The sequence below is a fragment of the Hevea brasiliensis genome, chromosome 8 (assembly GCF_030052815.1).
Source record: "Hevea brasiliensis isolate MT/VB/25A 57/8 chromosome 8, ASM3005281v1, whole genome shotgun sequence".
Classification (NCBI taxonomy): Eukaryota; Viridiplantae; Streptophyta; class Magnoliopsida; order Malpighiales; family Euphorbiaceae; genus Hevea; species Hevea brasiliensis.
Window position 1 is genome coordinate 11,967,422 of NC_079500.1, and position 72,089 is coordinate 12,039,510.

General features: G+C 32.1%; 3 protein-coding genes and 2 pseudogenes across 3 annotated transcripts; 3 read left to right on the forward strand and 2 right to left on the reverse strand.

Annotated features, from left to right (window-relative positions):
* Nucleotides 1–11,504: 11,504 nt before the first annotated feature.
* On the forward strand, nucleotides 11,505–19,250 carry LOC131182292 (L-type lectin-domain containing receptor kinase IX.1-like; annotated as a pseudogene).
* A 1,411-nt stretch (nucleotides 19,251–20,661) lies between these two features.
* Nucleotides 20,662–22,742, forward strand: LOC110651467 (L-type lectin-domain containing receptor kinase IX.1-like; annotated as a pseudogene).
* Nucleotides 22,743–24,518: 1,776 nt separating this feature from the next.
* LOC131182045 (uncharacterized) lies at nucleotides 24,519–41,507 on the reverse strand. Its single transcript, XM_058150671.1, has 4 exons — nucleotides 41,091–41,507; nucleotides 31,003–31,192; nucleotides 29,804–30,886; nucleotides 24,519–24,610 (listed from the first exon to the last, which is right to left on the reverse strand). Exons 1-4 carry the CDS (start codon nucleotides 41,505–41,507, stop codon nucleotides 24,519–24,521), a joined length of 1,782 nt encoding a protein of 593 aa, XP_058006654.1.
* Nucleotides 41,508–55,140: 13,633 nt separating this feature from the next.
* Nucleotides 55,141–56,184, reverse strand: LOC131182046 (lectin beta-1 and beta-2 chains-like). Its single transcript, XM_058150672.1, has one exon. The coding sequence runs from the start codon at nucleotides 56,176–56,178 to the stop codon at nucleotides 55,141–55,143; it is 1,038 nt and encodes a 345-aa protein (XP_058006655.1). The 5' UTR covers nucleotides 56,179–56,184.
* Nucleotides 56,185–70,154: 13,970 nt separating this feature from the next.
* On the forward strand, nucleotides 70,155–71,189 carry LOC131182047 (lectin beta-1 and beta-2 chains-like). The gene has a single exon (XM_058150674.1). It carries the CDS (start codon nucleotides 70,155–70,157, stop codon nucleotides 71,187–71,189), a length of 1,035 nt encoding a protein of 344 aa, XP_058006657.1.
* The last annotated feature ends 900 nt before the right edge of the window (nucleotides 71,190–72,089 follow it).

The window sequence follows — 72,089 nt, forward strand, 5'->3', positions numbered from 1 at the left end:
GGATTATGTGACAAATGCCATCAAAATAAGCCCCTCGGTATGCTCACCTTCCTAATCTGATTCCTCAGGTACGCCTTACTCTATAGCACATTATGTGGGTTATGATAAATTCTCTGCATAACACCGATGTTTTTTGGCAACCATTACTACAGGACATGAACCAAGCTCTTATGCAGAAGCAGTTAAGGATGAACGGTGGAGAGCGGCTATGAGAAAAGAAATACAGGCTTTGGAGGATAATGGTACATGGACAGTTGAAAATCTGCCATTTGGGAAGAAAGCAATAGGAAGCAAGTGGGTATACAAAATAAAATACAATTCTGATGGAAGTGTTGAACGATACAAGGCGCGGTTAGTGATATTGGGAAATAATCAAGTTGAAGGCATAGATTATTAGAAGACTTTTGCTCCTACAGCAAAAATGGTTACTATGCGCACCTTTCTTGTCATTTGCAAAGAATTGGGAACTCCATCGATGGATGTCCAAAATGCTTTCTTACATAGTGATTTGGAGGAAGAGGTTTACATGAAGATGCCGCTGGATTTGCTTCTCAATCACTGGGAAGGTTTGTAAACTCCGAAATCTCTATACGGTTTCATGGCAAGCACCTAGATGTTGGTTTGCGAAATTGGTGCATCTCTGAAAGCTTATGGATTTCAGAATCATATTCATTACTCTTTGTTCGCTTTTGAGCTGGACTGCTCAATTGAATGTGCTTTGTCACGACCCAACCTATGGGCCGACCAAGACTAGGACTCAGGCTAGCCTAAAGCCCCGAGACCCGTAGTAAGCCTAACTGCTCATTAACCCAACTCTAAGGCCCATTTGGGCCCAATTTCAAGAAACCAACCTATGAATCCGGCCATAAAGTGGACCTTTCAACGGGAGTTTTGACTCACCCGACTGTAAACAAAATATATCATCAATTGGGAGCTCACCACCCTCCACATACTCATATCGGCATAAAAATAAATGGAAGCTCAGCTCCCTCATCCAATCCATCAAACATGCATATAATTTTACAGGTCCACATGACAATTTATATTACAGACCCGAATCATTTAAATATTTCTAACACATGCGGAAATTCTAGGAGTAAATAAAATTACAAAACTATTGATAAACAACCTGCGAAGGAGCAAAGCGAGTTAACCACAATAAAATCCTCCTGTAGCCCGAGAAAAATATTGAACAGAGTGAGCGTTCGACTCAGAGAGTAAAATATCAATTTTAACCATAATCTCTATAACTATCTAAAACTAATGCAACCTGTGGAATGAAGTGCAACATCAGCAATAAATTCACATCATAACATCAGAAAGGTAATTTGGAGCACTCACACACCCTGTAGTATCAATCATAACATATGGGAGCTGATCCCCTATACAGCTCTCTTAAATCCAACCTGGTGCCAGCGAATTACTCAAGCTCGGACTTCCACTTAATAACCAAATCGAGGGTCCCAGCGAATTACTCAAGCCGTGACTACCCCTCGAAGGATCGGGTCCCAGCGAATTACTCAAGCCGTGACTACCCCGTCCTATCCATAGTCCACACCACATCACACGCACGCCAACGCACGCACACTGCTCCAAATTACCACAACAACATCCATGGCACATCAACAGTTATGAATGCAACATAAATCGTGCCTAGAGTTTAACTACATAAATATATGCATATAAGTGATGCATGGGCATGCTTGAACATATAATAATATCGAAATTACAATTAAAATTAATATTCTACTCACAGACTTGACGACAATCACTGTGGCGGCTGGGCGGAGGAAGAAGGCTGTCCCGGCTCACCTGACAATTTTATTACAATCATTTAATAAATCTGACTCAATACAAACAAAGAAAAAGACCAATACGTCCTAAGTCGTGCCGAAAATCCGGCAGAATCTCCCCTATACCTAGGACCTACCCAACCTGCAAAAGGGCTCAAAACACACTTCTATATCCGCAATCCATATATCCACAACTCAATCACATCACACAGCCCCTCGTGGGCCCATCAAATCAATCATTCATCACAATATGTAAAATTTCAATTTAGTCCTTATAATTGATCATTTTTGCAAAAACTGCTCAAATAAGCTCTAAAAATTATAAAACTCTGCAAAGCTTTCCTTAGAAATATTACTAAGCTATTGCAAAAAGAATCGTAATTTTCTAAGCTACCACGAATATTTTATGGATTTTTAATCCTATTTAAGCACTAGAAAATTACGAAAAAGCAAGGTTCGGGTTTACCTTTGCCAATTCCGACTTCGGGAACGCGCTCGGGATGCCTGACAATGGTGGGGTAGCCAAAACCTCGATCCAATTCGGAGACTTTTCCGGTAGCTGGTCTATCTGGCCGGAAATTCACAGATCCGGACAACTGTCGAATTTCCGCGAATTGAGGATACCTACACGAAGCCCAATAATAATATATAAAAATCAGGGGTGTTACATGCTTATTTATGTGGATGACCTTATTATCTCCAGCAATGATGTTTCCGCTGTACAAAAATTCAAGAACTATTTGAGTCATTGCTTTCATATGAAAGACTTGGGGAAGCTGAAATTTTTCTTAGGGATTGAAGTAGCCAGAAACTCGAATGTATTTTCTTGTGTCAACGTAAGTATGCGTTGGATGTAATTTCAGAAGTTGGATTACTGGGTTGCAAGCCGGCTAAAACTCCTCTTGAACAAAATCACAAGCTGGCCCTTACCGAGAGTGATGATGTGGATGACCTTACTCAGTATAGGCGTCTGGTGGGACGGCTTATTTATCTAACAATAACTCGGCTCGAGTTGTCTTATTGTGTGCATATTCTTGCTCAGTTCATGCAACAACCGAAGAAAGCTCATTGGGAGGTAGCTGTTAGAGTTGTGCATTATTTGAAAGGAAATCCAGTCGTGGTGTACTCATCGCATGCCAATTGTGATCTCAAATTGTCCGCCATCGTGATTCTGATTGGGCTAGCTGTCCTTTGACGAGACGGTCTTTGATCGGTTATTTTGTTCTTTTGGGTGAATCCCCTATCTCGTGGAAGACTAAAAAGCAACAGACATGTCTCGCTCATCCGCTGAAGCTGAATATCGGTCTATGAGTACTACAACTTGTGAACTTAAATCGTTGAAAGGATTATTGAATTCTCTTGGTGTGGCGCATACTGAACCTATGAATTTGTATTGTGATAATCAGGTAGCTCTGCATATAGCTGCTAATCCTGTCTATCATGAACGTACCAAGCATATTGAAGTGAACTGTCATTTTATCCGTGATGAGATATTGAATGGTAACATTTGAACAGATTATGTATGTAGTTCAATGCAACCTGTGAATATCTTCACAAAGGTGTTGGGAAAGGATCAGTTTGACTTTTTTCTTCGCAAGTTGGGCATTCGAGATTTCCATGCTCCAACTTGAGGGGGAGTATTGGAAAGGCAACTGTTAGCTGCCACTTATTTTGTATTTATTTAGGGCATTTGTTTAGGAATTTTTGTGTACATATCTGTTCTTACCTTTTGTTGTATGATTCTGATACAATTTTGGTAGTTTAGCTTGATTAGAAACATATTTGTTAGCCGTAATTTTTTATATATCTTTGATTTCTGGGGCAATAAATATCAGAATTCTTATTTCAAAATTTCTTAGTTTTTTTACACAACCTTCATTTGTTGCCGTGGAATTTGACACTGCCTGGAGTGATTGGGATCATGGAGATGATCACATAGGCATTGATCTCAATTCATTGTCCTCTGTCGTTGTCACAAACTGGACGCGGAATGATATAGCTAATGGAGGAACAATTCAAGCTTGGATTGAATATAATTCCAGTTCCAAAAATTTAAGCGTTCTTGTAACTAATGGTTATGAAGAAAGTTACACGACAAAATATTCGTATAATCTTCATTACATTGTAGATTTTAGAGAATATTTAACAGATGAATGGGTTACGGTAGGCTTCTCAGCATCCACCACCATATATATTTATTCGAGGAGCATGAGGTACACACTTGGAATTTCAACTCAACGTTGCAAGTTGATGAAACACAAGGGTTCAGGCCCACCGCAGCTATCTCTACAAAAAGAAAGAACAGAGAATGGATCTGGGCTGTCTTGGGTATTAGTGGCACTCTGAATTCGGTTTTGTTAGGTTTGCTTTTGTATGGCTATTGCAAGAACAGGAGAAGAAAGACAGAAATTGGGCCAGGCAGCGCAAATCACCATTTTGAGGAGACCATGTTGAGAAAATAAACTTTAGTTTTAGAATAATTAGTTCAATGCATTTACAATATGTAAGAGTCTAGTTGCTATTATATGTAGCTTTGTATGCATAATAATATGTTATTTTAGTAATATATTTAATTTGTTTATAATTAAGAGTATTATATTAAATTAATATATAAATGTTAAATATCTTAAATAGTAAATATTAAATTTTGTTATTTGTGATGAAAACAATTTTGAAATGAATCTTATCCACTTAAAAATGAGAAAAAAAAAAAGCAAGCTGGGATCTCATGATCCATTTGCAGAAATGGGAGAAATTAGATCTTCTTATCAATATTTCTTTTATAGGCCTAAAACCGGCCCTCAATTTGTATCAAATTCAATCCATTTACATTTAATTTTAAAATTAAATAAATAAAATCTATTTTTAAATTAAATTTTAAAAATTAATGTTCTGGTTTAAAAATACACATAGTACGTAAAAAAAATTTGAATTTAACATATTTTTTAATAATAATTTAAATCAACCTACCGTCTAAAATTAATCAAATTAATTAAAAATGACTTAAATTTGAAATATTTCAATCCAAATTCATCTGATTTAATTAATAAATGTTGGCTGCAATAATAAGGTCTACTCTACTCTTAAAGGGAGAACTCAGCTACGGTTATCGAAGATTCCTAACCAAACCAAAGAATCGTATCAAATTGATAGAAATTATACTAAATTGAATTTATTTTGATATTTTAATTTGATTTTAGTTTTTTTATTGAGAATCAAAACAAAATCGTATCAAAACCAAAGTAGATCGTACCGAACTGAAAATTGAATATATATATATATATATATATTTATTTATTTATTTATTTCTTTTAGATGTATTATATATTTTTAATATAATTATATATATTTATATATGTATATTTAATTATAAATTAAATACAACCTAAAATTATATTTTATTTTTTTATATTTTTTAATAATTTTAGTTATAAATATATTAAATTACTTTATAATTTTTAATTATATATATATTTATTTATATGTATGTTAATTTATAATTATATTTATATATTATAGATAAATATTATATAATTAATAAATAGTTAAAATATATATTATATAATACATTCATATTATTATATTATATAATATATTTAATTTTAAATTATATATGAACTTTAGTTAAAATTATATAATTTAGAAATAAATATAAAGAAGTACCGTGATAAATCCAAGAGAAATTTATGACCTCTATTTAAAATCGAACAGTTGAATAAGTCTTGTTTCGCAATTAGATAATGAAATTCACTCATTCCCTCCGCTCAGAACTTTATTTATTTTATTTTCACATAGTTTTAAAAAGTATAATTAATATAGTTAAAATAATACTGTATTAAAAATTAAATAATTCATATTATTAATTAAATTATTTTTGAAATTAATAAATTTTATTTTTTTAATATATATATATATATATATATATATATATATATATATATATATATATATATATATATTGAACGGAAAAAAAATAAATTCTTATTAATATTTAGCCAATAAATCAACGTGTGGTTCAGCTTCAAATAGACTTAAGAGTAAGGGCGGCTTGACTTGTTCTCTTGCAAACCAGGATTTATTAATTGAGCAACAACGCGAGATTCAAAAGAACAACCTCCATTTACCCCACTCCAATTTTTTCTATTTGATATTTAAAAAATTTTTAAAAGAAAGATATAATTGTTATAATTTTAATCACTAATTATTTCTATTATAAAATAAGAGCACAACTATCAATATTAACCTAATGACCCCAAAACTTCAATTATTAATTAGCATAATTTTACATTTTCTGATGCATAAAAAAAATTATGATTGGAAGAAAGCTCATATGGACTCCTATATTTTTATTATAATGTTCAAATAAAAAAAATTAATTAAATACTTGAAAATCATTTATAACATTCAAATATTTAAAAGATTTTTATAATAGCTCTAATAATTAATGTTTGTGTAAAGTAACTATTAATTTTTTCCTTGAAAACATAATTATTATTTTTATATATTGTTGATATTTTTATAAATTATTTATACAGGAAATATTCATTTTTTATACAAATGTTCCATAATTTATGTTAAGTTGATATTTTTAATTTAGTAATTTAACAAAAATAATTTTACTTTATATTATTTATAAATAATAAAATTTTTAATTTTTATAAGTATTATATATATTTTTTAAATAATTAATGATTAAAAATGTGCAAAAATTTTAAATGCACAATAATATGGTATTTTAATAATATATTTTATATTAAGAGCATTATAACAAATTAATATATAAATGTTAAATATCTAAAATCCTAAATTATTTTATATTTAATTAATAAATAACTAAGACGTATTCTATACTCCGTTCATATGTGATATTGATATTTATAAATAGTTATTGTTGATTTGAATTTCCAATTTTTTAACTCATTTAAATATGAGATAGGGAAAAAAAAAAATCTTTCCAGTTGGAGCGTCCTTGTCAACATGCCGCAGTCTACGCTTTATAAGGTATGGGAAACGCGCGAAGTCTCGGCGAGTCAATAGGCAGGGGATAATTGTAAGCTCAGCTAAATTTCATTAACGGTAACTCAATTTTGAGAGTTATTTTAATAATATTTTTAAATTTTAATTTATATAATAAAAATATTTAAATTTTAATTTAATACTATCCAAAGCCTCTCATGCTACATTTTGATTGGAGCATCGGCCAAATACTGACGTGGACATGTCTACATGAAATAAATAAAAAATAAAAAAATTTCTCTCTCTGTTCACATGGTATTTTAATAATAATAAACAAATTTTCTCTCCTACCCCTTCTCTTTTCTTCCTTTGCTATAACTTTACTATTCCTTTATGCAACACTCAAAATCCATATTCATTCCATCAGATTAACCAAAATCAATAACAAAACATAATCACATGTGTTTCAAGCAAACCCAAATGCATACATAAATGAAAATCAAAACTCAGAAGAAAAAAAAGAAAGATTAAACCCAGATGTAATGTAAATAATCATTCATCACAATATGCAACCACATCAATCACAATCAAATTTAACAAAATTAATCAATCCACACCAACAAAATTAATCTATCTCATAGAACAAACCTAAATTAACAAAATTAATTCAACACTATAAAAACCAGTTAACAAATTTCATCCCAAGTGAAAAAGATGAGATAAAATTTCAACCACTGAAGAACCAAATTGCATGAGTTCTAAGTGAGATAAAGAGCCAAAGAATGAGATGAGGAAGGTGAAGGGAGGCTGGATTTCAACCTAATTAACAAAATTGATTAGAATATAAACCAATTAATAAAATTTCAACCTAAATGAAAACAAAATTTCAATTACTAAAAAACTAAAGGGAAGGCAGAGGCTAACAATCAGTAAGAGGAAGAACAAGTTTGAGACTCTAAGAACAGAGGCAAGAGAGGCTAATTCTGTGGATGTGAGGATTCGGGAACCTTCCTCCATAACAAGCAAAGCACGTCTATGAGATTGCAAGGCTTCAACTTTTGAGAAATAAAGGTGCAAGGATTTGAATTGCTTTAAGATATTAAGCAAAATGAAGACAATGAAAAGGCATGAAAGAATAAAAAGCATATATTAAGAATGCCTGAGAATATGGGAAAGGAGTGAAAAGGCGAGTTATAGGTAGAGCAGAAATGACATGAGGGAAGCTGAAAAGGGAGAGTTGGATTTGGGTAGAGAAGAGTGTGGCTAAAGGCAAAGGAGTCGTCACCTGTCAAGCATAAGATTTTAGGAGGTTTGAAGTGGCATGGAGTCATGGATGAGATGAGATTGAGAAGAAAAGAAAAGGGAATCGACCATTAGGGAAGAGAAAATGAGGGATTGAAGTGAGAGAGAGAGAAGAGAGGGGGTTGGAGAGAAAAAAAAATATTTTTTTATTATTAAAATGCCATATGGCAGAGAGAGAAGCCTTTTTATTTTTTTTTTATTCCACATAGGCATGTCTACATCAGTATCTGGTCGGAGCTCCCATCGGAAAGTGTTATAAGGGACTTTGGATAGTGTTAAATTGAAGTTTAAGCATTTTTGTGATACAAATTGAAGTTCAAGAATATTACTGAAATAACCTTTAAAATTGAGGAATGGTGGGTGAAATTTAGTCTTGTAAGCTTATGAATCATGTAGCAGGAAAAGAATGTGAGGACAAAAAGAAATGTGGAAATAGATATGAAAAAAAATGGTATTTTTAAAAATATAGGAAATGAAAATATGAGACAACGTGTAAATATAACAAATAAAGAAGTATATTTATATGGAATGAAATAACTCATTTATTTTACAGGTAAAATAAAATTTTATGGGCAATTGGACCAAAAACATTAAATCTTTTTGTCTATTTATAATTTTATCATAACATTTCAATTTTAGTTTTGGTATCCTAATGTTTGGCATTTGGTGCAATTATATTCAATTTCTAAAATTAAATTTGTAATTGGACATAAAAGCCAAATATTTGCATTAATTTGTAATTATAGTCAAACCTTCCAATTTTGGATATAATTAATCCCAACCTCTAAGATAGGTGCAATTGTAGACAAAGCTTAAAATTGTATTAAAGAAATTTAAATTTTATCAACCAAACTTATAATTATGGTAACAAAATATCCTAAACTTACAATTATAGTAACAAAATACCCTAAAAAAATTTTATACTTTGATAATTAAGTTGATTGATTACTTTAAAAATTATGACCACTTCAATTAAAAGAATAAAATTAGCTCATTTAAAAGATATATAGATGGATTTTTATGGATTTGGATAATAAAATTTAAAGTTTATGGTATTTAGTTACTATAATTATAAGTTTAGTAGACAAAATTTAAATTTTTATGAATCAATTTTTGGCTTTGGCTCTAATTTTCAAAGGTTTAAATTTATAATCCAAAATTAGAACGTTTGGATATAATTGTAAATTATTGCAAACATTTAGATTTTATGTCCAATTACAAATTTCATTTTATAAATTGGATACAATTGCACTCAATGTCAAACTTTATGATACCAAAATCAAAATCGAAAAGTTAAGATAAAACTGCAAATTGATGAAAAAGTTTAGTGTTTTTTTGTCCAATTAGCCTAATTTTATTAATGCATAATTATTAATTAATTTAATTGTAAAGATGAGAGAGAAAAAGATAAAAGAAATGAAGGGATAAAATGGTGATTTTATTTTTGGGAGAGGGGAAAAAAGTTAATTTCACTCTATTGCAAGTTACAAGGATTTTTATGAAAATAATTGAAGTTAAAGGATTTTATTCTAATAAATTGAAATTTAGAGACAAAAATGAAACTACATCTAAGTTTATGGACTGTTGCTGCAATAATCCTAAAAAAAATATATGAAATTAATTTAGAATTAATAAAGTTATAATATTGATAATTTAATTATAAAGTAGCGAGATAATTGTTCTAGAACTTGTTATTTTATTATAATCTATTATATTTTATTAAGTTTTGAAAATAAAAAGAACAAAAAAAGAAAAGAAATTAAAAAAGAAACAAACTAAATACTAATAGAAAATCAAGAAAGTACATGGCACCACCCTTCTCTCTCACATCTCCGTTTCCTCGTCAACTCCTCTACCCACTGTGAACATCTAATAAAAGAAACAAACTAAATACTAATTAAGTTAACAATTATAATTTAAAAAAAAAATAGCTTTACGTTGAAACAAAAGGAAAAAAAAGTCTCTTATAAAAAAAAATAAAAGATAGAATATTATATTTTCAAAATTTGTTTACCTATAATATTATAATTTTAATATCATACAATATATTTAAATTATAGAAAATACTACAATCCTTGTAATAAAAGGAAAATAAAGTATATAGATTTTTTTTTCTTTTTTATAGTGTAATTCTATTATAACTTGGAAAGTAATGCAAATATACTTTAAAAAATAATGAGTAAAAAAATAAATACAATGAGAATTATATTAAATGTAAAATTATTATATATTAAATTAAGAATCTATTTATATTATAATTTATAATGTACAAAATTGGCAAAGGAGAATAATAAGATGCATGGATAAAAGTAATCAAAACAATTTGGTATATGACAATGAATTATTAAAGTTAATTGGTTATTGAAAATTAATACATTTTAAATAAAATAAAATATTCTAAAATTAAGAAAATAAGGAAATTTTTAAGGAAAATGTGCATTATAGAACTTAAAAATTTATTGACACTAATCATCTAATAAATTACATTATTTTTAAGGAAAATGTGCATATATAAAATAGTTATATATATATATATATATATATATATATATATATATATATATTAAAATAATCCAGAATCATATAAAAAATAGAGAAAAAAATCTAAAAAATAAAAATTAAATGTATAAAAAATTTTAAAAATATAAATAAACTTTAATTAAGTAAAATATAGCCATTATCATTTATTATTATGATAATAAACAACTAAATTTAATTAACTATTGAAAATAAATATATTATAATAATATTAAATTATATACAAAAAATTAATAAAAAATTATATAAAAATAAATTAATGAGTAACGAGTATAAATAACGTGCATTGTATGTTTAAAATAAATTAGTAATATATAAAAAGATAACAGAAAATTATATATAAAAAATAAAATTATAAGTCTATATAATGAGAATAATAATGTGCAATGCACATAAAAAAATAGTAATTATTAAAAATAAAAATATAAAAATATAAAATATAATTTTAAGTTAATTTTTATTAAATATAAAATAAATTTATTTCTATTTTACAATTTATATTTGCAAATCAAATATATTTAAAAAAGATTCTGACTCTTATTTTGTAGTGAATTAAATATAAGAACAATTTATCATTTTATTTCTATTTTGATTGATTTTAAATTTAATATTGATTTCAATTTCAATATGTGAATTAAATAGGCTTTATATATTTGTGTTTCTAATTTGTAATAAATGAATTTAAATAACTTTTTCTTAAATATATAATTTTTTATTAATTAAGTGAAGTTTGTAAGAATTTTCCCGAGAGACTCTTTTCAAAGACGTGTGTAGACCATTTGGAAGGGCTGCTACCAACTCCCAACAGAGGTCACAACCCTTTTGAATGCTATTGGTTCACCGAACGCAGTTTGCTTCAAGGGGAAAGCTTGACTTGAAGCGTCCATTCTTGGCACTTGGCACACCCTTTCTCGGCCATGGAAATCCATTGCCACTTCAACTTTCATCTTGAATCCGTCGGACATCTTCTTCTGGACTTGATCTTCATCTTCTGCTTGTTTACCTTCCCTTTTACAGTCCAAACATCCACAGGAAAAACCACTTTCAATTTCATCACATTCAGCACCGATATGCCACAGATAAAGTTTGAAGGAGACGCAAACGCAGCAAGCCAAATCATTGAACTGAACAATAACTTGGAAGACATCGTTCCTTCTGTTGGCAGCGTCGGTCGAGCAACTTATTTCAAACCAATGCACTTGTGGGACAAAGCCTCTGGGAATCTTGCAGAATTCACCACTCATTTCTCCTTCGTTATCAAATCCAGAGGTGACATTATCCCCGCTGATGGGTTGACTTTTTTCCTTGATCCAAATGGCTCTCGTCTCTTGCCTTCGTCCGGGTATGGAAAACTTGGTATTTACAGTGATGACAAGTATTTTCAGGCTAATCAAACTAAATTTGTTGCTGTGGAATTTGACACCTGGTGGAATATCAATATCGACCCTGAAGGTGTTGAGGAACATATAGGTATTGATCTCAACTCATTGACTTCTGTCAAATACGTGAACTGGTCGCAGAATAATATTGCTAAGGGGGGAAGAAATGATGTCTCAATTCACTACAATTCGAGCACAAAAAATTTCAGTGTCACTGTGAGAAATGGCTTTTTTTTTTTTGTTACAAAAGAGATTAAAACAAACAATTAAACAGATCTAAAGTAAGCAACACCCACAAGATCATGCATAAGCCATGGAACCAAATCTGCAGGAGGAGTATCCAACACTTCAACACCAAAATCATGAGTATGAAGATGCCCTCCTAACCAATCTGCAGCGTAATTCGCTTCACGCAACACATGAGAGAAAGTAACCTTCCAATCAGGAGTTAAAATAAATTGAATTGCAGAAACAACTGATAAAATAGCACCTGGAGGCTGAAGAACTCCCGTAAGAATTTGCACAGCAATAAGATTATCGCTCTCAACAATTATATCCTTCAGCCCAAGACTTTTGCAAGCTTCATACCTTCAAGAATAGACCATAATTCAGCTCCCAAAATTGAAGTCTTCCCAAACACAGCCTTGAACCCCTTAATCCATCGGCCATTCGAGTCTTGAATAAGCCCTCCGCCACAAGCTATACCACCCGAATTTGGAAGAGAACCATCAGTATTTAATTTAAACACGTTATCAGGGGGACAAGTCCAACTCACTGTCGTTATTGTCTTCATACATGAATCAATTTTTCCGAGTAAACAAGATACCACAGAATACCAATCTTGTGCTTTGCAAGTCATGACATGAATCATAGAGTCAAGGCTCAAATCATTCTCTCCAAACAAAGAACAATTTCGCCTACCCCATATAGACCAACATATGAGCCAAAAAGAAAAGGCCAGTGCATATTCTGCAATTCACGATCACATTTACTCAAATTTTGAATAACCCAGTTTCCTAGATCAGTATTTGAAGAGAAGAACTCAGCCCAATCATTCCTCGGAACAAAGTGCTTCCAAATATAAGAAGCCACAACACAATCTCTCAAAACATAAAGCCCTGATTCCACCCCCGACAAACAAATATCACAAGAATCCACCACACATAAATGCCTTCGAAGTCGCTTATGATTTGTTAATAAGCGATCATTAATAGCTAGCCACAAGAAATACTTGATTCTCTCCTGACCCTTCCACTTCCAAACCCAATGCCAGTTACTATCATTAGAGAACTCAATATTCCCCAAAAGGTGTTGATAAGAGGACTTAATTGAAAACTGGCCTGAACTTGAAGATGCCCAAAAAAGTGAGTCTTCCACCTGAGAAGACAAAGGAGGAGGAATGGCTGTTAAATAGAGAATAGTAGAGGCTGGCAGGAACTGACCAAACTTTCCCCAATCCCACTGACCTACAGCTGTAACATAGCTGGCAACAGTCTCATTCAACAAATCCTCAGGGATAGGTTGAATGCCAATTCGTTGAAGAATTAATCCATCAGGCAGCCAGTCATCCAACCAAAATCTAGCCAATTTGCCATTGCCTAACGACTAACACACCCCATTCTGAAATGAAGACCATATCCAAACTATAATTCTCCACAAATTCGAACAGTTATAAGCTCGCAAACATTGAGGAAGAGGATCATCACCCACCTTATACTTTGACCTGATGACTTGGACCCATAAAGCATGTGGATTTGTGGAAATTTCTCATGCTAACTTCAATAAGAAAGCATTATTAAGCATTGAGAGATTGCGTAAACCCAGGCCTCCCATTTCTTTGGGAAGTTGAACACGCTTCCAACTCACCAAAGCCATCTTTTTTTTGTCTGCAAAAGCACCCTAGATAAATTGGCGGCATAATTTATCTACTTCATGACACACAGCTTGTGGAATGCAAGCAGTCTGCATGCTGTAAATAGGAATTGCTGTAAGCACCGAACGAGCTAAAGTCACCTTACCCGCAAGAGATAATTTTTTGACATCCCAACTGTTTAACTTCTTTCTGACCTTGTCCACAATGTATTGATAAGTGGCCTTAGTAACTCGAGAGTGAAGAAGAGGGACTCCAAGATACCTCCCTAAATCATCTGTTTCTTTACACTAAGCACATTACACAAGTTGCGTCGAAGACTGTTACTCACATTCTTAGAAAAAAAAATATGAGTTTTTGAATAATTTACTTTTTGACCAGAGCTAAGACAAAAACTCTCCGTAACTCGATTTAATAACATGCACTTGATCTACCGAGGCCTCAGCAAACAAAATAAGATCATCAGTGAAAAACAAATGAGACAAAGAAGAACCCCCTCTATTAAGAAAAATTGGGCGCCAGGAATGGTCCCCAGTAGCCTCCAAAATGCCATGAGCTAATCTTTCCATGCATAGAACAAAAAGGTAAGGAGATAGGGGATCCCCTTTTCTCAACCCTCTGGAAGCAGAAAAACTATTTGTTAAACCCCCATTCCACACAACCCTCATCTACGCACCAGAAATACATCTTATGACTGTTTCAACAAAAAAACTAGGAAGGCCCACATCTAACAAGGTATCTCTAAGAAACTCCCATCTAATTCTGTCATAAGCTTTTTCAAGATCAACCTTCAGCACCATGTAACCAATTCTCCCCCTTTTTAATCGCATTGAGTGTATAACCTCCTCAGCGATGATAATATTATCTGTAATTTTATGACCAGGCACAAAACTAGTCTGGTTAGGCCCCACAATCATGGGCAGAAACTTCTTTAATCTATTAGCCAATACCTTTGTGATAATCTTATAAACACCAGAACAGAGACTAATGGGCCGAAATTCACTAATTACTTTTGGCTCAGGAACTTTAAGAATCAAAGTGATAAGAGTACTATTTAAAGCAGCACCCAACTGACCTCCTCTTAGAACTCGGTGGACTTCCTCACAAACCTGCTCCCCAATCAAAGGCCATTGATTCTGGAAAAAGTCTGCATGAAACCCATCCAATCCTGGAGCCATCCACGGTTTCATCTCAAATAGAGCTGCACAAATTTCATTATCAGTTGCTAATCGACACAGTTGAGTGAGAGCATCATCTGGACATCTTGGGAATTTTCCTTGTAAATGATAAACTGGCGCAAGAGGATTTTCCTCCTCATATAAATTTTTATAAAAATCACAGACTATCCCTCTCAAAACACTTTGATCCTCCATCCAATTCCCTTGATCATCCTTCAATAACTCAATACAATTCCTTTTCCTCCTTGAAATAGTTTTGGCGTGAAAATACGATGTATTCTTATCTCCCCATTGCAACCAATCCGCCCGAGACTTTTGAAACCAGATTAATTCTTCCCGATAGAGAATAGTATCCAGCTCTCTTCTTAGCTGCATCTCTAACTTCTGCAAAAAGTGAGACTGTCGATTCTCTAGATAATGTTGAATGCCATTAATGCTAGCTACAAACTGTCTTTTCTGCTTATAAACATTCCCAAAAACATAAAAGTTCCAATCCTTTAAATCCGCTATCAAGCCACCAAGGGAAGACATCAGATCAGAGCTCCTACTCCACTTATCAAGCATGAACTGACCAAATAATTCGTGAGTCATCCAAGCTGCTTGAAACTTAAAAGGTCTATCTGAAGCGTGAGATGCTCCTAGCTTATTAAGCTAGACCAAAATAGGTCTATGATCTGAATAAAGATGAGGAAGATGAAAGACACTAGCTTCCTTAAATCGAAGACGCCAATCCTCATTACACAGAGCCCTATCCAAGCGCTCAAATAGACATCCCCGCTGCCATGTAAATTTTGGACCATGAAATCCAAGATCAATGACATCATTAGATTCAAACCATTGCACAAAGTCTTTATCAATGCCAGACCGATGCATAGCTCCCCCTCTTGTTTCATTAGCAGTTAGCAAAGCATTATAATCACCAGCAACTAACCAAGGAACACGAGATTGATCACAAATCCTATGAAGTTTCTGCCATAAACATCTCTTATGCATCAACGAGGGACTACCATATACAGCCGTAAAATGCATTAGCAAGCACCCATTTTCCACAACAGATGCATGAATATATTGTTTATCATTTTCTAAAATTGTCACTAACCATTCCTTATTCCAAAGTAACCAGATGCCTCCTGAAAAACCATTCGCCTCAACCCGATGAGAATGTAGAACACCCAATTTTTTAATCACGTCATTTGCTCTTCTTCCACTAATACGCGGTTCAAGAACTACAATCAGGCTAGGCTTATGACGCGCCATAATCATTCGAAGTACGCGAGTAAATTTGGGACTAGCTGCTCCCTGACAATTCCACACCAAAATAGACATGATGAAAAAAGAAAGAAAAATAGCCCCATCTTAATCCCGCAAGTAGGGATCCCCAAACTCCCTTGGATCATACTCTTCATCATCCACATCATCCTCTTCCTCATCTCCTTCCTTTTCCCTATTCTCACCAACTATCTCATCTTCTTCTCCATTAATATTTTCCTCGTCATCAACAGTTGATGCATAAGCAGGATTGTCAATAGGAACAAATCCTTCTTTTAAGACATTCTCATGAAACGCCGTTGCAAGAAAAGGAACAACCTGCATAGATGTCCCTTCCTTTTCAACTTTATCAGGCGGTCTACTATGTAATTCTGCTACTTGGGCTGATTTCTCCTTACCCACTGAATCAACATGTGGGCCAGAAGAAGGGCCAGCAACATCTCGGCCCTCAGGAGACGTAATCCTCACAACAGAATGATTTTTTGGGTCCAAACCAGATTGCATGCCTTCCACATCATCAACGCCACGTTTCATAATTCTTTGTGGCAAATCAATCACCTTAGCCCTTCTTGAACCACGTGACTTTTCAGGTTTGGAAGATAAGTCAACTTTTTTATTTCTGCGTAAATCAGGGGTACCAAAATCTTGAAACAATTCCCGATTTGAAGTACCCCCATTACTAGCATCATTCCTTATGGAAATTCCTTTAGATAAGACACGTGCCTTTAAAGTCTAGCCAAATGATAGCTTCTGAACGAAGTCGTTGGCCCCTCGAGAGTTATTATGCATGGTATCTTCATTGATTTTCGCATCATGAATATTCGATAAAACATTAAAATGGCCTCCATCAGTTCCAAAAACTTCGCTTCTGTTACGTGGAGCACGGCGAGATTTGCGCTTGACAACCATCCATGATTCAAACTTCTCAGCCTCAACTGTCTTCTCCATCTCCAGTACCGGCTCAACGGACGTCTCCTCCACCACAGGAATAACATTCTTATATGGACATAAACCATCTCGATGACCAGCTCGTCCACAGGAGAAACAAATCGAGGGCAAGCATTCATACTCAAGCTTATGAATCTTCCCATTAATTCGGATTTGAGACATTAAAGGATTCCTAAGGTCCACCAAAACTGCAATGCGAGCAAACTTGCCTCGAACTGCATCCCCCGTATTATAATCAATTTTTACTACCCGACCAATCGATGATCCAATAACTCTTAGTACCTTTTTATCATACAAATGAAGTGCCAAGCCTGGAATCCGAACCCAAACAATGGCTGAATCAATAGCAAGGTTCATTGCATCAAAATCCTGTGTCCAAGGTTTGACTACCAAGTAGCTCCCATTTATGATCCAACGACCATCCAACAAAGCTCTATGATACTCTTCTTCACGAGAAAATTTAATCAAAAAATAGTCATTGCCCAAGTCAACAATCTTGGCATCACGAGCATTCCACATCGCAACAACTCTGTTACATGCCCATTAGCTTGACCACTACAGCCTTACTCCATTTCCGCGCCAGCTTAGTTTGTAAAGAAAATGAGATTTTAATATCAGGAATGTCTCGTGAAAGATCAATGGTGATTTAAAAGATTACTTACCAGAATGGGTTACATTTGGCTTTTCGGCAGCCACCGGATATGACTATTTTGAAAGAAACCAAATTTACATGTGGGATTTTGATTCAACCCTACAACTTCCTCAAAATTTAACCAACAGCACTGGTCCTCCGAGCTCTGCAATTCCTAGAGAAAGAAAGAGTAGAGACCCGTTATCAGGGGTTTTATTAGGTATTATTGGCGCCTTGCTGGCCTTGGTTTTGGTTTTAGTTTTGTTTGGATTTTGTTTTAAGAGAAGAAAACAGAGATCAGGTGAAAGGCTTAGAAGCACAGGTGACGATTTCGAGGAGGAGGCTGGACCAAGGAGCTTTTCCTATGAGGAATTGGCTATTGCTACCAATAACTTTGCGAACGAACGCTTGCTGGGAAAGGGAGGGTTTGGAATGGTTTACGTGGGCTCCTTGAGTAATGGAAATCCGGATATTGCTGTGAAGAGAATAAGTTCTGAGGCTCGACAAGGATTGAAAGAGTACGCTTCTGAAGTGAAAACAATTAGCCGATTGAGGCATAGGAACTTGGTCCGACTCATTGGCTGGTGTCGAGAACATCAAGAACTCTTTATTGCTTACGAGTATATGCCAAATAAGAGCCTGGATTTCCATCTTTTCAAAAAAACAAGCTTGTTCACATGGGAAAAGAGGTATGGCATAGCTTTAGGCTTGGCCTCGGCACTGCTTTACCTGCAAGAAGAATGTGAACAATGCGTGCTGCACCGTGATATCAAGTCAAGCAACGTGTTGCTGGATTCTAATTTCAATGCTAAGCTTGGTGATTTCGGGCTGGCTAGGCTTGTCGAACACGGCCAAGGGTCAGACACCACGAAGTTGATCGGAACATATGGGTATATAGCCCCAGAATATCTTGAAAGCAGCAAGGCTACCAAAGAATCAGATGTCTACAGCTTTGGCATAGTTGCTTTAGAAATAGCAACCGGAAAGCCTACTTTTAACGGAAATGTTACGAAATTGGTGGATTGGGTATGGGAGCAATATCGAAGTGGAAATATTTTCGCTGCAGCTGATCCACAATTATGCCAAAACTATGTTGAGGACGAGATGGAACGATTGATTGTTGTTGGGCTTGCTTGTGCACATCCAAATTATTCTGAACGTCCATCGATTGGAAAAGCAATTGATATACTCCATTTTAAAACTCCAGAACCTGACATTGCGTCCTATGAAGCCAACGTAAATTCTTTCTCCGAATTTTTATCACTTGGTGCTAGTGGCTCTGAGGCCAGGCCATGCCAAGCCATGACAGCTCCTAATTAATTCTTCTGATTACAGCCTCTGATAATTTTACTCCTACCACGTGCAACATATCGTGTTTCTCCTGTCTATTTTGCTTTGTTTGTGACTTCTCAGTTCTTCTTTCTTGTATCTAGTCTATCTCATATACTATGAGGTTAGATGTTTAAATTAATATTTTTCATAAAATTAAAATGTGACTGCATTATTTTTAATTGAATTATAGTCAAGTGCATGAAAAAAATTCAAATGTTAGCATTAATTTGTAATTTTATCAAAATATTTTTAATTTTGAATCAATGGATTAAATGTTCGATTGTAAAAAAAATTTAGTCAAAATTGAAAATTATTTTTGGGAGAATTTAATTTACTCCTAAGGATTTTGTAAAAGAAGAATAACGGTGCTTTATTAATTGGTCAATTTATTTTCAATTTTTGCTAAAATTTCTTTAAATTTTAATGTTTGAATCGACTGATTTAAAATTGAGACATTTGGATAAAATATCATTCGCAAACCAAAGTACGAAACTTATACACAATCTCAAATTGCGTTTACATCAAGAGCCTTTCTCTGTAATTATCATCAGTTTACCTTGCCTTTCACAGCCATTAAAATATTTTTATTTATGAATAAAAAGATATATATTTTTATAAGTAAAAAATAGTTGAGATAGTGAGTAATTATAATGAATTAGTGAATAATATCATAATAATTGTAAAAAGTCAATAAATAAATATAAAAATTTAATGAAATTAATATAAATAAGTTTCAAAAATTGGTACCGCTCTCTAAGAAAACTAAAGAGACTCGTTCAACAAATTGGTTGAAGCATAGCATTCCAACATTTAATATACATGTGTAATGGCTCTGATAACTAATGTTTGTTGAAAGTAACTATTTTTATTTTTCTTACATGATATAAATGATTATTTTTATATATTTAGCATATTTTTATAAATTATCTATAAAAAAATATACTTTTTTTTATACCAAATGTATTTTAGTTTATGTTAAGTTGATATTTTTAATTTTTTTAATTTAACAAAAATACTAATATTGAAATTTTTTAACTTTTTAGAATAATTATATATATGTTAATATTTATTTTATTTTTTAAAATTGTTAAAAATTGAAAAATCTAAAAATTATAGATACAATATTTCAATGGCATATTAACTTGTTTATTTAATTTTTATTAAATAAATATGTAAATGTTAAATGTTTTTTAAATGTCAAATATTTTTTAATTAATTAATCAATAACTAAGACGTATTCTATACTCATTCATATTTGATACTTAATTTATTGATTTGATGTAGTTAATGTTGACATGAATTTTCAGTTGTTTAACTCATTTAAATTTAAATATTTTATGTTTAATTAACAAATAACTAATATTGTAAATATGAATTTATATTGTTAACTTGAAGGCCGTGGTCTAGACTCTGCAAGCTGGAGCGAGTGTACAGGCTGGGGATGAAAGTATGCTTATAAGTAAACTCGCAAGCAATTTCTCCTCAAGCTCCCAAAGCCCTCCCCATCCATGGAATCCTCCAAACATTTGTCTTTCTGCACATTCATTATCCTATTCTTGTTTACATTCTTCCCTTTCAAAGTTCAATCTTCCACTGAAACAACCGCTTTTAGCTTCAACGAATTCAGCCCAAATAATATGACACAGATTAAGTTGGAGGGAGACGCATATGCCAAAGATCTATACATTAAACTCACCAAAAGCTTTGATCAGCTGAGCTCTGATGCTAGCGTCGGTCGAGCCACATATTACAAACCAATTCACCTTTGGGACAATTCTGGCAATTGCAGACTTCAAAACTTATTTTTCCTTCGCTATCAATTCCAACGGTAATGAGAGCAGAGGCAATGGATTTGCATTCTTCGCCAACATGGCTCTAAACTTGAGCGTTCGTCAGGAGGCGGACGTCTTGGCCTTTTGAGCTCTAACAATGGGCAACCTCCATTTGTTGCCGTTGAATTTGACCCTGGCTAGAGTCCTAATTGGGATCCTGCAGATAGAAATGATCACATAGGTATTGATCTCAACTCATTGTCCTCTGTCGATGTCACAAACTGGACACAGAATGATATAGCTAATGGAGGAGAAATTCAAGCTTGGATTGAATATAATTCCAGTTCAAAAAATTTAAGTGTTCTTGTAACTAATGGTTATGAAGATTACACGGGAAAATATTCGTATAACCTTCATTATATTGTAGATTTTAGAGAATATTTAACAGAATGGGTTACGGTAGGCTTCTCAGCAGCCACCGCTATAAAGTTATTTGAGGAGCATGACACACACTTGGAATTTTACCTCAACCTTGCAAGTTAATGAAAATTTAGGCAGCCACAAACAAGGGGTCAGGCCCACCGCAGTTGTCTCTAGAAAAAGAGAGAACAAAGGATGGATATGGGCTCTTTTGGGAATTAGTGGCACACTGATTTTGGTATTGTCAATTTTGGGTTTCGTTTGGTATGGCTATTGCAAGAAGAGGAGAAGACAGAGAGAAAATGGGCCTGGCACCGCAAATGACGATTTTGAAAAGAAGAACGGACCAAGGAGCTTTCTCTACAAGGAATTGGTTCTTGCAACCAACAACTTTGAGATTGAAAGACTGCTTGGAAAGGGAGGGTTTGGAAGGGTATATATTGGTATTTTGAGTGTGAATTCCTGAGTAGCCGTGAAGAGGATTATTACTTCAGAGTCTCATCAGGGCTTAAAAGCATATGTATTAGAAGTGAAAGCCATCAGCCGCTTGAGGCACAGGAACTTGGTCCAACTTATTGGCTGGTGCCGCAACAAGCAAGAACTTTTCGTTATCTATGAGTTCATGCCAAATAAGAGCTTGGATTTCCATCTTTTTAACAAAACATGCCTGTTAACTTGGGAGAATAGATATGGCATAGCTTTGGGCTTGGCCTCGGCATTGCTTTACCTGCAAGAAGAATGTGAACAATGTGTACTGCATCGAGATATCAAGTCAAGCAATATCTTGCTGGATTCTAATTTCAATGCTAAGCTTGGTGATTTTGGGCTGGCTACGTTCGTTGAGCATGGCCAAGGCTCAGACACTACAAGGTTGATCGGGACTACAGGGTATGTAGCTCCGGAGTATCTGCAAACCGGCAAGGCTACCAGAGAATCAGATGTCTATAGCTTTGGTGTAGTTGCTTTGGAAATAGCAACTGGAAGCCCTGCTTTAAAAGTAGTAGTTAATGAAAACGGTGTAAAATTTAAGGTGAAATTGATGGCGTGGGTCTGGGAGCAGTATAGAAGAGGAAATATTTTTGGTGCAGCCGATCCCCAACTAGAGCAAAGCTATGCTTGGGAGGAGATGGAACGATTGATTATGGTTAGGCTTGCTTGTGCTCATCCAAATCATTCTCATCGTCCATCAATCAGGGAAGCTCTTGATATACTCAATGCCAGAACTCCATTGCCCAAATTGCAACTAGAGATGCCAACGCCGGAAAATATTGCTTCTTATCATGCCAACATGAATACGTTTTCGGGATCTTCATCCCTTGGTGCTGGTGTGTCTGAGGCCTTCAATTCGGGCTAAGTGTAAACCCTCTTTTCACATGATACATGCATTTTGCATAGTCATTTAGGTTTAATTTCATGGCCATTTTATTTGATTGTTGGTAACTTTTAGCTAATTTCATTAGTTATTTGATAGTTTTTCATGATTGCCAATTTTTGGATTAATTTGTAATTTTACTTTATTTTGTAGGAAAAATGGTATTTTTGAGGGACCAAAAAAAGAAATTTTGTCATTGAGGAGTGATTTCTACAGCCAAAGATGTCAAAAACAAGTTTCAAAGTTGAAGTATGCATTGGCCAAATTGCGCATAACTTGCCGCATAAGTTGTGTAATTCTGCACAGGGAGAAGAAACAATTTTCCAAACCTGCCGAAATCTGCATAAGTTACTGCATAACTTATGCAGATTCATGCCTTGCTTATGCAACCTTACGGAAAACTGCATAACTTATGCAGTCTTGCACCCTGCTCATGCAGCTTCGCACAGAGAGCCCAGGAACTAGCCGAAAACTTCATAAGGGACTGCATAAGGACTGCATAACTTATGCAGTTCCATAAAGTCTTCATAATGAGCTGGTAGAAGATTCCCTCATAAAAACACACCTCAAACACACCATTTTAGGGCTACTTATCGGAGAAAAAGATATAAATAGGCCATTATCTCATTTTAGAAAAAAAAAAAGAAAAAAAGAAAAGAAAAGGAGCAGCAGCAGAAGAGTCAAAAAGGGGAGTCAAAAAGGAGAGCAAAAAAGTCACCTCTCCATTTTCTAGACCAGATTTGGAGTTTTCTTTCCTTTCTTGCATATTTCCTACCTTTCTTGTATTGGGTTTCTTAGTTCTTAGCTTAGATTAAAGATTTATTTCCATATTAACTCAGAATTTCTTGTAAATATTATGGATAATGAGTAGTTTTCATTAGATTCTGGAGTTGGGATGTAATATTTGAGATATTTTGTGGATTTTGATTGGGTAATCCATATTTTGTGGTTTTAATGAGTTTTATTCATTTCTTATGTGCTACATGCTTAGTGTAGGATCCCATTAAGTATTGTTCTTAATCCATGGTTGAAGCACCGAAAGAAAAAAGCCTTGTGATAGATAATCAAGAAATTAGACTTAATTAACTTAGATTTAGAAATAGACTAAGGATTAAGAGGATTTACAGATTAATTGAGGAACTTAATGGGTCTTGATTAATTTTAACTCCACGAAAGTAGGATTAGATTGATTAAGGCACTCTTTGTCCCACTCGAAAGGGTATTGAAAGGATTCAAGAATTAATCTCCTTAAAACCGATAAGTTCCACAAGATTGGATAACCAATTTAAAAATCCAAAAATAGCTTGAATATGAACTCTCGAACTCCGGAATCGCCCTTTTTATCATTGTTAATTTCTAATTGAATTTAATTACTTACCATTTTAAATCTTGCCATATTTCAATTTGCTTATTTTAATTTAATGCAAATTTAGTTAAATCATTACATTGTTGAATAGATTATTAATTTTACACATATAGAATTCACACTTCAATATCTATCAATTTATTACTTTAATTTAAAAAATAGTTCAAATTAGTCAGAATTTTTATATCAAAAATTCAATCATTAACACAATTTCTCGTGGGAACGATATCTTTTCTATTAATCTGGTTTTTTTTTAAACAAGCAAAAATTATTTTATTAAAAGGAAAAATGAAAGGAAACATGCAGCATTCCCCTTATATCATATAGCCGATCCTAAGGAGCAACTAAATCATTGACAAAAGACAAAACCAGAGCAACAGCATACAAAGAATTCAGAGGGAAGCAATAAGTTCAGAGGCTCGAAAAGCACCCTGTTTAGCTAAGGAATCGGCAACACTGTTTGCTTCCCAAAGGTGGTGGAGAGCTTAAGCATGCAACAATAGAGTTGTTATCGGCTTAAAAGAAAAGCATTGTATCTAGATTGCTTTAAATATGATTTTAAAAAATGTATATTGTATTATGATGAAATTTTTATATAGGATTGAAGTTCTTTTAAGAGAATAAATATAATTTTTATTAAAAATACTTATAAGCCAATTATAAATGGTGCTTGTTTTAATTACTTATTTTTAACTTAAAATATATTTTTCTATTTATAAGTTAATTTAAAAATAAATAATTAATTATTTAGTAAAACTATAAAAAATTAACTTTTAGATAGTTTAAGTATTTGTGGGGGTGGGGGCGTGAGGCGAAATATCATCTATTGGAATTATATAAAATGCACCAGGTAATGCCTAGGAAAGATGGTGGAGTCACAATGGTCTCATTTAAATACCACCTCCTTAGACAACATTTCCTAGACATGCACTTCATACAATCCTAATAGAATCAAACCACTGGTAAGTACCGTCTTCCCATAACACTACCACGGTACTAAGGATTTATGCCACGAAGGCATAGATAGACAGGAGTCGCCATCCGGGTAATAACCGGGACATATTCAGTGTTTCTTCTGAGGGTGATGGATGGCAACTTACTCCTTGCAGAGTTTCCACAACCGTCATTACCATAACCCAATGTCTAGGTTCGGGATAGTGGGTACGTAAGGGGAAGGTGTTAGGCACCCCTTACGCCTGGTCTAACCTCGTTGATTCGAGTGCCAGTCCTCTACTAATGTTTCTAGAAGTCTTGTTTATTATTCTTTTATTAAACTTTATCCCAAAAAATGCAATTCTAATCCTACACACGCAAGTAATTCACAAAAGGTTTGTTGTTTACACACAATTTTCATGCACAAGTAATTCCTATCTATGGAGTTGCTAATTATTTAAATGATATTTATCAGATGACTAAAATTAATTTATTATTGAGAATTTAATTTACAAACAAATTCAATTTCAAATAACCCTATGTTTCTATTTAACCTAATTAATTAATTTTCACCAAGTTACCCTAAGGATAATTGAACTAAGTTAATTATGTACATGTGTAATTTATTCTAATATCACATAAGGCCCAAACAATCACAACCTAATAAAGATTTCTAACATGCAAATTTATTTTACAATTACCAAATATTAAATTAAATTTATTTACATGCCAATGTTAGTTTAATTTACAAACAAGATTAATTTTAATTTATAAAGTATTTATTTAAATTAATTACATGCAAAAGTCAGTTAAATTAAAAACAAAGTTAATTTTAATTTACCGAATAAAAGTTCTATTATTACTACAATTTCATGCCAATGGTTATTCGATAAGTTTAGAGTTACTTACCTGTTGGTAAATGCAGTTGCCATTGGGGCAAGCTACCCTTAAAAAAGGGTCTTCTCTTCTAGTATGGCAATGATATCCCTGGCTTACTCCCGTTTAGCTCCATATAAGCTCCGCGCAAATGCCCTCTTTTGGTACTTACCTTAGGGCTACTCACCAATTTTGTTTGTAATAAAAAATAAAGAAAATAAAGAAAAATAATAAAATTACGAGAGATAGAAACTAAACATGTGCAGAGTTGTGTATCCTCTCAAATTAAACATGATTATATGATCTATATGAACATATAAAATAAATTGAAGACAAAGAGCATAGAATTAAAATATTGTGTGGCATAGATCTTGAAAAGAAAACAATAAAAACTGACCTTCCAGAAATCTTGTATGAAAATCTTCTTGAAGAAAAGAAAAAAATAAGAAAGAACTCAAAGAGTCTTAAATATCTCTAAATTTCTTATAGCTCTGAATTTTCTCTTCCTCTTTCCTCCCATCATCCCCTTCTTCCCTTCTCTAGTAGGATATTTATAGGGTTTTGGGAGAGAGGTGTGATAGGGTTTGGAGTCTTAGGATGATAAAGTTTAGATGACTTAAACAACTATAATTGCAGAATTCGAATAAGACTAGGATATGAGTGAGGTGTTTCAACCAATAGGAAGACAGGAAAAAATGGAAGGCACCAATAGGGAATGAGGAAGAGGTGTGGTAGGATTTGGAGTCTTAGGGTGATAAAGTTTAGATGACTTAAACAACTACGATTGCAGAATTCGAATAAGACTGGGATATGGGTGAGGTGTTTCAACCAATAGGAAGACAGGAAAAAATGGAAGGCACCAATAGGGAATGAGAAAGAGGTGTGGTAGGATTTGGAGTCTTAGGGTGATAAAGTTTAAATGACTTAAACAACTACGATTGCAGAATTCGAATAAGACTGGGATATGGGTGAGGTGTTTCAACCAATAGGAAGACAGGAAAAAATGGAAGGCACCAATAGGGAGTGAGGGAGAGAGTGGGGCCAAGGAGGAGAGAGATATTTTGTTATTTTAATTTTTAGAAAATAATTAAATGAGTCCCATTTAAAATTCCTAACTAGGCTTTCTTAGGCCCATAGAGCCCAATTAAACTTAATTAGATCCATTTAAGAACTACCCATATTAAATTTAAACAAAATAAAATTTTATTTAAATTTAATTAAATTAATTTCCCCAAAACTTTATTATTATTTTTATTTTTTCAAGATCATGCCACGGAATTAATAATTCAGCTCCATGCCTCCAATTACATCTTACAGTCATATAATTTTTCATCATCGGGTTCCTACGGCCTCAATGCACATACTCATCATAAAATAAGGGTCTACAGTTTACCCCCCACTTTGGCGAAAGTTGAAATCAATGCGAAAGCATTGCTCAAGTTTCATCAAAGTGAAACTCAAATTTCTAATAACTATGAAACATTGGCTATGAGAATCAAGTATATCTTGCTCAGTCGACATACTCTATGTTATGAGACTAGCTACGGTCTCATAACAATAATAACTGTGTCATGTGAAAAATGAGTGTATCTTGCTCTGTTAATACACTCTGCGTCATGAGACTAGCTACGGTCTCATAACAGTGATAACTGTGTGATTTGAAATGTTGTGGATTCGTATTTAGGACCGCAGTCCTAAACTACCTACGTATCCCCCTCATTATCCTGAGGAAGAATCAGACCCACTCGTAGTTCGACACTTGAAACTGTGGTGATGCATGTTCTTCTACGCCTTACACACCTACAGGTGACATGTTAATGCGTGTTCTTCTACGCCTTACACAACTATGCCATATGCCCTAAACAACGTCTAAGGACTTATCAAAAAATATCTGTCATGAAATATTGTGGGTTCGTATTTAGGACCACGGTCCTAAACTACCTACGTATCCCCCTCGCTATCCTGAGGAAGAATCAGACCCCCTCGTAGTTCGACAATTGAAACTGTGGTGATGCATGTTATTCTACGCCTTACACACCCATAGGTGATATGTTGATGCATGTTCTTCTATGCCTTACACAACTATGTCATGCACCCTAAACTATGTCTAAGGACTTACCAAAAAATATCTAATTCATGATTTGAAAAAAAAAAAAAAATTTAGGATGACTGGGTCTCAAAATTCTCTCTGATTTTTATGCTTTCTGTATGCTACTTCCTATCATGGGCATGCTGATTTTACTAGAGATTCTAAAAAAACTTAGTCCTCTGGGGACCTTTTTTTTTGCAAAAACTTTCTTATAGCCTCAAAGTTTTTTAAGAAGAATTGTTCATCAAAAAAGACTTCCTTAAGGTCACAATACAATTTCCCTCTGATTTTTCTTTTTCTTCTCTCCCCCCATGGTTTCTGCCTTGACTCATTTCTCTTTCATGAACTCCATTCTCTGTGCCCTAACTTTTGCCTGAAATGTCCTTTTGGATTTTCATCTCAGCGGGCTTGCTTTAACTTTTGCCTAAGCGGCCCTTTCGGGTTTTCCACCTAGCAAGCTCCCCTTTTTTTTTTAGATAATTATCAGGGCATTCATATCAAGTACCTATCTTGTCATGCTCAGAAGGCATAGATTAAATCAAAACAATATAGTTCAATTACTTAATCATTTGATGTATCCCTCAAGATACAAACATTCACGATCATAATTAAATAAAATCCATTCCTAGTTAATGCAATAAAAAAAAATTCTTTATTTATTCAGGTACACCATTACTCCCTCTTACATTTACTTTTGCCAAATTTCTAACCTTCCAAAGTTAGAAATAAGCTTTATAACCTGTTGAACGACCTTTTCAGGTTTTCCATCCAGATCTTCTCTCATCTCTCCTTTTGCCTGGACCGCCTTTCGCAAGTTTTCAATCTAGGTTTTTTTTTTTTTTTTTGACCCTTACTTTTGCCTAGACCATCTTTTGTAAGTTTACAGCCTAGCGGGCCTATCTCACACAAAGTACCGTTTGAGCTTGTCTAAGTTGACTGGTTCTTGAAATTCATTCCCATCCAGGTCTGATATTGTTACAGCACCTCCTGACAAGATCTTTTTGACTATGTATGGACCATCCCAGTTTGGCTTAAACTTTCCTCTTGGATCAAAAGGGATGGGTTTAGCTTGTTTCAAAACCATTTTTCCCTCTTTGATCTTTCTTGGCTTCACCTTCTTATTAAAGGCTCTTGCTATCTTCCTTTGATAAGCCTGCATATGATACAAAGCTCGCATCCTCTTCTCAACAATCAAAGCTAGTTCTTCATATCTTTTCTGGGCCCACTCATTTTCTGAAATCTTAGCTTCTAGTATCACTCTCAAGGATTTGACCTCTAGCTCAATGGGTAGCACTGCTTTAGTCCCATACACTAAAGAGAATGGAGTTGCCCCTGTGGATGTTCTTGTAGTAGTGCGATAACCCCAAAGAGCATAAGGGAGTTTCTCAAGCCAATCCTTATAGGTTTCAACTATTTTTCTCAGAATGGTTTTCACATTCTTATTTGCTGTTTCTACTGCTCCATTAGTCTGTGGCCTGTATGGTGAGGACTTGTGATGCTTAATCTTGAATTCGGTAACTAATTCTAAGAAATCACCTTTGAACTGGCTGCCGTTATCTGATACTATCTCATGGGGTACCCCAAACTTGCAAATCAAGTTCTTTCGAACAAACTTACTTATCTGCTTGGCCCCTACTACTTTATAAGATTCAGCTTCAACCCACTTGGTGAAATAGTCAATTGCCACAATGATAAATCTATGGCCATTAGAAGCCGTGGGAGAAATCTTCCCAATAATGTCTATGCCCCATATTGAGAATGGCCACGGTGAAGTCATACTGTAGAGTTCACTAGACGGTAGGTAATTCAAATTTCCATGGATTTGGCACTCATGGCATCTTTTCACAAATTTAGCATAGTCAGTATCCATGGTAGACCAGTAATAGCCCAATCTTAAAATTTTGCCAGCTAATACCCTTCCGTTCATGTGAGGACCACACACTCCTGCATGTACTTCCTCTATTATCTGCTCAGACTGCTTTTTTGTCACACACAAGAGCAATAGTCCTTCGAAGAACCTTTTATAGAGTTGCCCCCCAGCCAAAGTGAACTGAGTGGCTAATCTACGAATTGTAGCTCTATCCCTACTATTGGCTGACTGTGGGTATTCTCTTACCTCTAAATATCTTCCTATGTCCTCATACCATTTCATCTCATCTTCTAGATCTAAATGTGCTATTATTAACCCTTCATAGCATGGGATTCTACTCCTCATCAGGATAACTGGCTGGGTCAGCTTCTGATCACCCTTCTCCCATAAGGATGCCAGCGTGGCTAGAGCATCAGCCATCTGGTTCTGAGCTCTAGGCATGTGCTTCATTGTCACTTCCTCAAAGCTAAATAATAGTTTCTTAGCATACTCTAGGTATGGCCTCAACTTTTCTTCTTTCAATTCCCATTCACCTTTAACATGGGAAACCACTAGCATTGAATCTCCGAACATCTCCACTTTTTTAGCCCCAATAGCTATTAATGCCTCTAAGCCACAAATGCAAGCCTCATATTCTGCAATATTATTAGTGGTTGGGTAACATAGCCTTTTTGACATTAACAATTGTTCTCCATTCGGTGCTTCCAAAACTACCCCTATACCGGCTTCGCTCTTATTCATGGCCCCATCAAAGTACATTTTCCATGGCTGGACCTCTACTAGCTTGAGACTCTCATCCGGGAAGGCTGTTTCGACTTCTTCCTCTTCATTAACTGGATTTTCAGAAAGAAATTCGGCCACTACACGCCCTTTGATGGTTTTTCGAGTCTCATACACAATATCAAATTCAGACAGTAGGACCAACCATTTGGATAATTTTCCAACTAGCATCGGTACTTCAAATAGGTACTTTAAAGGATCCATCCGAGATACTACAATAACTCGATGGGTTTGAAAGTAGTGCCTTAACTTCTTAGTTGCCCATACTACAGCCAGACAGGTTCTTTCTATTAGTGAATAATTCTCCTCATAAGCAAGGAGTTCTTACTGATGTAATAGATGGCTCTCTCCAGATTCTCTACTTCTTGTGCCAACATTGCCCCCAGGGCCATGTTTTTCACTGATAGGTAGAGGATTAGAGGGATGCTGGGGATGGGTGCTGACAAAATTGGTGGATTGCTCAGGAACTGCTTTATCTTTTCAAATGCCTCTTGACATTGCTCATTCCACACTACTGGCTGATTCTTTCTTAGTCACTTAAAAATTGGTTCACAGGTAGTTGTGAGCCTAGCTATGAACCTACTAATGTACTGTAATTTTCCTAAGAAACCTCTAATCTCTTTTTCTGTTCTCGGGGCTGGCATCTCCTGGATTGCCTTCACCTTATCTGGGTCAACCTCAATCCCTTTCCTACTGATTATATGCCCTAACAGTTTTCCTGAAGTGACCCTAAACACACACTTGCTAGGGTTCAGTCTCAATTTATACTTGATGACCCTCTGAAAGAACTTCTCTAATGCCTCAAAATGTCTCTCCCTGTTAGTAGTATGCCCTAGAGTATATCATTTAGTATGTATCTTGTATATATTTTTATTAATAAAAGGCATTTCCACTTTTCCGTTTACATAATATATTTATGTGTAATAGAAAAGGTCCATTGATATTTTGTTAGAAATATTATTCTTAAGTTGTTAAGAATATGAGTGACAATATTTCTAGCACGAAGTTCATAAATAGGTTCACAATCGAGGATACTTCATAATAAGGACATGACTTATCCAGAAAGATTGTATTCATGTTTGTTCCCAAGTTATTTATATGAGATATAAATAAGATGGAATGGTGAGTCTCATGCCATATGACAAACATGATAGGCACTTATAAATGATAAGTAGGCCGAACCAGTGACACTTATGACAAGCACATGGAGTTTACTCTTGTCAATGTTTTGTCATAAATCATATCAGTGCATATAATCTTTAGACCTGAGATAGCACAGTTATCTTGTATATAGGTAGTTTGAGTTTGATAACGCTTTCATACTTGTACTGTATGGGTATATGGGCATGTGTTGGCTCCTACTAGTTATATATGGAGGTAGGTGTTGATCAAGATGGAATCTGTTCCTCTAAGTAAATAGAGATAAAATCCTATGTTCATTTAATTGTTCTTGATGTTTCAAGTTCCTGGCCAGGACAGATAGATTTATTCGTAAAAGAGTTTCGATGAGAAAATCTTTTAATCAAGAACTGGAATTAAAAGAGAACATAATATTCATAGCAAATGGAGTTTGACATAAGCCATGACTCGGCTTGAGTTGGGATTTGTAATGAGAGATTCTAGTGCATGGTAACATATGATTATAGGTTCATTTAAGGTAAACCTTATTACTAATTGGGTGGCCATGGCATGCTATGCTAGGTGTTAACCATGGTCTATGAGGTTCATAAAATGATTTAGAGAAATCATTTATGGTAAGAAAGAGTTCTGATGATATTAAGAGTTGATATCATTTCTCATTGCCAATTAGTGATGAGCCTAGTAAGTCACACACATACACAAGTTATCACCTAATTAAATATGATTTAATTAATTAATTAAAGAGTTTAAATTGATTAATTAAATAGGTTTGGTTTGCAATTAGATTGCAAAGCCCCTAGCATGACTTGAAACCAAATCTAGATTATTGGATGTATAATATAAGTTAAATTTATATTTAAAGTGTTTAAATATGAATTTAATTAATGAGAAATTAATTAATAGAGATTAATTAATTAACTTATATTTGATATAAATTAATTAGAAGAAGAAAATAATTATTTTGGGTTAAGAACTCAAAATTAAGACACAGGGGCATTTTGGTCATTTTGCAGTGTGACACGTGGCACCATGAGATGGTGACACATGGCATAACACATAAGCTTGCCAAATGTTTTTTTAATCATGTAAGATGATTAAAATCAAGATTAAATATAGGTTTGACACTTGGCACAATGTGATTGGGTCACTTAAACCTAGAGCTAATCAAAGGGTGACATGTGGCAAGGGTTTAATGTGTTAACCTAGCTATTTAAGTGTTGTTATGAGAAAATAAAATACAACCAGCAGCCACACACCTTTGTCACGCCATTTTGCAGCCCTCCCTCTATTCTTCTTCATCTCTCATCAATTCAAAGAGATTAGCCATCAATCTCTTGAATTAAGAACACTAGAAATTGTTTCTAGTGTCCTGTTTACATCTTTAATCTCTTAAAAGGCAGAACTTGATTTTCTAATTAATAGAAAAAGCTTTAGAAGCTCTTCAAGGGCTGCCATAGGTGTTCTTGGTGTGGACAAGCTAGAGGGACAACATCTGGTGTCCTCAAGACGAATCTCAAAGGCGCAGACATTGCGATTGCATCAAGAGGTTAGTGTAATCGTTCTTGATTTAATCTAGGGTTCTAAAATTAATCTGATTAATTTTAAAATCTTAAATGGCAAATACAGATCCAAAAACATATTAAAAGAGTTTTAATATGTTTTTTATCATTGAAATCAAATAGATAAAAATAAATCTTGCATGAAGCATGTGACCGTAGGTGAAAATTTTTGAATTTCAATGGTATAAACTTGTGCTTTCACGCTTTCGTTCCTTCAATTGGTATCAGAGCCACTATATTTGCCATTTAGATTGTTGATTATATAATTTAATTGTGTGTTTGATCATGAGATCAAGAGATTATTGCTGGTTGCAAAGCAAGGTATGGCGACATACTTGAAAAAACACCATCAATGGTGCGCATGGTTTAGCTTCCATGGGTGGTTTAAGGTTTGGCTTTTAATTCTGCAATTGTTGTATGATCTAAAGCCTATTCTTTGACTAATTAAAGTGTTTAATTAGTAGTTTTTATCACACAATTAAATTATGATTCAAATCAGAATTTTAAAAATTGTTTGAATGTGATTCAAATCTGAATTTTAAAAGTTGTTTGAATGTGATTCAAATCTGAATTTTTAAAGTTGTTTGAATCATATTTAAATCTGATTTTTTAAAATTGATTGAATAAAATTCAGATCTGATTTTTTAAAAAATGTTTGAATGTGATTCAAATCTGATTTTTTAAAAAATGTTTGAATGTGATTCAAATCTGAATTTTTGAAGTTGTTTGAATGTGATTCAAATCTGAATTTTTAAATTTGTTTGAATGAGATTCAAATCTGAATTTTTAAATTTATTTGAATCATATTCAAATCTGGATTTTTAAGTTGAATATGAGATATTCAATTTAATTTAAGTATGTATGTTTTATTTAATTGTTAAATAGTGATATGCATGATGGATGATCATGGACTATAAAAGACCAATGTGATTGGATTTATTTCTTTTATGTTTCTTTGGGATTGTAAATTAATTAATTTATTTTAATTTATTTTGGGCATGTATTATTAAGTTTGTAATAATTTTTGGGTTGTAATTTCATTTATTTAAGTTCTTGTAAATTCGCCTTGGTATGCCAAGGATTACTATGTAATATTGGATTGCAAGAAGTTCAAGGAGGTCAAGAGCATTGGTGGGACCAAAGGGGAGGAATTCAAGATCAAGTGTTGATTATGTACTCCTTCAGCAACTCTTGTAAAATGAATGAATGAAATGCACCTAGGAATGCCCTGATTCAATTCTTGGTGGCTCAGAATTGAATCCCTTAGAAAGTCCATGATCATACCATATTTACTGCTTATCCATGAATGCATGAGATGTATGGGAATGTATGCAATTATATGATATATGCATGCTAAATGGATAATGTGCAAAGTGAGACCTTAATAGTAATTAGAATGACCATAAAATCTTCCAAATAAATAATTAAGTTGGATATGCTATAATTAAAGTAATTATAACATAGGCCCTCCATTGGGACAATTATTTTAAGAAATTTTAAATAGTTGCATGAGATGCAATTAATTTAAGAGATTTTCTTAAGAATAATTGTTAAGCATGAGATGTTGTAAATATGTAAATGGTTTGGTGGCCAATATTGGATGTACCTGAGGACATTAAAATTATTTACATAACTACTGGCTCAATGGGATCAACTTAACTAATGCAAGATAAGTCAATAATGGATGTACCTGAGATTTTGAGCATTAGGGGCTAGGTAAAGGATTGAACCTCACATGAGATGTGATGGGCAAGGAGTTGCTCACTTATAGTTTATTGTAATTCCAATAATGGATGTACCTGAGGATGATCAATAGAATTATAAGAATTCAATCACCCACTAGAAATCCATCCAACTAGGATTTCCGTTTTCTACTTTGGAAGTGTAGGATTCGCTAAGTTAGTGGGAGGACCAATTTGATTAAAAGACCATAATCATTTTGGTTAATTACATGATACATTTACTAATTAATCTGGTTATTTTCTGCAGTTAATTTTCTGATAAAAATGAGCACAAAACAACCACCACCATCCAATATCCTTGCAAGCATACTTGATCACAATAGGTTGACAGGACCTAATCTGTCTGATTGGCTAAGAAATTTGAAACTTGTCCTGAACCTTGAACATATAGGATATGTTCTAGATTCAAATGTTCCTGGTCCCTTACCTCCAGAGGCCACACAAGAGGAACATGAAACTTTGGACAAGTGGAAGGAGCATGATATGAGAGCTAAGTATTACATGCTTGCTTCCATGAGTAATGAGTTACAGAAGCAACATGAGAACATGCAGAGTGCGAGTGAGATCCTCCTTCACCTACAAGAGTTGTATGGTGAGCATAGCAGGAATGCTAGGTATGAGATATCTAGACAGCTATTCCGTATGAGGATGTCTGAGGGACAGAATGTTGGGGATCATGTCCACATGATGATTCGGCTGATTGAGCAGTTGGAACATCTTGACTTCAACATGGATTTCCAACTACAAACGGATTTGATCCTTCAGTCCCTTCCTGAGTCTTTTGGGAATTTTGTGACAAATTTCCATATGGCTAAACAGGAATGCACCTTAGCTGGTTTACTCAACATGCTGGTTATTGCCCAAAAGAACATGCCAGGCAATAAAGGAAAAGAGGTAGCTTTGATTGCATCTTCTTCTGCTGGAAAGTCCAATAAGAAGAAAGGCAATAAGAAAAAGAAACCTCAGATTCCTGATCCTTCAAAGAAAATAGCTAAACAGAAAGGGAAGACCAAAGCTGACAAAGGCAAAGAAAAGTGTTTCACTGCCAACAGGAAAGTGTTTCCATTGCCAGTAAGAAAGTGTTTCCACTGGCCAGAGTATAGCAATCTAAAAGAATGCAATGCCATGGTGAAAACCAACTCAAGTTCAAAATATATTTGGCACTTAAGGTTATGTCATGTTGCAGAAGATAGGATTGCAAAACTGGAGAAAATGGGGATTCTATCCTCATTGGGCTCTGAGCCTACTCCAACTTGTGAATCTTGCCTTCAGGGCAAAATGACTAGATCACCCTTTGTTGGACAGGGGTTAAGAGCTGAAAATATTTTGGAGCTAATACATAGTGATGTATGTGGTCCATTTAAAGAAATGGCTAGAGGGGGTTTTCATTATTTTATTACCTTTACTAATGATAAATCAAGGTTTGGGTATTTGTATTTGATGAAATACAAACATGAATCTTTTGAAAAGTTCAAAGAATTTAAATCTGAAGTAGAAAATCAAACAGGAAAGAATATTAAAGCTCTTCGATCAGATCGTGGAGGTGAATATTTGAGTCTTGAATTTGATGAATACTTGAGAGAGCATGGCATTGTTTCTCGGTGACTCCTCCAGAACGCCATACGGTGAATGGTGTATCTGAAAGGAGAAATCGTACCCTATTGGATATGGTACGTAGTATGATGAGCTATACCGATATGCCAATCTTCTTTGGGGATTTGCATTAGAATCACTTTGTATATTCGAATAGGATTCCATCAAAATCGCTTTCTTCCACACCTTATGAGATATGGCATGGAAGAAAACCAAGTCTTAAGCATGTTAAGATTTGGGGTTGTCCAGCTTATATCAAAAAGCTGAACACTGATAAATTGGAGACCAGATCAAAAAAAGGTCGATTTGTTGGATATCCAAAAGATAGTTTTGGATATTATTTTTATTTGCCTACTTTACAAAAGCTTGTGATAAGTAGAGATGCCATATTTCTTGAACAATGTTTGTTCAAGAAGGAGGCAAAGGAAGGCAAATAGAGTTAGAATTGGAGAATTCGACCAACCAATGATCGATGGATATAGATCCATCTAGTCAACCAATACACCGTTGATGAAACATCTACAGCTGTTCCTCGTAGAACAACCACGGTATCTCACCCACCGGTGAGATATGGTTTTCTTCATGAAGAAGAACAAGAGTTGTCTACTCATGAAGAAGTAGATCATGGAGATGATCCACTTACCTATGAAGAAGCTATATCAGATATAGACTCTTCAAAATGGATTGATGCTATGAAATCCGAGATTGATTCCATGTATAAGAATCAAGTTTGGGATCTTGTTGACCCACCTGAAGGTATTATACCTATAGGGAACAAATGGGTTTTCAAGAAGAAAATTGGTTCTGATGGAAAGGTAGAGACCTATAAGGCAAGGCTAGTAGCGAAAGGGTTTCGCCAAAGGCAAGGAATCGACTATGAGGAGACTTTCTCGCCTGTTGCCATACTTAAATCAATTAGGATTTTATTAGCAATAGCTGCGTACTATGATTATGAGATTTGGCAGATGGATGTCAAAACAGCTTTTCTCAATGGATACATTGAAGAAAACATTTTCGTGGAACAACCTAAGGGATTTGAATCCCAAGATGGTTCCAAGGTATGCAAGCTAAAGCGATCTATTTATGGGGTTGAAACAAGCTTCGAGGAGTTGGAACATCCGTTTTGATGAAGCCATTAAATCCTTTGGTTTTATCAAAAATGAGGATGAGCCATGTGTATATAAGAAGGTTAGTGACAGTGCTATCACTTTCCTTGTCTTATATGTGGATGACATACTATTGATGGGTAATGACACAGGTATGTTGACGACTATAAAGGTATGGTTGTCAAATACATTCTCCATGAAAGACTTAGGGGAGGCAACCTATATTCTTGGGATTCGCATCTATAGAGATAGAGCGAAAAGAATAATTGGTTTATCCCAAAGTCTATACTTGGAAAAGGTGTTAAAGAGGTTTAACATGCTTGATTCCAAGAGAGGATTGTTACCAGTGAGACATGGTATCCATCTTTCTAAAGAGATGTCTCCAAAGACACCTGAAGAAAGAGATAAGATGGCCAGGATTCCATATGCTTCGGCTATTGGAAGTTTAATGTATGCAATGTTGTGTACTAGGCCGGATATCGCATATGTTGTTAGTTTCACTAGTGTATCAATCCAATCCAGTTTGGAACATCGATAGTCACAAGAATATTCTTAAGTACTTGAGAAGAACTAAGGATTTATTCTTGATTTATGGAGGTGGAGTCTTGCAATTAGATGGTTATACTGAATCTGATTTCCAATCAGATTCCAAACAGAGCACGACTGCAGATTCCACTACAGAGGCTAAGTATATTGCTGCATCAGATGCTGCAAAGGAAGCTGTTTGGATAAAGAAGTTCGTGACAGAACTTACAGTAGTTCCTTCCATTGATTCAGCAGTTCCATTTCACTGTGACAACAATGGAGCAGTCATACAGGCTAAGGAACTAAGGTCTCACCAAAATCCAAACACATAGAAAGGCACTACCATATTATCAGAGATATAGTTGGGCAAGGCAATATAGCCATGCAGAAAAATAACATCAGTGAAAAATCTCACGATCCATTCACTAAGCTTTTGTCACAAGTTCAGTTAGATCGACATCTTGAGAAGATGGGTCTAAGGTATTGTAATGAATGGCTCTAGTGCTAGTGGGAGATTGTTAGTAGTATGCCCTAGAGCATATCATTTAGTATGTATCTTGTATATATTTTTATTAATAAAAGGCATTTCCACTTTTCCGTTTACATAATATATTTATGTGTAATAGAAAAGGTCCATTGATATTTTGTTAGAAATATTATTCTTAAGTTGTTAAGAATATGAGTGACAATATTTCTAGCACGAAGTTCATAAATAGGTTCACAATCGAGGATACTTCATAATAAGGACATGACTTATCCAGAAAGATTGTATTCATGTTTGTTCCCAAGTTATTTATATGAGATATAAATAAGATGGAATGGTGAGTCTCATGCCATATGACAAACATGATAGGCACTTATAAATGATAAGTAAGCCGAACCAGTGACACTTATGACAAGCACATGGAGTTTACTCTTGTCAATGTTTTGTCATAAATCATATCAGTGCATATAATCTTTAGACCTGAGATAGCACAATTATCTTGTATATAGGTAGTTTGAGTTTGATACTACTTTCATACTTGTACTGTGTATGGGTATATGGGCATGTGTTGGCTCCTACTAGTTATATATGGAGGTAGGTGTTGATCAAGATGGAATCTGTTCCTCTAAGTAAATAGAGATAAAATCCTGTGTTCATTTAATTGTTCTTGATGTTTCAAGTTCCTCGCCAAGACAGATAGATTTATTCAGAAAAGAGTTTCTGATGAGAAAATCTTTTTAATCAAGAACTGGAATTAAAAGAGAACATAATATTCATAGCAAATGGAGTTTGACATAAGCCATGACTCCAGCTTGAGTTGGGATTTTGTAACAGAGAGATTCTAGTGCATGGTAACATATGATTATAGGTTCATTTAAGGTAAACCTTATTACTAATTGGGTGGCCATGGCATGCTATGCTAGGTGTTAACCATGGTCTATGAGGTTCATAAAATGATTTAGAGAAATCATTTATGGTAAGAAAGAGTTCTGATGATATTAAGAGTTGATATCATTTCTCATTGCCAATTAGTGATGAGCCTAGTAAGTCACACACATACACAAGTTATCACCTAATTAAATATGATTTAATTAATTAATTAAAGAGTTTAAATTGATTAATTAAATAGGTTTGGTTTGCAATTAGATTGCAAAGCCCCTAGCATGACTTGAAACCAAATCTAGATTATTGGATGTATAATATAAGTTAAATTTATATTTAAAGTGTTTAAATATGAATTTAATTAATGAGAAATTAATTAATAGAGATTAATTAATTAACTTATATTTGATATAAATTAATTAGAAGAAGAAAATAATTATTTTGGGTTAAGAACTCAAAATTAAGACACAGGCATTTTGGTCATTTTGCGGTGACTCGTGGCCCCATGCGATGGTGACACAAGGCATACCCCATAAGCTTGCCAAATGTTTTTTTAATCATGTAAGATGATTAAAATCAAGATTAAATATAGGTTTGACACTTGGCACAATGTGATTGGGTCACTTAAACCTAGAGCTAATCAAAGGGTGACATGTGGCAAGGGTTTAATGTGTTAACCTAGCTATTTAAGTGTTGTTATGAGAAAATAAAATACAACCAGCAGCCACACACCTTTGTCACGCCATTTTGCAGCCCTCCCTCTATTCTTCTTCATCTCTCATCAATTCAAAGAGATTAGCCATCAATCTCTTGAATTAAGAACACTAGAAATTGTTTCTAGTGTCCTGTTTACATCTTTAATCTCTTAAAAGGCAGAACTTGATTTTCTAATTAATAGAAAAAGCTTTAGAAGCTCTTCAAGGGCTGCCATAGGTGTTCTTGGTGTGGACAAGCTAGAGGGACAACATCTGGTGTCCTCAAGACGAATCTCAAAGGCGCAGACACGCTGCAGTGCATCAAGAGGTTAGTGTAATCGTTCTTGATTTAATCTAGGGTTCTAAAATTAATCTGATTAATTTTAAAATCTTAAATGGCAAATACAGATCCAAAAACATATTAAAAGAGTTTTAATATGTTATTTATCATTGAAATCAAATAGATAAAAATAAATCTTGCATGATGCATGTGACCCTAGGTGAAAATTTTTGAATTTCAATGGTATAAACTTGTGTTTTCACGCTTCCGTTCCTTCACTCCCTAGTTGGGGATTTTACTACCATGTCATCCACATATACTTCAACTTCTTTGTGCATCATGTCATGAAACAACATAGTAGCCATTCTCTGATAAGTTGCACCAGCATTTTTTAGCCCAAAAGGCATGACCTTATAACAATAAGTCCCCCATTTAGCTGTCTTTGCTTTATCTATCAAATCCATGAGGATCTGATTATATCCCGAAAAACCATCCATGAAAGAGTACATGGCCATGCAAGCAGCACTGTCAACAAGCACATCGATGTGAGGCAATGGGAAATCATCCTTAGGAGTAGCCTTATTCAGGTCCCTATAATCTACACACATCTGAACTCGCCCATCCTTCTTGGGGACTGGCTCAATGTTGGCTAACCACTCGGGATACTCAATTACTTCAATGAAATCAGCCTCAATGAGCTTTTTCACCTCTTGAGCTATCTTTTCTTCCCATTCTGGCCTAAGGCGACGCTTCTTTTGTTTTACTGGCCTCATGTTAGGGTCTGTGGGGATTTTGTCTTGTACTATGTCTCGATCAATTCCCGGCATATCTTTATAAGACCAGGCAAATGCTTCTTGGTACTTTATTAATAAGGCTATAAATTTATCTCTTTCTTTTTGGGTTAAATCTTCAGCTAACTTAATGTCTTTAGAATCATCTGGTGTACCCAAATTAATAGAGATTGATTTTAATGCATTAACAGAAATAGATTCTAAATGATTATGAATGCCATGCGTGTAGCCATTAGGATGAACATCAAACAAGTAAGCAAAAGGACTAGTCATATTATTTATTTTTGCCTCAAAATTGTCATTAAGTACATCAGAAATAATAATATCAGTATCACTACTGTGAGCATTACAAAAGATAGACTCAAACTTAGGGGTGTAGGTCCAAGTGCTTGGCTTCCATGCAGACCTTAACTTGATGGCACTGACCTCTTGTTCTAATTCCTCAACATGTGGCAGCTCCTGGTCATCAGTCCATGCAATTGCGCCCTCCCTGATAAACTTGGTGGGCTTGAGTCCCTCTTCATCTTCAGTTGGCTAATAGCCCAGCCCATATCTAGTGATCTGCCCCTTTATTTCTGGAAAAGTCACTAAGTCATTAGCTCGTTTTCCCAAACCCATGCCAGGAAAAAATTTCATCTCTTTCATCATAGTGGCCACCCTAGGGTCTATCCAGTCTCCATAGATCCCAACAACTTGGAAACCAGACAATAGTGGTACCGAACCATCCACTTGCAGCATAGCTACTTCCCCATCTCTTTTAGCATTGACGGTGATTACACCATCTTGGTGCGGGATCTTGATCTTTTGGTGGAGTGTAGAGGGGACTCCACCTAAGGGATGGAACCAGATTCTACCCAACAGTAAGAAGAATGTCATGGGGATGTCTAGCACAGTGAACTCAACTTCAGTCTCTATAGGCCCCACCTTAACCATAGTCTTGAATACCCCTATCACGTTTCTCTTTGAATCATTATAGGCCCTGATAACCAGATCAGAACCAGTTAGTTCAGACATAGAAATTCCTAATTTTGGCAAAATCTTCAGAGGGCATACGTTGATGGTTGACCCATCATCTATCATCACACAAGGCACTTTCCACCCTCCAACCTCGGCGGTCACAAACAGAGCCCTACTATGGTTTCTCCCCTCAGCTGGGAGATCATGATCAGAGAAAGTAATATGACCCCCATCTTCTATAAGCATAACTTTGGCAATCTCTTCTGGAGTTATCTCCGTGGAGACCTTGAGTACACTCAGGGCCTTGGTCGATCTGATTCTGTTTTTCTGATGCCAATAGCAATTCCCAGACCGTTACACTAGCCTGAGTCCTCTTCAATTGCCTAAGGAACTGATCATCCTCTTCATCTGTGTCCTCTTCAGTCAACACCTTGGCTTTCCCTCTCACGTTGTCCTTCTCCATGGGTGGATCAGGATAATATCTACCACTCTTGGTCATGTGGCTCACCCTACTCTTTTCCTCTCTGTCAGAGTCAACCCAAACATCTAACAAACCTTCCTCATCACTGGAACTATCCCAAATATCAATTGTCATTACAGATCGAGGTTCATCAAGCTTTTGGATAGGTTGGATAAGGTTAAGAATTTGGTCAAGGTCAATTAAGGTGGTGGAAATCATGTAAAGTCCTGGTGGAGGTGGAACATTATGGTTGGGCATTGGGTTGGTGCGTGTGTTGGGTCGATTTTCTGGGTCAGCTATTTTCTTAGCATCGATCAAGTCCTGAACTTCGTGTTTTAGCCAAAAACATCTATCAGTGTCATGGCCATGAGTTTGATGGAATTGGCAATATAGGTTAGCATTGTAATTGGGTGGCAGTGGGTTTAGTGGTGGTTTAGGTGCCAAGGGTTGGAGGAGACCCCGAGCTTTGAGTCGCTCGAAGACTTTAGATAGAGGTTGGTTGAATTGAGAGAACTTTCTAGGGGTGCGGGACACGGTTTGAACCTCAATGACTTTGTTTTCCCCAGTAATGTTGCCAGCTGACTGGTATCCTTCCCTCTTGGGCTGATAACTCTTCTTTTCATTGTTCAATACATCCTCCACTAATACCCCAGCATCATATAGCTGTTCAAAGCTAGCTAAGGGATAATAACAAAGTTTCTCATAATAACTAGGCTACAGACTTTTCACTACCAATCGCACTTGATCCTTTTCAGCAAGCCTATTGGTCATCTTCATAGCCTTTTTCCTCCATCTCAATAGATACTCTGAAAAGGTTTCATTTGGTTTTTTCCTAGTGGTCTCTAAGTCTCTCAGGGTAACATCTAAAGCTGTATTATAGGAGTATTGTTGCACAAATCTCCTAACTAGCTCCTCCTAATCTTTTCTCACAGTGGCTTCTAGCCCATGATACCATGAAGATGCAACCCCTTCTAGTGACATAGAAAAGAACTGAGTGACTTGGTTCTTAGTCAAACAAGTTGTTTTCATGACTATAAGATAAGACCTGAGGTGGGTTTTTGGGTCACCAGTACCATCGAATTTAGCCAAATCAGGCATCTTGAATTTTTCAGGTAGATTTCCATCCAACTGGATGTCAAAGTCATCTGCATCTAGCAGCCCCATTCCAGTAAATTTAGCTTGCTTTTTCACACTGGCCTGAAGTTTTTCCATCATCTCAGTAATAACTCTAATCTCCTCACTTGTCCCCTTTTCTTTCTTTTTGGCCTTGTCTTGGAGATAATCTTCTTCATCCCAAACGTCATCAAAGGCCTTCTTCTTACTAGTCTCTTCTTCAGGCCTTTTCACCTGAACATCACTAGGCCCACCCATCTCTAACTTCTTCTCAAAGTTGGCCATGATTTTTCCTTCAAGCTCAGCTATCTTGGCATTCAAAGCTTCTTCAAGCATCTGTCTAAACATGACCTTAGTGTCTTCCATTTTAGCTTGTGCAGGTGTAACTCTTACTAATCTCTTTCCTTCCCTAACCCAAGTGACCTGATTAGAAGTCTTCCTGATGTGTTCTAAAGCTATGTTTACTACAAGAGAAAAAAAATACAAGGTTTTAACATCTTATGCTATGTACAAATGCAATGCATGAATGCATGAATATGCACTTTCATTTTTACCTTTGCCTTTACAAAGCCAAAACCGAACCGTACTAATACGACCAAAACTGAACCAAAATCGAACTGTATAAATCGAACTAAAATCGGACCAAAGACTAAATTATAAATCGAAAAGAATGTCTCCAGAACTGAATCTTCGCCCCCTTATACCTTCAACTCTCACGTGTAGAGTAAGAAAAAAAATTCTATCCTAGGCTATGGTACACTAGATGCACCAACAAGAGGTGGTCCAGGACGACCTTTCCTCTATAAACAAATGATTTGTATCCTTAAAGTTTAACCATAAGTAAGCATCCTCTTGCTTAACATGGGTTTTAAAATGGACTTGGGCCTATACACACATTGGGTTTATGCATAGGCCTAGGTTCATCTCAACTACCACTAGAACTTATGGTTTGAACAGTAAGGATACGAATTCAGCACAACAAAAATCTACGGGGTACCTAGGGTTGAAATCTATGGCTCATGGGCTTTATTGGGTAGGAAAAGGGTCACCCATGCGAGAGCTTGTCCATTAAGCACAACGGCCGGAGCGTAGCTCTTTTATATACTCGAAGGTACGGGCATGGGGTGCTAGCATTCACCAATTTGTCATAGCTCGAGTAGAACCATGGTCTCCTTGGCTAGTACTAACGAGGCTAAAAGGGTAAGGGTGATCCGTGTGATAGTGTAGTGCAATGCAAAAAGTTTAACAAAGGAATAATATTAGACTAATAGAAACATGTTGGAGTAACTATCCATTTAGTCCCCAGTGGAGTCGCCAAACTGTGGGGGTGGGGGCGTGAGGCGAAATATCATCCATTGGAATTATATAAAATGCACCAGGTAATGCCCAGGAAAGATGGTAGAGTCACAATGGTCTTACTTAAATACCACCTCCTTAGACAACATTTCCTAGACATGCACTTCATACAATCCTAATAGAATCAAACCACTAGTAAGTACCGTCTTCCCATAACACTACCACGGTACTAAGGATTTATGCCACGAAGGCATAGATAGACAGGAGTCGCCACCCGGGTAATAACCGGGACATATTCAGTGTTTCTTCCGAGGGTCATGGATGGCAACTTACTCCTTGCAGAGTTTCCACAACCGACATTACCATAGCCCAATGTCTAGGTTCAGGATAGTGGGTACATAAGGAGAAGGTGTTAGGCACCCCTTACGCCTGGTCTAACCTCGTTGATTCGAGTGCCAGTCCTCTACTAATGTTTCTAGAAGTCTTGTTTATTATTCCTTTATTAAACTTTATCCTAAAAAATGCAATTCTAATCCTACACACACAAGTAATTCACAAAAGGTTTGTTGTTTACACACAATTTTCATGCACAAGTAATTCCTATCTATGGGGTTGCTAATTATTTAAATGATATTTATCAGATGACTAAAATTAATTTATTATTGAGAATTTAATTTACAAACAAATTCAATTTCAAATAACCCTATGTTTCTATTTAACCTAATTAATTAATTTTCACCAAGTAACCCTAAGGATAATTGAACTAAGTTAATTATGTACATGTGTAATTTATTATAATATCACATAAGGCCCAAAAAATCACAACCTAATAAAGATTTCTAACATGCAAATTTATTTTACAATTACCAAATATTAAATTAAATTTATTTACATGCCAATGTTAATTTAATTTACAAACAAGATTAATTTTAATTTACAAAGTATTTATTTAAATTAATTACATGCAAAAGTCAGTTAAATTAAAAACAAAGTTAATTTTAATTTATCGAATAAAAGTTCTATTATTACTACAATTTCATGCCAATAGTTATTCGATAAGTTTAGAGTTACTTACCTGTTGGTAAATGTAGTTGCCGTTGGGGCAAGCTACCCTTAAAAAAGGGTCTTCTCTTCTAGTATGGCAATGATATCCCTGGCTTACTCCCGTTTAGCTCCATATAAGCTCCGCGCAAATGCCCTCTTTTGGTACTTACCTTAGGGCTACTGACCAATTTTGCTTGTAATAAAAAATAAAGAAAATAAAGAAAAATAATAAAAGTACGAGAGACAGAAACTAAACATGTGCAGAGTTGTGTATCCCCTCAAATTAAACATGATTACATGATCTATATGAACATATAAAATAAATTGAAGATAAAGAGCATAGAATTAAAATATTGTGTGGCATAGATCTTGAAAAGAAAACAATAAAAACTGACCTTCCAGAAATCTTGTATGAAAATCTTCTTGAAGAAAAGAAAAAAAATAAGGAAGAACTCAAAGAGTCTTAAATATCTCTAAATTTCTTATAGCTCTGAATTTTCTCTTCCTCTTTCCTCCCATCATCCCCTTCTTCCCTTCTCTAGTAGGGTATTTATAGGGTTTTGGGAGAGAAGTGTGATAGGGTTTGGAGTCTTAGGATGATAAAGTTTAGATGACTTAAACAACTACAATTGCATAATTCAAATAAGACTAGGATATGGGTGAGGTGTTTCAACCAATAGAAAGACAGGAAAAAATGGAAGGCACCAATAGGGAATGAGGAAGAGGTGTGGTAGGATTTGGAGTCTTAGGGTGATAAAGTTTAGATGACTTAAACAACTACGATTGCTGAATTCGAATAAGATTGGGATATGGGTGAGGTGTTTCAACCAATAGGAAGACAAGAAAAAATGGAAGGCACCAATAGGGAATGAGAAAGAGGTGTGGTAGGATTTGGAGTCTTAGGGTGATAAAGTTTAGATGACTTAAACAACTACGATTGCAGAATTCGAATAAGACTGGGATATGGGTGAGGTGTTTCAACCAATAGGAAGACAGGAAAAAATGGAAGGCACCAATAGGGAGTGAGGGAGAGAGTGGGGCCAAGGAGGAGAGAGATATTTTATTATTTTAATTTTTAGAAAATAAATAAGTGGGTCCCATTTAAAATTCCTAACTAGGCTTTCTTAGGCCCATAGAGCCCAATTAAACTTAATTAGATCCATTTAAGAACTACCCATATTAAATTTAAACAAAATAAAATTTTATTTAAATTTAATTAAATTAATTTTCCCAAAACTTTATTATTATTTTTATTTTTTCAAGATCATGCCACTGAATTAATAATTCAGCTCCATGCCTCCAATTACATCTTACAGTCATATAATTTTTCATCATCGAGTTTCTCACGGTCTTAATGCACATACTCATAATAAAATAAGGGTCTACAGTATTAACTAAAAAAAAAAGATTACCAACCAATCAAATTGGTTGCTAATCGATTTAGCATCAGATTCAATTAATTGCATGAGTTCAATTGCAAAAAGCAATCGGTAATCAAATTGGTAGCTAAATTAATTAAATTTAAAAAAAATAAAACTTTGGTAAAAAAGCAATCAGTTGCTAGTAGCAACCGATTTAATAACCAAAATCGGTTGCTTATAGCTATTGAAATATAATCAATGGCAAAAAATTTGGTATTTTTAATTTTATAATTTTGCAACTATTTTATAAATCGATTGCTTTTTGCAACTAATTTAATAATCAAATAGTCGGTGGCTAATTTTTAAAAAATTACAAAAAAATTAAATTTTCAAATAAGAAATGAAAAATTCAAATAAATAAAATTTTCAAAAATTAATAAAATAATAAATTATTAATGAAAATTAGTACTAAAAATTAATGTAAAAATATTATAAAAAATTACTAATAATAACTCTTATAAAAAATATTAACAAAAAATTATATATATAAATATATTTATAAGACAAATTATTAAAAAAATTACCATATATATATATATTTATTATAACAAAAAATTACTAAAAATTAATATTACTAATAATTTACTAACTAAAAATATATTTATACCAAAATTTTTATTTTATGTTAAAGAAAAATAAATTAAATAAAAAAGATGAGAAAGAAAAAGAAGATGAGGAAGAAAAAAAGATAAGAAAGAAAAAGATAATGAAGAAAGTAGATGATAAAGAAAAAGATGATAAAAAGGAAAATAGATGAGAAAGAAAAAGATTATAAATAAGAAAATATATGGGAAATAAAAAGATAAAAAAGAAAAAAAATAGATGAGAAAAAAATGATAAAGAAAATAGGTGAGAAAAAAAAATAAAAAAATATTTTAAAAAAAAGATGATGAATAAAATAGATGAAAATGAAAAAGATGATGAAAAGAATAAGAAAAAAAAAAGAAAAAAGAGAAAAAAAATAAATAGTAGTTTATATAAGCAAATTAGCAACTAATTTTAGCAATAGATTATTGATTATTAATTTCTTTGAAAAATTACGCAAAAATTTTTAGGGAAAAAATTTTACAACCGATTCGCAATTGATTGAAATCGATTGCTAATAGCAACCGATTGAAATCGATTGCAAATCAAAATAAAAAAAACAAAAAAAAGGAGAGAATTTTTTAGGGTAAAAAATCGGTTGTAAAATCGATTGATAATCGTAACTGATTTTAATTGGTTACAAATAAAAAAAAACAAAAAATTAGATGAAAATTTTTGGAGAAAAAATCGATTGTAAAATCAGTTGCTAATAGTAATTAATTTTAATCGATTGCCAAAATCGGTTACAATTAGCAACTAATTCGGAAATTTGTTGCAAATTAAAAAAAAAATAAAAAATTAGACGAAAATTTTTAGGGGAAAAAATCGGTTGCGAAAATTGGTTGTTGTTAGGAGCTGATTTGTAAATTAGTTACAAATTATAAAAAAATGAAAAAAATTAAGGGGAATTTTTGGAGGAAAAAATTTAGCAATAGATTTATAATTGGTTACAAAAATCGGTTACTAACAAAAAATCAGTTATAAATAATAACCGATTTTAATAATTGATTGCAAATCAGTTACTAATTTTTGCAACCGATTTCGATTGCTAATTTTAGAGTTAATTAAAATAATTATTTAATTTAACAATTGTTTTAATAAATCAGTTGATGTTAGCAATCAATTTTAAAATCGGTTGCTAATCATATATTTAAGATTTTTCTAATATTGATTAGCAATCGATCTAATAATTAATTATAAATCGATTGCTATTAGCAACTGATTTTAGCAACCAATTATAAGTTGGTTGCTAATAATAACCAATTCTTGAATAAGTTGCTAAATTTTTTTAATATTAATTATTTTACTAAAAAAAATCAAAAATCAAAAATTGGTTGCAAAATCAATTACTAAATAGCAATAAATTTCAATCAATTACAATAATTGATTGTAAAATCATTTTTTTTTGTAGTGATTTAGTTAAGAGGTGCTTATCTATCAAAATGGCCAAAAAGATATATCCATGAGTGTCATGGCTATTAAAATAAAGCTATTGTATTGATTTGGTTAACAATTAATTTTAAAATAAGTAGATAAATTGTAAATGAGGATAACTTCTGAATTATTTTAAATATTTTTTTTTTAATTTATAAAATCAAATTAAATATTAATCAACTTAAAATTTTCTACTTAATTATAAATAGATTTGATCAACTTATAAATTAAATCACATACCTAAATAATGTTTAATGGTTGATAGATGTCCATTTTTCATCTAGAGCATAGGCACAATATATAAGATTGAAAAGTTATTATTTACATCAAGAGTTTGTACACGCAATCCATAGAAAATCTAAGTGTATCAGCATATATTTGTTTATAAAAATTATGATTTTAACTAATATGTCATTTATCGATTATTTGAATGTATACATCTTCTATGGCTTTTTAAACTTTTCTCTTTCTTTCTGAAAACCTTTGAACGTGTATCATACTCTTGTAATCAGAGATACGTATGCTCTACACTTGCCTCTCTAAGAGGATCCTGTGTATCAGAAATATCTTTGTTTTGATGTTAGGTGCGACGGTCCCGTTATCATATACATAATGTACAAAAAGGCACAGCCAGATAGTACATATAGAGAGAGAATAGGCATAGCATGAGTACATTGTGTATATGATAAGAGCTCCCTGCTTATCTTGGTATGGGATAAACATCCCTCTTATTGACTTATTGACCTCTTGTTTTAGATGAGTATGTCCGTCGGCCGCTTAAATTCTTTATGGTACATCCATCTACTCGCAATTCTAGCGATGATTAGTGCAACCTAGCGTTGACCTTTGACTTTTTAGAAGACCATATCCATCTACCGCTTTTAATTTTTTTTTGGTACATGCATGAACTGCATGTTGGCAATTCTAACAATGTAATAATAGGTATTACCAAATTAAAAGGTGAGTTGATTTCACTGATAATACCAGTGGCAGAGGGAAACTTCATGATTTTTTTAATATATATATGTAATATTTAATTAATGAGGTAAATAATGGAGACCAGAGTAGTTTTGGTCCCTCAATTATTTTTAAAAACTTTTAGTAGATATATTAAAATTTAAGTTTTTTAATTAATTGATTTCTCAAATTTTTTTTTATTAATCTCTTTATGTATTTTTTTAAAAAAATCTTAAACATGTGTAATAAATTTTATTTTTCATCAATTGCCTCGTTAAATGTATTGAACCTAATAATTTATAATTTATGTATTGTGATTTATATTGAAATATTAATATTACTTATTGTCATTAAATAAATATAAAAGTTCAATAATCATTCAAATTTTTATATTTGTAATTTAAAATTTGATTAGTAGTTGTTATTAAAAATTAAATTCAAGCTAATTTAATAATTTCCTATCACAAAATCTAAAATCACATTGAATTTTTCATTTTTTTTTTAATTTTTGCTCTCTCCCTCATTTTATGGGTATAATATAATTTCTTTTTCTTATCTTCCTTCTCATTTAGCTTTCTATCATTTATTTCATTCAAATGAAAAAAAATTTTTATATCTATATAAGTAAATTAAATTAGTAATATCAATTTTTATGTAAATTTTAGATGGATGAACTTAAATATACATTTATTTTTAACTAATTTATATATTTTTATTTTTTTATAAGCAATAGGTTTATTTTATTGTTTTTTTAATACTTAATTTTTTTTATATCTCTTTAATTTTAATAATTATTATGTTTTTTAATTTTATACTATTATGCCATATAGCTAGTCATGTGGGATTTATAAAATTTAAAAATAAGTAATTAATTGTTTAATAAAACTATTTAAAATAAACTCTTAAATGGTTTAAGTATTTAGTCAATGAGTGTTTATTTGTCAAAATAATAAAAAAAATATAACATTGAGTATTGTGACTAATAAAATGAGAATATAATATTATCTTGATTAAAAAGTAATTTTAAAGTAAATAAATAAGTTACAAGTGAAGATAACTTTTGACTTATTTAAATTTTTTTTTAATTTATAAATTAAATTAAATATTAATTAATTTATAATTTTTTATTTAATTATAAATAAATTTAACTGATTTAACCTTAATAATTTTCAATGATTGATAGATGTCCATTTTTCATCTAGAGCATGGGCACTACATACAAGATTGAAAAGTTATTATCCACATCAAGATTTTGTACACACAGTCCTTAGAACTTAGAAGGACTTACTCTATAAGAGTACTAGATCAAACATCTCACTTACTGACTTACTGACTTGTTGTTTGAGATGACCATGTCCATCAACCGCTTTAGTTCTTTTTGGGACGTCCATCCACTAGCAATTCTAACGATGATTAATGCAACCTAGTGTTGACTTGTTGACTTTTTAGAAGACCATATCCATCTACTGCTTTATTTTTTTCTTTTTTTTGGTACATCGGTGTACTGCATGTTGGCAATTCCAACGATGTAATAATAGGCATTTCCATATTAAAAGGTAATTAATTCCATATTAAATTTTATTTTTCATTCCTTAAATTTTCTATTGAAGTTAATAATTTATAATTTATATATTATAATCTAAATTGAAATATTAAAATTACTTATTATCATTAAATAAATACAAAAGTTTAATAAATATTCAAATTATTATATTTATAATTTAAAATTTAATTAGTAATTATTATTAAAAACTAAATTTAAGCTAATTAAATAATTTCCCATCGCCTAATCGAAAATCAGATTAAATTTTTCATTTTTCTTTTTTATTTTTGACCTCCCCTCATTTTATGAGTATAATATAATTTCTTTTTCCTTTATCTTCCCTTTTATTTAACTTTCTATCATTTATTTCATTCAAATTAAAAAAATTTTGTTTACATCTATATAAGTAAATTAAGCAGCAACAATAGAGTTGATTATGGAATTAGCTCTCCAAGGAGCCGAATCAAGTTTCTCAACCTAAGATTGTGCAATCTTCAAATCAGATATATTAGTCAATAAGTTAATCCAGTGAATAAGAGTGGGAGTTCTACTTCCTCATAACAAGATTTAACTTTGCTAAAAAAATATTTTAAAATTATTTATTTTAAATATATTAAATTAATTTGAAAGAGTAAGCTTTTAAAATTATTAGGAGATGAGACTAATTTTAATGCATAAAAAATTGCTCGTGGATTTATCTTTTTAAAAGAAAAGCTTGTTATCTAAATTGCATTAAATATGATGAACTTGCAATTTGAGATAGTGATATTTCATGTGACGATATTTTTTTCATATTTATTAATATTTTGCGACATTTTTTTAAAATTTTTTTAAACATTTCGTTGCATAGGAATGAAATATATAAGTACAGGCAATGGATTAAGAACCTGAACACTTTACCTAATAAAAGGCTATTTTTATTTTTCCCTTAATTTTGTAATGAGTTTCAAAATTTATTGGTAATTCATAAATAAATATCAATAATCTTTAATTCGCTGATAACAAAATTACCAATAACTTCACCAGTTGATAATTAAAATTTAACAATGAATTTTATAAAATTACCAACAAAAAATGGGTTAATAATCTGTTAAATTCTTGTGGTAATAAATTTTCCTATACTTAGTGATGCTGAAGTTCTATTGGTAATCCATTAAATTCTTAAATTTTCCTTTAATAAAAATATAATAGATTATAATAAAATAACAAGTTTTAAAAGAATTGTCCCACGTACTTGTATTATATGTATTCATTTTAATTTTTTTCTCAATAATTAAATAATAATATTAATATTAACAATAAAAATACTAATAATGATAAGCTAAACATAATTAAATTATCAATCTTCTAACTTTATTAATTTTAAATTAATTCCATAAATTTATTTTTATTTATGTATTATTTTATTTAATATTTATAAATATACTCCTATATATTTTTTATATTTACATTTTCATTTTTTATATTTTTAAAAATATAATTTTTTTTCATATCCATTTCCCCTTGTTTTTAATACACGTTTTCATTATCATGCTACTATCATCCCTCTTTGTTGACTCGCCTAGGCTTAACGCCTGTACCACGCCTTGTCAAGTGTAGACCGCGGCAACCTGAGATGGACGCTAAATTCCTTATATTTAAATGAGTTAAATAATTATGAAAATTTAAATTAACAATAACTATCAATGAATTTACATCACATATAAAAGAGTGTGGAATACGTTTTAGTTATTTATTAATTATTATAAAATAATTTAGAATTTAATATTCATATATTAATTTAATATAATACTCTTAATATAAACAAGTTAAATATATAATTAAAAAGTCATATTATTTTGCATTTAAAATTTTATATATTTTTAATCATTAACTATTTAAAATATATAGATAATAACTATAAAAATTAAAAATTTTATTATTTACAAATAATATAAAAGAAATTTTTTTAATAAATTAATAAATTAAAAATATCAACTTGACATAAATTAAAGTATAATTTGTATAAAAAAAGATTATTTCCTGTATAAATAATTTATAAAAATATCATAAATACATAAAAATAATAATTATGATTTTAAGGAAAAAATAATAATTATAATTTTTTTTCAATAATTTGATAAATTAAATTAAATAATACTATTAATGTTAACGATAAAAATGAACGAAAATACTTTGATAAGTTAAACATAATTAAATTATCAATATTATAACTTTATTAATTTTAAATTAATTTCATAGATTTATTTTATTTATGTACTATTTAATTTGATATTTATGAATATACTTTTATATTTTTTATATTTTTTAAAAATATAATTTTTTTCATATTCATTTCCCTTGTTTTTTCGTTTACGCGTTTTCCTTGTTGTGCTACCGTTATCCCCTGCCTGTTGACTCGCTTAAGCTAAGAGCTTGTCCCATACCTTTAATTGTAAATAAAAATATTTTTCATATGCATATTATCTTATTTATTTAATGCTTTAAAATTCTTCAAAAAAAGTTTTAGAATTTTAACTTTAAGAAACCATTGCAAGTTTAAGACTTTTCGCCCTGACATCATATTAAATGCGTCAAGTTGACCTTTAGATATATCCACAACCACAAATAGTATAAAAGTTTCGAATAAACGTCAAGATATAGATATTTAACATTTATATATATTAATTTAATATAATACTCTTAATATAAACAAATTAAATATATTATTAAAATAACATATTATTATTATTATTATTATTATTATGCATACAAAGCTATATATAATAATGAGAACATACAAAGCTATATATAATGGCAACTAGACTCTCTAATACATAAAATTAAGACTTCATATAATAAATACTCTAAAATTAAAGTTTATTTTCTCAACGCGGTCTCCCCAAAATGGCGATTTGCGCTGCCTGGCCCATTTTCTGTCTTTCTTCTCCTGTTCTTGCAATAGCCATACCAAACCAAACTTAGCAAAACCAAATTCAGAGTGCCACTAACACCCAAGACAGCCCATATCCATACTTTGTTCTCTCTTTTTGAAGAGATAGCTGCTTGTGTATTAGTGTGGTTGCCTAAATTTTCATCAACTTGCAAGGTTGAGTTAAAATTCCAAGTGTGTATCTCATGCTCCTCGAATAAATCTATGGTGGTGGATGCTGAGAAGCCTACCGTAACCCATTCATCTGTTAAATATTCTCTAAAGTCTACAATATAATGAAGGTTATACGAATTATTACCCTTGGAACTTTCTTCATTACCATTAGTTACAAGAACACTTAAATTTTTTGAGCTGGAATTGTATTCAATCCAAGCTTGAATTTCTTCTCCATTAGCTATATCATCCTGTGTCCAGTTCGTGACAACGACAGAGAACAATGAGTTGAGATCAATACCTATGTGTTCATTTCCATCTGCAGGATCCCAATCAGTAGTCCAGCCAGTGTCAAATTCAACGGCAACAAATGGAAGTTGCGCATTGGTATAGCTCAAAAGGCCAAGACGTCCGCCTCCTGACAAAGGCTCAAGTTTAGAACCATTGTTGGCGAGGAAGAATGCAAATCCATTGCCTCTGCTTTCATTACCGTTGGAATTCATAGCGAAGGAAAAATGAGTTTTGAAGTCTGCAATATTGCCAGACTTATCCCAAAGGTGAATTGGTTTGTAATATGTGGCTCGACCGACGCTACCATTGGAGCTCAACTGATCAAAGCTTTTGGTGAGTTGAATGTATGGATCTTCAGCATATGCGTCTCCCTCCAACTTAATCTCTGTCATATTATATGAGCTGAATTCGTTGAAGCTAAAAGCGGTTGATTCAGTGGAAGATTGGATTTTGAAAGGGAAGAATGTAAACAAGAATAGGATGATGAATGTGCACAAAGACGGACGTTTGGAGGATTCCATGGTTGGGGAGGGCTTTGAGAGCTTGAGGAGAAATTGCTTGCGAGTTTATTTATAAGCATACTTTCATCCCTTGCCTGTTTACTCGCTTAGACTTGGCTGCTACCCCAGCTCGTAGAGTGTAGACCACGGCCTTCACGTTAACAATATAAATTCATATTTACAAAATTAGTTATTTATCAATTAAATATAAAATATTTAAATTTAAATTAGCTAAACAATTGAAAATATTTAAATATTTATTAATTAATATTAATTAACTACATCAAATCAATAAATTAAGTATCAAATATGAATGAGTATAGAATACGCCTTAGTTATTTATTAATTAAATCTAAAATATTTGACATTTAAAATATTTAACATTTACATATTTATTTAATAAAAATTATATAATACTCTTAAGTTATTGAAATACCATATTGTTATGCATTTATAATTTTTAGATTTTTTAATTTTTAATTGTTTTTAAAAAATAAAATAAATATTAACATTTATACAATTACTCTAAAAATTAAAAATTTTCAATATTAGTATTTTTATTAAATTAAAAAATTAAAAATATCAAGTTAATATAAACTAAAATACATTTGGTATAAAAAAAAAGTAGATTTTTTTTTATAAATAAATATATAAAAATAATCATTTAAATTACGTAAGAAAAAAGAAATAGTTATTTTCAACAAGCATTGATTATAAGAGCCATTATGCGCATATATTAAATGTTGGAATGCTATGCTCCAACTAATTTGTTGAACGAGTCTCTTTAGTTTTCTGGGAGAGTGGTACCAAGGTTTTAAACTCTTAAATAGGGATATTATCCATGAGGAGCAGCTTCTGGATACGCTCAATTCACTCGCGAATTTTAATTAGGACAGTGGAAGTGTATATATTTTTAATAGCATATGATAAAATTATCACGATTTTAATAGCAGTTAAATTCTATTTCTGACCTGCATGTGTACTCCCTTTAATAAAAAAAAATGGTATTCACAAATGAGTATATTTATTAATTAATTAAATATAAAATATTTAGGATTTAAAATATTTGACATTTATATATTTATTAAATATGATACTTGATGGTGCGTATCCGCAATTATACGGGTCGTTTCAAGTAATAGAGTGATGAGTCAAGTATCGTTCCCACGAGGATTTGCCGTTTGAGTACCAAACTATGAATGAAGCGATTATTTGGGCTAATGATTGATGAATAAATGGTAAATGTAAATAAGCAAGATAAATTGATTAATCTAATTGGAATGGGTAAAGAGCAAACAAATAAATTCTAAATCTAGTTTACAATTAAACTAAATTAATAATGGGTAATTTGAATCTAAGTCTAATTATGTTTAAAGTGATTCCAGAGTTGGGGGTTTATGCATAAATTAATTGGGATTTGTCTTGGGTATTCCAATTTTAAGGAAAAAATAGAGTTTGAAGGAAATTGATTCTTGAAGGAAATTGATTCTAAATTCCTTTGATATCTTTTTCAAGCAAACCAAAGTGTGTCCTAAAATAACCAAACCTACTTTCGTATGTTATTTGATTGCTTTAAAACCCATTAAGTTTTGTAACCAATCATTAATTCCTCTTAAATTCCTAGTTTATTTCTAAATCTAGGTGATTTTAAGTTTCAATCCTTGATTATCTATCAATGACTTTCACCTTTCGGTCCTTCAATCAAAGATTAACACAATACCCAATGGGTACCAACATTAGGTAAGTAAATCAAGCACACAATGAAAGAATCAAAACTCGTATTTATGTAAAATAAGGAAATATCCAGTCCAAATTCACAAATTAATCTAACATATTTCCCAACTCTGAAATCTAAAGAGTTTACTCACTCATAATGGTATTTACAAGAAAAATTGATGGAAAAATAAAGAAAAACATGATAAGAGGACTAAAATAGAAAAACCCAAGACTCTGGTTTTTGGAGCTCCAAAAGATGGTTGCAGCAGCTCCTCCCCAGAAAATGACGTCTCCTCCTCTCTCTATTTATATTTTCTTTCCTTTTTGTTTTCTCCCGTTTCCTCTTATGGCAAAAACTAGAAAATGATGAATTTATATGGTCCCAAAAAGTTGCCCTAAAAGTGGATAAGAGCCAAGGAGTGGATAGGAAATGAGGTATAAAATTATCCAAGTCAGCAGTATTATTCATGTTCTGGCAGTCTGCTTAGGGTACGGCTTAACCCTAAGCAGCTTCTTAGCAAATTTCAACCTCTGGCTGCACTGTCTGCTTAAGGTTAAGCAGACCTTCAGCAAATCTCAACAGACTTGGAGTAAATTGGACTTTTCTGCTCATGCTTGACTTCCAGCTTGACTTGTGTTGCACCTTAAGCACTGTCGTTTTACCCTAAGCAGTATCTTAAGTAATTCTCAGCAAGTTGTGGAGTAAAAGCTTGAATATGTAGAATTTAAGCCATGCTTGACTTTCAGCTTGAACAGGCTTAAGGTTAAGCTTATATGACATACCATAAGTAAAGTCTCAAGCAAATTTCGGCTAACTTGCTCTTTTAAAGCTTGATTTCTTCAACTTTCCTCCATGCTTAAAGAATTCCAAATTTTTTCAAATCACTTCCTAATGCACTCATTGATCTTCGATTTGCCACAAAATCCTATCAGAAACAACAAATTTACAAAAATCAAATATAAAGTATCTAAAGTTAACAAATAAGCTAAAATAAAGCTATAAACATAAAATATACTAAAATATAAGGGCAAAATGGATGCAAAACTACCCTAAAATACTTAAATAAAATGAGAAAAATAAAATTTCCTAAACTCAAACCTTTGCTTGTCCTCAAGCAAATTAAAAATAATTAATGCAATTTGGGGTACTTTACCTTAAATTTATGAAAATTACTTATTCAAACTCTCAAGCTTACCTTTAGCCACCAACAAACCATATATCCACTTTCAAGATACAAAGAGTTTAATCCTTACCAAAGTTATCACCGCTTAGCCTTGGGTCAATTATCCATATCATCAAGCCTAAACCAATCAATCACAAAGAATAATCATGCCTAAATAGACTATAGGGTAATCCATAAATTAAAGTATCTCAAATAATGATAGAAGTAAATGAATGGATTAATGATATCCCAATCCCATAGGCAATTCTCCTATTCCAATCTCCACTAATGTAGCAAAACACCATCAAAAGATCAAAAGGACTTTTAAGGGTTGTAATGGGGCCAAGGGGTTGATAATGTGACTAACAAGGAAATGATAAAGGTAATAAAATATGAGAATAATTAAATTATTAAAAGATCAAGACACACAAATTTTTTTTCCCTTTTTTTTTTTTGAATCAAATTTGGGAAGGAACTTTACAACTATTTACCAATGCTAGCATTAAAAAGTAGATTTTTTTTTTTATAAATAAATATATAAAAATAATCATTTATATTACGTACGAAAAAAGAAATAGTTATTTTGAACAAGCATTAATTTTATACCACATATAAGATCTGAATAAATATTTTTTCTTTGATTCATTTCCTTTATATAGTATTAGAATTACTTCAATATTGAGCCAATCACATATATATTTACCTGTAAATATTATACTTCATATGTTCATATTTAAACATAAAAGATTATAAACATTTCAGACAAAAAAGGATAATAACTTTTACTTAGATTCTTCTTAAAAAAAATTATTATTATCTCAATTTTATGTCCCACCCACTTAAAGATTTTAATAGTTATCAATTAAATAATTGATAAATTAATATACTATTTTATTAATCAAATTATTAGAGATTATATTATAATTTATTATTATTTTTTTAAAATTTAATTTAACTTTATTTATTATAACTGTGATAAGTAATTAATATTCGGTTATAATATATAAAATTAAAAAATTAGTTATAATAATAATTACCTAAACCTTTGGATTTTTTAATCAAATTGGCTTATCAACTAAATAATTGATAAATTAATAAACTATTTTATTAATCAAATTATTAGAGATTATATTATAATTTATTATTATTTTTTTTAAATTTAATTTAACTTTATTTATTATAACTGTGATAATTAATTAATATTCGATTATAATACATAAAATTAAAAAATTAGTTATAATAATAATTACCTAAACCTTTGAATTTTTTTATCAAATTGGCTCATTATAAAATATATAAATTAAATAAGAAATACAAAAAAATTAAAAAATATAAAAAAAAACTTGTAATTTATTATGATACTGTCTATAATAATATGTTAATATACTTAATAAAATTCATACAAAGGTGATTGGACTGCGATTGGAGTCCTTTCATGTGTCAGAAGGAGTAATTAATGCCAAAAAAATTCGAGGTCAAGCTTGAGAGTTTGAAAGCTAAGGAGACTCCTTCAACAAATCAATTATAACACAAAATTCCAATATTTAAAAGAATTTTATAATGGCTCTAATAATTAATGTATGTGTAAAGTAACTATTAATTTTTTTTCCTCAAAATTATAATTATTATTTTTATGTATTTATGATATTGTTACAAATTATTTATACAGGAAATAATCTTTTTCTATACAAAATGTACTTTAATTGATGTTAAGTTGATATTTTTAATTTATTAATTTAATAAAAATAATTTTCTTTTATATAATTTAAAAATAATGACATTTTTAATTTTTATAATTATTATATATTTCTTTAAATATTTAATGATTTAAAAGATATAAAAATTTTAAATGCATAATAATATGATATTTTAAAGAGTATTATCTTAAATTAATATATAAATATAAAATATCTTAAAATTTAAATTATTTTATATTTAATTAGTAAATAACGAAGACGTATTCCACACTCATTCATATGTGATATTAATTTATTGATAGTTATTGTTGATTTAAATTTTCACCATTGTTTAACTCATTTAAATATAAGGAATAAAAAAAAAAACTTTTTTTTCCAGCTCAAGCGTCCTTGTCAGGATGCCGCAGTCTACACTTTACAAGGTATGGGATAGGCGCTAAGCCTAAGTGAGTCAACAGGCAAGAGATGATAGTAGCACTCAATGAAAACGCGTATACGAAAAAACAGAGAAATGAATATCAAAAAAATTATATTTTTAAAAAATATAAAAAATAAAAATAAAAATATAAAAATATAAAAATATATTCATAAATATCAAATTAAATAGTACATAAATAAAATAAATATATGAAATTAATTTAAAATTAATAAAGTTATAATATTGATAATTTAATTATGTTTAAGTTATCATTATTAGTATTTTCATTTATTTTTATTGTTAACATTAATAGTATTATTTAATTTAATTTACCAAATTATTGAAAAAAATTAAAATAATTATTTTTTCTTTAAAATTATCATTATTATTTTTATGTATTTATGATATTTTTATAAATTATTTATACAGGAAATAATCTTTTTTTATACAAAATGTACTTTAATTTATGTTAAGTTGATATTTTTAATTTATTAATTTAATAAAACATAATTTTCTTTTATATTATTTATAAATAATAACATTTTTAATTTTTATAATTATTATATATATATTTTTAAAAAGAATATGATTAAAAATATATAAAATTTTAAATGCATAATAATATGACATTTTAATAATATATTTAACTTGTTTATACTAAGAGTATTATATTAAATTAATATAAAAATATTAAATATCTTGAATTCTAAATTATTTTATATTTAATTAATAAATAACTAAAACGTATTATATACTCGTTCACATGTGAAATTAATTTATTGATAGTTATTGTTGATTTAAATTTTTATAATTGTTTAACTCATTTAAATATAAGAAATTAAAAAAGAAAAATTCTTTCTCGCGCAAGCATCCTTATCAGGATGCCGCGGTCTACACTTTACAAGGTATAGGACAGGCGCTAAGCCTAGCCAAGGGATGATAGTATTAAGTTAATGAAAACGTGGATACGAAAAAACAGGGAAAATGGATTTTAAAAAAAAAATTATATTTTTAAAAATATAAAAAATGAGAATGTAAATAAAAAAATATAAAAATATATTCATAAATATCAAATAAAATAATACATAAATAAAATAAACATATGGAATTAATTTAAAATTAATAAAATTATAATATTGATAATTTAATTATGTTTAGCTTATTATTATTAGCATTTTTATTATTTTTATTGTTAATATTAAAATTATTATTTAATTAATTTATCTAATTATTGAGAAAAAAATTTAAAATGAGTATATATAATACAAGTACATAGCATATGTCACGACCCAACTTATGGGTCGGACCGACACTAGGATCTGGGCCAGCCTGAAGCCCCTGAGGCCCGTATTAAGTCTAATTATTTCTTAACCCAATCCTAAGGCCCATTTTAGGCCCAATTCAAGAATTCAACAGGACAGAGTCTGACCATAATTTAGACCATACAAAGGGGAGTTTTTGACTTGCCCGACCTGTAAACACAATATATAACAATATGAGGAGCTCAACTGACCCTCCACATACTCATAATATCATAAAATCAAATGGGAGCTCAGTTCCCTCATCCAGTCTAATCATACATGCATTTAATACGTTTACAGGTCCAACATGACAATTATAATACAGACCCAAATTAAGTAAGTATTTCTAACACAAGCGGAATTCTAAAAGTTAGCAAAATTATACAAAATATACAAACATAAATAGATGACCTGTGATGGAGAGAAGCAAGTTAGAACTCAACAAGAGATCTTCTGTATCCTGGAAAAAAAAGATGAACAGGAGTGAGCGTTCGACTCAGAGAGTAAAATATAAATTTTAACCATAATTTTTATAGCTATCTAAAGCTAATGTATCCTAAAGAGTGGAATGCAACATCATCATAATTTTCATACAAATCACATCATAACAGCAAAAAGGTAATTTGGAGCACTCACACACCCAATAATGTTCAAACAGTACATATATGGGAGCTAATCCCCTATACAGCTCTCTTAATCCAACCTCTGCCAGCGAGTGTCTCTCAAGAAGAACTTTCGCTTGATAATCCAAATGCAGGGGCCAGTGAGATTATCTCAAGCTGTGCCTACCCCGACTTATCCATAAAGGACCGGGTCCCAGTGAGTGTCTCTAAAGCTGCGTTTACCCATCCTATCCATATCCAATACCACACACCACATGCACGCCAACACACGTACACTACTCCAAATTACTTTAAACAACATCGATGGCACTTCATCAATTAAGAACGCAATATAAAACGTGCCTAGTGTTTAACTATATAGATACATATTTACAAGTGATGCATTGACATGCCTGAACATATAATAATATTGAAATTATAATTAAAATTAATATTTTACTCACATACTTGAACTGAGGTCACTGCGGCAGCTAGGCAGAGGAGGAAGGCTGTCCCGGCTCACTTGACAATTTCATTAAAATTATTTAATATATTTAACTCAATACAAGTTTAGAAAAGAACAAAGACACCCTAAGTCATGCCGAAAATCCGATAGAATCTCCCCTATACCTATGACCCACCCAACCTGTAAAAGGGCTCAAAATGCACTTCCATATCCACAAGTCACACATCAACAACTCAATTACATCACATGGCCTCTCCTGGGCCTACCCAAACAGTTATCAACCACAATTTAAAAAATTATAATTTATTCCCTACAATTGCCCCTTTTGCAAAAATTACCCAAATGAGCTCTAAATATTCTAAAACTTTGCCCTGCGGTCCTTAGCAATATTATTAAGCTAATGCAAAAGGAATTATATTTTTCTAACCTACCACGAATATTTTATAGATTTTTAATCAAAATCAGGCACTAGATAATTAAGAAAAATGAGGGTTCGGGTTTACCTATACCAATTCGCACTCGAGACACGCCCGCACGCCTAAAAGCGAGGGTAGCCTATACTCTCAACCCAGTTCTGAAGCTTTCCCGATAGTCTGTCTGCCCGGCCTGAAATTACATACTCAAGCAATTGTCGAATTTCCGCAAATTGATTGTACCTACTCGAAGCCCACAACACATGGGTTAGTATATAATTTTTACGAAATTTTATAAACTCATTTAATGCTCGGAAAAATACTGCAAAGTTTCGCGGGACACACCGAAAAATGGTGTTTGAAAAAATTTGAAATGGGTATTGCCGCGAAGCTCTCAACGAGTAGAGCACTCTGGTACTCTCAGATTTTTTGTGAGGTTTATGGTTTTCGAGAAATCTAGCCCAAAGTCAAAATGGGCTAAAACTTCCCGAGCAAAAATTGGACAAACAACTCAATGGATTTTTGTGTTCTTGGTGTCCATGAAAAGCTCTCGAGGTGTAAATGTGTTTTGAAATAAGACCCAGTTCAATCGGTGGCTGGATCGATAGGAATCGGCCCAGGAAGCCGAAGCCTCGCGCGGAGCTTTGAAGGGACTGCGCGCGCGTTTTTCCAGCCACTGGAGCGGCGGCGAGCAGTGGGGGGGGGGTGTCCTGGAGGCACGCGGGCAAGCTGGGGAGGGAGGGGCGGCGGTGGGGCAGCAAGGGAAGGAAAGAGGAGAGAGAAAAAGGAAAGGGAAGGAGAGGGAGTTGGGCGCACGGAGGAAGAAAAGAATAAGAGAAAGAGGGCAGGTCTGATTCGATTGGTCCGACCCAGTCCGGTTCGATTTAGCTGGTCCGATTCAGGATACCCGAATTTAAATTTTTGCTCTGCCTTAGGACAAAAAACGATGCCCAAAAATTTCAAAAAAATTCTAGAAAACTTAGAAAAATTCGTAGGGTCTAAATATATTTTTAGTTTTGTCACGTGGTCTTTTAATTAATTTTTAAAAATACCAAAGTTTTACATTTTTGAAAAATCGAACATGATTTCAAAAATTCGAAAAATTTCAAATAATTTTCCAAAATTTAAATAACATAAAATATTAATGGCTACCTATAAAATAATTAATTTAAAAATTAGGGATGTTACAACACAATTCTTTTAAAACTTGTTATTTTATTATAATCTATTATATTTTTATTAAAGGAAAATCTATCACTACAAGAATTTAATGGATTGCCAAAAGAATTCCTGGCACTGAGACAGTGGTAGTTTACAGTCTCCGAATATGAGTGGGAATTCGTGAGACTTAGTGGATATGCATTGGAAATAATGCCCACAGAGGTTGATAAATGCAGAAGGTTTGAGGACGGACTGAATGACAAAATCAGACTGATAGTTACTTCTCATCTCTTTACAGACTTCTCTTTGTTGGTAACATCAGCTCTTGATGTGGAGAGAGTCAAAGATGATGAGCAGTCCAGGAGAGACAGCCAATGTAAGAGAGGTCCTGGACAGGGCTAGTTTAGTACACCAGTTACTGGTAGTAAGAAGCCTAAAGGTTCACAGAGCTAGACACAAGGCCAGAGGAGCCAGTCTGGAGTATCTGTAGCTAGTTTTCCGGGTACAGTAACAAGGGAATCAATTCCAGTGTCAAAATGTACCCACTGTGGCAGGAGACACAGAGGGGAGTGTCGATTGTTAACTGGGGGATGTTTCAGATGTGGATCTATGGATCATTTCTTACGAGGTTGTCCATAGAGGAGTGTTCCCACTGCTCTACCATCGACTGAGAGGTTTGCCTCGACAGTGCAGAGGGGTAGAAGACCTGTGAGGCCTGAGACAGCTGGTACATCACAAAGTACTTTTGAGACTACAGAATGGCCCGAGGCTGGAGTAGCACCCCGCGTATACGCTATGGCTCAGGAGGAGCCAGATCCGATAGACGTTATCAGAGGTACATTTTCTATTTATAATACCTTTAAATATGTATTGATAGACCCTAATTATATTCACTCCTATATATGCATTGTACCTTCTTTTGAAAGAGGATACCGATAGATGGTTAGAAGATGACATACTTGTCACCAACCCTTTAGGCCATAAGATAATGGTAGATTATCAACTTAAAAGGATCGTATTAATGATAATGGATAGAAATAAGAAGGAGATTGTATATGAGATGAAAGAAGATGGATGCAGAACTAATTGAGGATAAGTATAAGAAAAATCTGATATATTGGGATATACCGTGGTAACTACACAATGTTCTCGATGTTTGTCTTTGTAAGTCGCAGACATCTGATCGACTTAGGACTATTGTGTAGAGCTACGTATTTTCGATAGTAAATCGAGATGAGGATAAGATTGTAGAACTAGGTCTATTAAGATAGACCAAAGAGAAAGTGAAGTATTATAACACAAAAAAGAGAAAAGACAAAGAGATAGCGGCTCCTCGATTATTTACACTGGGTAAATTTCAAGGATGAAATTTTTATTTAGAGGGAAAGAATTGTAATGCCCTCACTATAGGTAGTCCGTACATTCTACTGTTCCGATGACTAACGTCTGTTTAGACAGCCAGAATGTTTGGAACTACACTTAAATTAGGGTGAGGAGACATAAATTGATGAAATAAAGACCAAGAAAAATTAAGAAAAAATAAAAGAAATGAAATCTAACTAGGTTAAAGGAGCCGAAACCAAGGTGATGGGTGACCGTACGGGGAAGTCACTGCATAGACAGTTGACGACTCCAGACCCACGAGGAACCCTAGGAAATAATTTTCTTGACTTAATTAAAGGTTTACTGAGGTACAAATAACATTAAAAATGTGAAAAAAAATTTAGTTAATCAGTACAGATGAAAATAAAAATGAAATAGACAGTATAAAATTAAAGGAACCATCGGATAGGGAATTTAGTCAGTATTACTGAAAAAGTTTGACTATAACCCGAAGAGGGGCATTTTGGTCATTTGGCACCTAGAGTCGACTTTTGACCTAAATGTCCATTAAGATGAGTGATATTAAAATTTTAAAAATCTCATGAAAACATGAAACTATATGTTATGTAAATAAAGAAAACATGATAGGAATTATTAGAATTTTTAACACTTTAATTATTATAATGGATAAACAAAACTTAGTGGAGTATAAATAGCATAAAGTGACAAACTTAATCCACTCAAACTTCATCTTCTTCCTCATTTCATCCCATAGCCGAAACCTAGTTCTCCATTTTCCTCCATGATTTCTCTCATCCAAGCTTCAAATCTCTTCCATTCTCACCATAATCCTCTCAAGTTCCTTCACTACAATTAGTCCCCACACCTTGGAAAGTTTATAGGCAGCCAAAAAAAGAAGAAATTTTGAAGTTTTCACAAGGTTGAGAAGCAGCCATTAAAGGTTAGTGTATGCTTTCTCTCCCTTCCTTTGTTAAACCTTGAATTGAGATTGAAATGAGTGAGTATAACATGAAATTGAAAGCAAATGGTAAGAAACTTTGGAACCCTCATTTCGATAGCCTTTGAAAATCATGAATCCGAACCAAATTGTCATGAAATGGTTTGAAAGACGATTTTTGAGCCTATTTCAATTCGAGTCTCGATTTAAAATGATTTAAAGGGCGGTTCGAAAAAGGATTGTTCAAGACTATTTGGAGTATAGTTTGGAAGCAGTTTAAGGGCTATTTAAGGGTGACTTAGACAAAAAAAATGAGAGAAAAATTTTATTAATTTAGAATTTAAATTATATTTGTAGAAAATTTTAATTTTTCTTAGAAATCTTTCCATCAAAATAAAATAACAAAAAAAAATGAAAATTATTCAACTTCAAGAAAAATTTAATAAGAAAAGATTTGAATTTGATTAAAAAACTAGAGATGAATTTAATTTTTTTTAAAAGAAATTAGAAAAAAGGTGCATGAACTTAATTTTGCCTATGTATCTTTTTAGAATTTAGAGAAATTGAAATTTTTAGTTCTGTTGCTTGCCCCTTTTCTAAAAATTACATAATAATTGATAATTAAAAAGTATAAAAGAGAAAAAAAAAATTAAAACAGAAGGTATTGGAAATTTTATTGAGGATATAAAATAATATCAAAATAATTGAGATAGTATTGAAAATTTTATTGAAGATATAAAATAATAAAGGAAAATTGGGAGATTATTGAGAATTAAAAAGAGTATTGAAAATAATTATTTAGAGAATTTGAGAGAAATTGACAGAGTATTAAAAATTAAAGAAAGTGTAAAAATAATTTTGTAGGGAATTTAAGATTTATAAAAATGTATTAGGAGTGGAGAGATGTATTTATTGAATTCGTTTGTATTTAAATCATCAGTTTAGTCTGGTTCGAAACTATTATTTTAATTTGATTCGAAACCGCTGGTTCATTATCCTTGAAAAATATAAATCTGAACCAAACTATATAACGACAATTACGGTCCAATTCGAAGTTAGTTTTGGTAAGGCTGGTTTCCGTCAGGTTTTAACTGAAATGGTTTCGGTTTGATTCCAGTTCGAAACTGGTCTGTGGCCACCCTTAGTAGCACCACATTTAAATATTAATTTAATGCTCTTTGTCTTATAAAAGTAAACTTATTATTTTTTATTTGTCTCAAATTATATCTTACTTTTTTAAATAATAGTTTATTTATTAATTTACTAATATACCCCTATTTAATATATGTTAAGAAAGTAAAGTCTATATAAACGGAAAATAGATTTTTATAATGGCTCTTATAATTAGTGTTTACGTAAAGTAATTATTTTTTATTAAAAAAATATATTATTATTTTTATATATTTATTATATTTCATCATTATTTATAAAAAAAAGTAACTATATTTTTATACTAAATGTATTTGATTTATATTACGTTGATATTTTTAAAATATTAATTTAAGAAAAAATAATTTTAGCTTATATTATTTATAAATACTAATATTTATAATTTATAATTTTCAGAATTATTATATAAATTTTAACATTTATGTTATTTTTTTTAAAAATTGTTAATGATTGAAAAATCTAAAATTATAAATTCATAATAATATGGTATTTTAAAAATATATTTAACTTGTTTTATATTAAGAGTATCATATTTAATAAATATATAAATGTCAAATATTTTAATTTCTAAATATTTTATATTTAATTAATTAATAAATATACTCATTTGTGAATACCATTTTTTTTTATTAAAAGTAGAACACATACACATAGGTCAGAATCAAAACTTAACTTAACTGCTATTAAAATCGTCATAATTTTATCATATGCTATTAAAAACATATACACTCCCACCGTCCTAATTAAAATTGGCGAGTGAATTGAGCGTATCCAGAAATTGCTCCTCATGGATAATATCCCTATTTAAGAGTTTAAAACCTTGGTACCACTCTCCTAGAAAACTAAAGAGACTCGTTCAACAAATTAGATGGAGCATAGCATTGCAACATTTAATATATGCGCGTAATGGCTCTTATAATTAATGCTTGTTGAAAATAACTATTTCTTTTTTCTTACGTAATATAAATGATTATTTTTTATATATTTATTTATATAAAAAAATCTTCCTTTTTTTATACCAAATGTATTTTAGTTTATATTAACTTGATATTTTTAATTTTTTAATTTAATAAAAATACTAATATTGAAAATTTTTAATTTTTAGAATAATTATATAAATGTTAATATTTATTTTATTTTTTAAAAATAATTAAAAATTAAAAAATCTAAAAATTATAAATGCATAACAATATGGTATTTCAATAACTTAAGAGTATTATATAATTTTTATTAAATAAATATGTAAATGTTAAATATTTTAAATGTCAAATATTTTAGATTTAATTAATAAAAAACTAAGGCGTATTCTATACTCATTCATATTTGATACTTAATTTATTGATTTGACGTAGTTAATTAATATTAATTAATAAATATTTAAATATTTTCAATTGTTTAGCTAATTTAAATTTAAATATTTTATATTTAATTAATAAATAACTAATATTGTAAATATGAATTTATATGGTTAACATGAGGGCCGTGGTCTACACTCTACGAGCTGGGGTAGCAGCCAAGTCTAAGCGAGTCAACAGGCAAGGGATGAAAGTATGCTTATAAGTAAACTCGCAAGCAATTTCTCCTCAAGCTCTCAAAGCCCTTCCCAACCATGGAATCCTCCAAACGTCCGTCTTTGTGCACATTCATCATCCTATTCTTGTTTACATTCTTCCCTTTCAAAATCCAATCTTCCACTGAATCAACCGCTTTTAGCTTCAACGAATTCAGCTCATATAATATGACAGAGATTAAGTTGGAGGGAGACGCATATGCTGAAGATCCATACATTCAACTCACCAAAAGCTTTGATCAGTTGAGCTCCAATGGTAGCGTCGGTCGAGCCACATATTACAAACCAATTCACCTTTGGGATAAGTCTGGCAATATTGCAGACTTCAAAGCTCATTTTTCCTTCGCTATGAATTCCAACGGTAATGAAAGCAGAGGCAATGGATTTGCATTCTTCCTCGCCAACAATGGTTCTAAACTTGAGCCTTTGTCAGGAGGCCCACGTCTTGGCCTTTTGAGCTCTACCAATGCGCAACTTCCATTTGTTGCCGTTGAATTTGACACTGGCTGGAGTGATTGGGATCCTGCAGATGGAAATGAACACATAGGTATTGATCTCAACTCATTGTCCTCTGTCGTTGTCACGAACTGGACACAGGATGATATAGCTAATGGAGAAGAAATTCAAGCTTGGATTGAATACAATTCCAGCTCAAAAAATTTAAGTGTTCTTGTAACTAATGGTAATGAAGAAAGTTCCACGGGTAATAATTCGTATAACCTTCATTATATTGTAGACTTTAGAGAATATTTAACAGATGAATGGGTTACGGTAGGCTTCTCAGCATCCACCACCATAGATTTATTCGAGGAGCATGAGATACACACTTGGAATTTTAACTCAACCTTGCAAGTTGATGAAAATTTAGGCAACCACACTAATACACAAGCAGCTATCTCTTCAAAAAGAGAGAACAAAGTATGGATATGGGCTGTCTTGGGTGTTAGTGGCACTCTGAATTTGGTTTTGCTAGGTTTGGTTTGGTATGGCTATTGCAAGAACAGGAGAAGAAAGACAGAAAATGGGCCAGGCAGCGCAAATCGCCATTTTGGAGACACCGCGTTGAGAAAATAAACTTTAATTTTAGAGTATTTATTATATGTAGTCTTAATTTTATGTATTAGAGAGTCTAGTTGCCATTATATATAGCTTTGTATGTTCTCATTATTATATATAGCTTTGTATGCATAATAATAATAATAATAATAATAATAATAATAATAATAATAATAATAATAATATGTTATTTTAATAATATATTTAATTTGCTTATATTAAGAGTATTATATTAAATTAATATATATAAATGTTAAATATCTATACCTTGACGTTTATCCGAAACTTTTATCCTATCTGTAGTTGTGGATATATCTAAAGGCCAACTTGACGCATTTAATATGATGTCAGGGCGAAAAGTCTTAAACTTGCAATGGTTTCTTAAGGTTAAAATTCTAAAACTTTTTTTGAAGAATTTTAAAGCATTAAATAAATAAGATAATAATATTTTTATTTACAATTAAAGGTATGGGACAAGTGCTAAGCTTAAGCGAGTCAACAATGAAAACGCGTAAACGAAAAAACAAGGAAATGAATATGAAAAAAATTATATTTTTAAAAAATATAAAAAATAAAAATGTAAATATAAAAAATATAAAAGTATATTCATAAATATCAAATTAAATGGTACATTAATAAAATAAATCTATGAAATTAATTTTAAATTAATAAAGTTATAATATTGATAATTTAATTATGTTTAACTTATCAAGTATTTTCATTCATTTTTATTGTTAACATTAATAGTATTATTTAATTTAATTTATCAAATTATTGAAAAAAAATTATAATTATTATTTTTTCCTTAAAATTATAATTATTATATTTATGTATTTATGATATTTTCATAAATTATTTATACACGAAATAATCTTTTTTTTATACAAATTATACTTTAATTTATGTCAAGTTGATATT

Excerpts from the sequence above, each read along its gene's own strand:
- LOC131182045 (XM_058150671.1), bottom strand. The coding sequence starts at position 41,507 with ATGCCGGGAATTGATCGAGACATAGTACAAGACAAAATCCCCACAGAC. Across the intron at positions 31,193-41,090 it reads GGGGGACTTATTGTTATAAG|CCAGTAGTGTGGAATGAGCA; the intron begins GTCATGCCTTTT and ends AGAAAGAATCAG. Across the intron at positions 30,887-31,002 it reads GAGAGCCATCTATTACATCA|TATCTCGGATGGATCCTTTA; the intron begins GTAAGAACTCCT and ends GAGTTATTGTAG.
- LOC131182046 (XM_058150672.1), bottom strand. The coding sequence starts at position 56,178 with ATGGAATCCTCCAAACGTCCGTCTTTGTGCACATTCATCATCCTATTC.
- LOC131182047 (XM_058150674.1), top strand. The coding sequence starts at position 70,155 with ATGGAATCCTCCAAACGTCCGTCTTTGTGCACATTCATCATCCTATTC.